Raw genomic sequence first — 72,089 nt, 5'->3', positions numbered from 1 at the left:
TAATGGTGGGAAGGCCATGTTCACAGATTTGTTTTTAAATATATCATTTGTTCCCTAATGATAACACACGTAGAAATCTTTTTCTTTGAGTAGCCTTAAGATGAAAAAGGAAAAACAGGTTTTCAAGTCAAACACACCTGGGATTGAATCTGAGCTCTGCCATTTACTGGCTGTATGACGTGGGTTAGATAAACTTACCTGGAGTGTCAGTTTATTCACCTGTAAAACATGAGTGAACATATACTTCTTAAAGGATGGCTGTGAGTTTACATTAAATCATGTATGTTTGGTATTCATCCCAGTCTTGCCGCAGGCAGGTCATCAATAAATGTTGGTGGATGAAGGGGTACAACCTTAATTGAGCTAAGATGCTGCCCAAGTGATGGGGGGCCTTTGTGGACAATGCATTACTGTTTACTGAGCACCTTTTGTGTGCTGGACTCTGGGCTAAGCACAGGCCTACAGAAATGTTGAGCCCCAGGTCCTCTCCTCAAGGAAGTCCCCGTCTGCTGGGGAAGTCGAGCCCCCGCATCTGCGTCACAGTGTCACGCGGTAGGAACAATGCAGTGGGGCACAGCAGGCGTCCTGGCAGCCTGAGGAGGGGAGGCCCTTTTGGGAGAGCTTCCTGGAGGGAGTGACCCTTGAGCTGACTATGGAAGGACAAGTATGAATCACTTTAATGTATTCAATAAGGGAGTGAGAAAGGAAGAAAGCAGGGAAAAGGCCACTGAGGCCTGAAGTCATGTCCAACTTCTCAGTTTGGGGTAGAACTTATATGGATGAAAACATCTTCTTCCTTTTTTGTGGAATTCATGCATGTTCCTTTCTCTCCCTCTGTCAGCACAGGAAGATCTGAGGAGGAGGGAGAAGACTGCAGGGCACACCACTGTAGGCCTCTGAGTCCCAGGTTCTCCATTCCAAATGGTGTCATTGGGGAGATGGTGGTGTACTGGTCGTTTCCCATGCCCGGGGAAGCCTTGCTGTCTATTTCCCAGGGGGTGGCAAGTGGGAGGGCAGGGCACCTTGGCAATGGTGATCCCACTGCTTTATGTGTGTGTGTGTGTGTGTGTGTGTGTGTGGTGGGTGCATCACCAAGTAATTACGTGGCATTGATGATCACTGTGCCCCATGATCCTGCAAGTCAGTGAGGGAGCATTTTGATAGCAGGATGGCTGTCATGCTGGAGTATGAAGGCTCCTCCCGGCTGCGTTCTGTATCTCAGTGATTCCCACCTGTCTCCAAACCACCCTCTCCCAACATCCCATGGCAATAATATTTCTTCTGGGAAACACACGTACCTAAAATACTGTTCCTTTCATCACCAGAATGTAAATCACTCCTTTGCGTTCCTGGGTAGGTGGAATCTCTGAGGCCTGCAATTACCAAAGTTATGCAAACAGCCTCTTTTTAAGATTTCCTTAGAGTATGTGCTGCACAGGAAGAAGAAGATGCTTTGTGGAAATTGGGCATTAAAATTACCTTGAAAATACATTTATAATTGCATATAAAACAAAATGTGCATGTGAGCTGTGTGGTTTTATTTTTAATTATCTGTTTTTTAGTAAACATTCCACTAAGATTTCAAGAAACAAAATCCCAGGGCCTCATAAATGAATAAATAAACTATGAGGCATAATAAAATCAGATGATATAATGCATGTGATAAATGGGACAAGAGGAATATAAATATATAGTCTTGTAAGACTAACACTGTGCTTCTTTATGAAATATCTCTGGAACATTATAAGCAAACAAGTTTTAAAATTTAGAAATGCACTCTATTATTTTATCTTAGGTTTTATATCTAAACATTAATGTATTTAGATTTCTTTTCGTTTTTATGAATCCACTGAAGCAGCCTTTAGCTAATTCCCACAACCAAAATGTAGTTCACAGATGCTATCTTTTCATAAAGAAAAGAAATTTTGTATCTCGTGATGTGGCCGTATTATTTTCAATGAGAGGAGTTTTATTGTATTAGATTTTTCCATTCCTGTGTAACATAACAGTCTCAAAGTCTATAAAACAGCCCCACAAATAATAAATACTATGGAGAAAAGTAGGTCGCTCCGCATTAATTCATAGAGAAAATAGGTCAGCTCGAACGCTGGTCAGAGAGACGTAATTAGTGTTAGTCACTGCTTTAACGCTGGAAGAAGTTGCTACCGATTCTTGTCCTCCTTCCCTCCCTCACTTCCCAGACTCTTGTGTCAGCAAACACTGAAAAGGCAAATAAAAGAGCTGTTTCAGCGGTTCTGAGAGAGGCGGTCAGGTGAAGGTGTGGGGTTAATATGACCGCGTTTCGAGGCCCATCAGACAATGACTGCCCTGCCGCGGAGGTTGTGTGGCAGCCGGTTCCCTCACCTGGAGCCGCAGAGATGCCGCTGCCCTTTCTTCTCTAGAGGAAACTTGAATCCAAATACAAAAATAGGAGGGTCATCTGACAGTCACGTCTCCCGTGTTTGTTGCTGATGTTTATATCTCTCGGGGCCGGTATAACTGCTGCTTGTGGGTTTCATTAGAATAATGAACTTCTCCACTAATAACTTCTCCACTAAGCTGGCCTTTGGTCCTGAGAGAATCATCCTGGCCATCTGTGTGGGTGGTGGTGAAGTAGTTGTATTTATGGAAAATTCTCAGGTGTAAATCGGCATATCTAGGGCACAGGTGGCAAACTCGTTGTTCCAAGATGTACTTTGTTTAGTGTGCCTAGTTTTCTGAATTATTTTTCAACACTTAAAATTCAGGGGATTTGGTGTTAAAAATATCCAGATTTCTGGGTATTTTTAACAAATCAGAAAACGTGACAGCAACCCGCTCCTATTCCTTCATGGCAACAGCTGGCTGGGGCTAGGTATCAACAGTTAAGGACACACCCACGTGTGTGGTTTCCGGCTCCCCAGGGTGCCCTACCTGTTTCCCCACACTGCTGCCTACCTTTTTGTTTTTGGACCAGCGGTTGGCAAAACTGGCTGCATATTAGAATCACCTGGGGAACTCTTTGGCCTTGGCTTCACCCCCAGAGATTTGACGGTATTGGTTTGGCATGGGGTAGTTTCAGCAGCACCTCAGGAGATGCTAATATATGGCCAAGGTTGAGAAACCACGGCCCGGGGGGAATAGAAAGTGGGCACCGGTCACCTTCTCATGAGGTCCCAGGGGAACCATTGCTTGCCCTTGTGATGTTCATTAAAGAAATTTCTTTCTTGGTCCTTCCAAGGAGAATTGATCTAATTTTCTCTTCCTTTTAAATTTTATGGTGGTGTTTGGGGGTCGTGAGATTCACAGTTTGGTGCTGCTGGCAGGGGACGGATCGAGGAGCTCATCTGTTAAGCAGTCACAGATGCTGAGACTCACGCTCCGGGTTTTCCCATCTTACAGAGCACGTCGTGTGGAGAGCTGTAGCTTGCGCCCCCATTATCCCTTCCTCCCTCTGGAGGAGGGACGGGGGTTGTTTCTCTGGAGTATGTTATGAGATCAACCTTTTTAATGCCCATAAAAAGACAGGATGTCAATTTAAAGCCTCATCTGTCACAAGCGTTTTCAATCTTGCAGTGATTTATGAATGACTGTAAACTGCAGCCACACTGGCCCATAACAACCTGGCAGCTACTTCAATAGCAAAACTTGATGCAAAAATATGGCTCTATAGGTGGAATAAAAGTTTCAGAAAGGGAGTGTCGTTTAATAGGCAGGTGCTATTATCATGCGCTTACTGACAAGGGAAAGGTTTCTCAGTAAGAACTGTTCTTTTCCACCCACACAACACCCTGCACGAAGTGTGGTGAAGGGGGATTCTGCCTTGCAATTTTGTGCGTCTCATGAGGGAGGAAGAGTTCAAGGAGGATATATCAGAAAAGGCAGGAGGAGAATTGAAGCTTTCATTTGAAATGAACCATCCAGGGTCCTCTTCACTGGTGTCTGTATTTTCGCCTGCAGACAGATTTTCCCCGCAGTCCTGTGGGAGAAGGCAGGAAGCTGTGCAGAACCGTCAGAACGGGCCAGTTTGATGTGTAATGGGTTGGCAGATTTAAGATAAAAAAAATGCAACTGTGTGTGTGTGGTGGAGGGGAAGGGGGATCAGTTGGGGCTGTGTTCCAGTTGGTTCTTGTACAGAAACTTTCATGTTAAAAAAGAGTGACTTCTTCAGAGCTGGTTGACAGAGAATCATACTCTTGGCTTCTCAGAAGAAATTTAGGATTTAGGATTCCTAGACTGCTTTTTGGACATGGGTTTGCTATCACCTTAGGTTTAGATGTTACCAGATTTTAGGGAACTTCGCCTCAGCAGGGATCTGGTGCTGGTGGGGGAGACCACAGACTCAACTTTAAAACCAGGTGTTGCTGCTTAGAGGACCTGCATTGCAGAAAGGAAAGAGGGGGCTCACTAGCCAGGGGCTGGGAACTGCCTCATGCCAGTTTTTTTAACACATCAAAGTGACAGGCTTTCCTTTACATTCAATCTACCCTTCAAGTTTTGCCTTGTGGTCAGCTGGGGAGAAGAGGCTTCATAACACTCAGGTAAGAAAAAGGAGACCAAGGGACATTTAAGAGGGAAGGGAGGATGAACTTATGAGTTGTCAGGCTTCCAAAAATCTATTTGAAAGGGGTATATTTAAAAGGGATACCGATAATGTCCTTGAAAGATGTCAAATATCCATTTGAAAAGAGGGTCAAACACATTTTTGAAAACAAAGGGAGGAGCAGTATTTGTTCTGGAGAACAAAGGAGATTATGATATTGAAATTCTATAAAGGTGTCATGATTGTACAAGGGAGTAAAATCTTAAGGATATTTTTGGATAGTTGACTTTTTGACGAGACAAGAAATTCTTTCGATTTAAGAGGGCTGATTTCCCCTCATATCCTATTTGTTTTTTTTTTTTAGTTTTATAAAAAATTTACTGTTATTGATTTATACATCTTTATCTGACAAAAAGGATTTGAAGCCGCTGTCAGTTTCAAGATTTATCATTTCCTGACACTATACCAGGGTGGACAATAGAACTAAGCTAGGGCAAGATGAAGATAAGTATCTCTTTCATTTATTTTGCTTTAAAAATATTTATACTATATCTTTATCTCATATCCTGTCTTGATCATCTTGGTGTTCCTTTCAGATAGTCTGACCCAGAGTAGGTGCTCAAAGGATACATTTTGATAAGTGATATTTCCCTCATGGGCAGAAAGAAGTTAGACTTAATCAGGATTTTGAAAGCACTTAATTATTTGTTGGAAGCCACCGTGGGAGATCAATTTTGTTATATCCTCTGACGGTGTTAAACTTTATAACAGGCCTGTGCTTCCCGAAAGCAGTGACAGTTAAGAAATCCCACCACACGTTTGTGTTTTGGAAATGGCTAATGGTTGTCCAAAAAAAAAAAAAAATTGTGCAGGATGGAGTTAAAACAGTCAAGGAAGACTTTATTGAAGACTATTGCAAGTAGGGAGAGATTGAACTCGTCTCCAGTACAACAGGGGCAGCTGTGGGTTTATAGACAAGAGGCAGGATTAGCAAGTGAGTGGATGAAGAACTGACAGAAACTCGGGTAGCTACCAAGGGTGGGGAGATTCTTGCTAAACTGGCGTGGCAGGGTTCTTGTTACACGGGGTCAGTAGGCCATGCGTGGGGCCTAGTTGAGAGGAGGGCCCAGAGGAGCCTGGCTAAAGTGCAGTTGAGGAGGGAATACTTGTCCCCATGAAGGACCATCTTGCTCTTGTTTGTTCTGAGGTAAAATCCACCCCATCTGTCCTCATGACTCCTCTAAGACTGGCAGATGACTCTTTTGTTTACTTGTCTCTATGAAACCCCAGGTCCCCTCCACCCCCCCACCCCCTTTTTTTTTTGCGGCATTTCTCATTAATGAATCTTCGTCTCCTTAGTTGACTGATGCAGGTTGTCTTTTCCAGTTCTGGGGCTGTGTCTCGGGGAGGGAGCGGCACCCTTGCCCTTGGAAACCTGTCCACTCCACCCAGGTATTATGGCCTCTCAGAGCCCTTTGTGCTCAGTTTCTGACTGACGATTTATAGGGGGTGGATTCAGTGTGTGTCAGACTCTTGCCTTCCCAAAACTGAATCCTAAAGGATATCTTTTGCATGTAAACTGTCTTTGAGATTTCCAGAGGGCTCTGGAAAATCACAAAGAATTTGTTCTTTCCCCTTGTAAAAAAGAGAGATGCTAGAAAGAATTAGGCTTATTTGATATGTTACCACTGATGAATTGCATGGAGAGAGAGATCAAACCAGAAGAGATACTTGGCCTTCCGTAGGTTACGTTTGTCTGGGCAAAGTGTTAATAATACAGATATTTCAGAAATTGTATGCTGTTGGAGAAGTTCCCAGAGAATTGTCAGGGCCCTTGCTGTCCATGCTGTTTCTACCTACCAGAGACCTGGGATGTTTTTCTTGATAATTGACAACAACGGGATAGTGTTATCAGCCACAATTTCAGTTATTTTTTCAGTGTTAACGTGGTTGCAACTTATGTTGTGGGCAATTAGGGTATGTATGCCTCTGACGAGACATAGTATTTTCCCCCCTGAAACCACTAGATCACTTAAACTACAAGCATGCATACACGCATACAGACTTTCAATAAATGTCAAATGACAGCTACGTATCAAGCACTGTGCTAGGCACTAGCGGCCAGTCAGATTTATTATCAGGCTTATTCTATTGGTGAAGACAGATAATAGACAAGTGGTTAAAAAATAAGAGTTACAGATGATTTTTTATAAAAGAAAAGATGACGTGATGAAGATGAGAGGAAAGGTAAGGGCAGTCCTGGAGGGCTTCTGAGGGAGGTGGCACAGGCTGAAATTGGAAGACTGCTGCTGAGCCAGCCACGCGGACAACTGGGAGAAGGGCCTTTCTACTTTTCTCTGATCTCCACTCAGGCTACACGCTGGGGTAAACAATGCTTTCCATTTGCTCAGTAAAAACTTTTTGCCTGATGTGGCTAGCAGGCTACTTTCAAGAATGCATTTACCTTCCCACCAGTTTTATCTACTGATCAAGAGTCAGTTGCATTTTTTCCCCAAATTTATTTATACTGGTTGTGTTGTTTCAATTATGCAAACTGATGAGAGATGCTTTTGCAAAGAGTCATTTCTATGAAAATTAACTTCAGTAGTATAGAAAAAATTTTCAAAAGGTGACTTGCTAAATTTTTGCTATCAAATTAGTTGTGTGGGCAAGACAACTGTCAGAGTTGGAGAAAAATTATAAAAATATGGAAGCATTTTTTGGACTTAGACTGCTTCACAAGAGTCTTTTTGTTTTCTCACCAGTTAAAGAAATCGAAACTGGAAATATTTGACAGTGTGGTACATAAAGACAGATGATGTGGAACTATAAAAGGTGGACCCACAACCAAAAAAATTGAATCTTGACCCTTTATCAAATGACTGGAGGAGTGTACATTTATGTTTTAGGTTAAAACAAAAAAATATATATATTTATACATTTAACATTAAACATTTTAACATAAGCTACCTATCATCTTTCTTTCATTCTATTTCTTATGTTTTACCACTTTAACTTTTTTTTTTCTTTTAACTGACCAATCTCCTGACCTGAGTAGGTAAAAACAAACAAACAAACAAAAAACTACAGTATATTTCTCACAAAAGTGATATCACCCTATTCATATTGTTTTGTAACATTTTTTCCTATTTACCATACTATGAACACCTCTCAGTGTCAGTCAATATATTTCTATAATACAATTTTAGATGCCATCGTATTTCATGATATGAATGGATCATAGTTTTTTTTCAGCTGTTTATAATGGTCAGCTGTTTAAGGGGTTCAAACTTGTCACTACAGTGATCAGCCTTACATACACATATTTGCACACATCCTTAATAATTTTCTTAAGATGAATTCCCAGGTGAATTTCTGGCTCAAAGGCAGACACATTTTTAAGACCTTTGATATATACGGTTAAATTTTCCTCCAGTAAGATGAACGGTCACATGTCGTTTTGGAGTGAAATGTTTCTGAAATTCTCTGAATATTTCTGAGGCAATGTGATAATCAGACAGTAGGGTCTGCTGTTAAAGGTTATGTGCACATATAGAAATATGGAATTCAGGCCCCTCGAAGGACAGAAAGAATAAAACATAGCACTAAAAACAATAAAACATAGCACAGCAGCTAATACATACCCAGCAATTTCCCATCATCTGGTCAGAAGCTTGCTTTTGCCAGTTAAAGCCTTTATTTTGAGTGACAAATAAAATGTAATAGAATGTGAACTATTTTTGTCCTAGTGGTCCTCCCACTCTCTTCATTAAAATTCCTCACTGGCGGGCTTCCCTGGTGGCGCAGTGGTTGAGAGTCTGCCTGCTGATGCAGGGGACACGGGTTCGTGCCCCTGTTCGGGAAGATCCCACATGCCACGGAGCAGCTGGGCCCGTGAGCCATGGCCACTGAGCCTGCGCGTCCGGAGCCTGTGCTCCACAACGGGAGAGGCCACAACAGTGAGAGGCCCACGTACCGCCAAAAAAAAAAAAAAAATTCCTCACTGGCTACCTCCACCTTTTAGTTTAAAGGTTGCCCTTCAGAGAATAGGTATAACCTTGCTTGAAGGAGCAATTTCCTTTGTCAGCACACCTGGCTCTCTTTTTGATGATGTCTGTATAAAATTTGTTACTTCCTTTTCTTTAATCTAATATGTGGTCACTTTAAATATCATTCTTTAAAATGTCTCTTAGAGACAGCCCTAGAGGAAAAATAATTGCATTAGTTACAAACACTGAGATGCCGCACAGGCCCAGAATGATATACCAGTCAGATTTCACACCTTTTCCTGACATAGCTGTCCCTGGATGTCTTTCGAGCTGATAATTAGGTTTCCAGGGTTTTCTTTCTCATTAATGGCCTGGTACTGTCAAAACCCCCATTGAGGGTGAGATTTATTTAAGATAGAAATTAAATTCCAGTGCAGAGGGGAGAGCCAGACATTGCTGCCACATCATCCAGTGATAATGCTGTCTCTTGCCACTCTGTGCTTTAAAACGATTTAATAAGGGCCTCTTTCTTGTTCCAAGCTCAAATAATGACTTCCATATGTAAAGTTCTCTGTCAGTTATAATTAATTTCCTCTTTACTCAGTCTGCAGCTTTGGATATAAATGCTGGGTCATCTTCGGAAGCAAAATCTCTTAGGCATCCTGGAGAAGGAAGACATTGACACTTGTGGGAAGCTCTCTTCGTTCTGATGTGGGGAAGCAGCCCCTTGGGGGCCTTGAGTGGAATGTGATATAGGCCAGTGGAAGAGGTAGGCATGAACTTCTGTGGAAACACAGAGAAAGAAGTGACCTGAGTCCTTCTAGCGGTATCAGAACAGGCTCTACAGAGGAGGTGAGCTTTGACTGGGGCCTTGAAGGATGGGTAAGAGTGACGTAGGCAGAGAAGACAGGCAGAACAAGCACTGCAGGTGGAGGAAGACGGGGATAACCAGAGGGTAGGGTTGTTTAAGGAGACAAAGTAGGTAGCTGTTTGTGAGATGACCTGAGGGGACCAGGCAGGATCCTCTCTCCAAACCTTTGCCCTTACTGCCTCTACTGTCATCTGCTGTTACCTTCATTAAATGGTCATTTAAAAAATGGCAAAGTCGGGCTTCCCTGGTGGCGCAGTGGTTGAGATTCCGCCTGCCGATGCAGGGGACACGGGTTCGTGCTCCGGTCCGGGAGGATCCCACATGCCGCGGAGCGGCTGGGCCCGTGAGCCATGGCCGCTGAGCCTGCGCGTCCGGAGCCTGTGCTCTGCAACGGGAGAGGCCACAAAAAAAAAAAAAAAAAAAAGGCAAAGTCTTTCTTGTTTTCAAGAATCTATTAAAAGGGGAACATTACTGGGAGAAATGGAGGGTAGTAGGGACCCAGATTCTGTTGGAGTTGCTTTACATGTGCTGTCCCACTTAGTTCACTCAACCAGCCATTGGCTTTTGGTTAAGGAAACTGAAGGTTTTTGGTGAACAGTTGTCAAAGGCCATATCCCCTGGCAAATCATCAAAGAGTAGAACCTTCAAGTGTCTCGGCAAAGGTGTCAGCAGGGAGGAGAACACGTTGCTGGGTGGGGCGTGGTCAGGCATGGGGGCCTTGGGGTGCATCTGCTGGCAGTGCTGGTGTGGCACTCAGCAGAGTGGGTTCCTGGAAACGGGGTATGGGGTAAAGAGAGGAGAGGTAGAAGGAAACCAAAAGAACTTGTCACAAATCTCCCAAGGGCATGTACGCATCTCTCTCTTACTCCTTTAATAAAAGTTTATTGAGCATCTACTGTGAGGTAGGCAGTGAGCCAGGACATGCTGAGGCAGGATTGTTACTCCTGTGGTGCTCACAGCCTCATGAAAACATGAGCACAGATGTATCACAGTTCACTGTAGAAGTCCTCACAGGGAGGTTCACCCAGTGTATTGAGGTGGGAGCTCTGCTTGAGGCAGGGGATAACGTTGAGATGGACCTTGAAGGATTCCCAGAAGGTTTTCTGAGGAAGGCTGGTGGGGAAAGGCATTTGAGGCAGAAGCGGTGAGGATAAAGGTGTCAACTTGTGAGGGGAACGACGGATATGTGGAGTGGTGCATTCAGCGTGACTGAAAGAGGGTGAGGATGTGCAGTAGGGATGAAGGTGGGACACAGACCTGATTGTGAACGGCCTTAGGAGTCATTCTGAGGAGGGAACTGAACCCTGTACGTTTTGGGTTTTAAGGAGGAGCAATAGGTTAGTAACCCTGGTGGCGATTTGGAGGGTAGAGCTGAGGAAGAGAGAGATTGGAGGCAACAAAATAAAACAGGAGGATGGTACAACGGCCATGGAAGAAGTGATGAAGATCAGTAGCAGTTGGAAAAGAGAGAAGGATATGGAATTCCTTTAGATTTCTATATATTTTTAAAAGTTGTAAAAAGCGATTCATGCTCACTGTAGAAAATGCAAATGATGCATGTGTATAAAATAAAAACTGGAGGTCCACACTTCCCGCAGAATTACCCCAGCAAACCTGTATGAATCCTTTCTAGACAGTGTTGTGCTCTTTCTACACACACACACACACTCATTGATATATGCACGTGCATAACCCACCTTCTGTGTCAGTCCAACATTGGTCCTGTCCTTCTGGAGTTCACAGGCATCAACTAGGCTTCCAGTCATATGAATTTGAAGCTCAAAGCAGGGATTTGAGATTATGGGTGAATAACTGAAATATATCTACTCACCCTCCTCCATGGGAGACAGAAGAATCTTTGAATTCTTGTCTGTTCACCGCTACTCACACTGTGAACAAAATAATTGTTCCTACCTAAGTCTCCTCAGCGATCTAAAAGGAGAATCCAAGAAAATAGATTTAATGAGTTTCTGTTCCAAGTAAAATGTTTGGCTTCTTAAAAATTGGTGAATTTAAGACACCTTCTGTTGCCTCCTTGGCAGTCCTTACTTATGAGGCAGTGCAGTAGATATCTAACACCATCGTTATTATCTCTCTGTTCACAGGTTTTTATAAGAACCTCTCAATCTCTCAGGAGGGGTATTTTAAAAAGCAACTCCATGATGAAGAGGGACTAACTGTTCTTTTAATAGTACTAGGACTTGGTTTCCTGAAAGTATGTGTGTATATTCTCATTTGTTATTTTCACTTTTTTTTTTTAGTTTTTCACTTTACTTTTTTTTTTTTTTTTGCGATACGCGGGCCTCTCACTGTTGTGGCCTCTCCCGTTGCGGAGCACAGGCTCCGGACGCGCAGGCCCAGCGGCCATGGCTCACGGGCCCAGCCGCTCCGTGGCATGTGGGATCTTCCCGGACTGGGGCACGAACCCGTGTCCCCTGCATCGGCAGGCGGACTCTCAACCACTGCGCCACCAGGGAAGCCTCACTTTACATTTTTAACAGCTCTAATAATGCATAATCTGTCTTAGTCTGTTTAGGCTGCTATAACAGAAGTATCCTAGACTAGGTAGCTTATAAACGACAAAGATTTATTTCTCCCAGTTCTGGAGGCTGGAAGTCCAAGATCAAGGCTCCAGCAGATTTGTTGTCTGGTGAGATGGCCATCTACTTGCTGGGTCCTCACATGGCAGAGGGGGGGGCCAGGGAGCTCTCTGGGGTCTCTTTTATGAAGGCACTAATTTCATTCCTGAAGGCTCCACCCTCATGACCTAATCACCTCCCAAAGCCTCTACCTCCAAATACCACCACATTGGGGATTAGGTTTCAACATATGAATTTAAGGAGACATAAACATTTGGTCTACAGCACAGTACATTCCCCATATTTATGCATGCACTGGACGTGTGTAGAACTGGGAAACATCGTTACCATCAAGATAGTGAACATGTCCATCATTCCTACAAGATGCCTCATGTCCCTATGTAGTTCCCCTCCTGTACCTTTTTCCTATCCCCAGGCAACCACTGATCTGTTTTCTGTCACTACATAGTCACATGTTAGGTTTTATAAACAAGGGAAAAAAATCCAACCAGTCAGGGAAAGGTAGTTGCTTACCCAAACATCCACTCCCACTCTTTTCCTTTTAAATGAATCCTGATTTATATCATGGAGGGCAGTGATATCTCTAGAAGATTTTTTCCCCAGCCTTCCTTGCCACTAGCTATAACTAAGACCTTGCCAATGAGATGCAGGCAGAAGTGTTATATGAGATTTCTGGGAAGAGTGCTTAATGGGGGCTAACTTGGCTGGGGAAAAGGCCTCTTTGCCTTTTCTCCCATTTCTCTTGCTATTGTATGGAATGCATCTGTAATGGCTGGAGCTCCACCAGCCATCTTGGACTATGAGATGACCTTGAAAATGAAAGCTATTTACTGAGTTGGTGGAGCAGAGAGATGAACTTGCATTTCTGATGTCCCTGTCATGCTTTCCTACCAAACCTACACCGTCTGTATTTGGATTTCTTTTATGTGAAGGTATCATAAACTTGTAATTTTCTTAAGCAACTCTTACTTTGCTTTTATTTTCATATGCAACTGACCTTATCCTAACAGAAACATTCATACTTCTATGAATGTTTCTCATTAGCTTTCTCAGAACAGTTAGAGCAATGCCATTTGATTTCATTTCCATTTGAATTGTATGCCTGATCTAGAACCCCCTTTAAACATTTATATTTCACTTTGACAGGGAATGGGTCAGTTTGCTGGGGTCAAGCCGATCTCAAAAACATTAGCAAGCAAGTTGTTATAGCAACTTGATTCCCTAGGCTGTGACACATCAGCTCCTCCGCCACACTAAACTGCTGTACAGTTAAGCACCTTTTTACCTTAAGGGAATTTCATAATGCATGGCGCCTTCAACACTTTGGAAGGGGGCTGGGGAGAATCCTTCCGACGCTCTTTCGCAATGTTAAGGAAAAGAAAGAATATAGCAGCTACAAACCTAGGCGGTAAAGAAGTGTCATTAGGGCTAAATAAGATCTTCCTAGAGACACTGTTCCTTTCCTGACATGGACATAGGATATTTCCAGTACTGCCCTGGCTTCGTGTACAGTGTCTGTTTTCTTCATGTGTGTGAAACAGAGTCCTTGTTGCATGAGCCACCGGGCATAAGGCTCCATAGAAGACTGTGGAGGGCTTCACAGGCTTCTTTATGGACTGGGTTCTAGGACACATTCTCCTCACTTGCCTCTAACAAGTTTGCTTTTGTAAGGCGACGTGGCTCATGCTGTAAGACGTAAGCTTAATTAAGCTCTGTTAGGTGCTGCCTTCCTTGTGAAAAAAGAGAAAACGGATGAACTAAAATAAAGAAGAATTGGCCTAGGCAAACATTTGTGCTGTTTTTCACTGGCATTTCTGGAGATTACGCTACTAAATCAGGAGAACGGGTCAGACCAGTTTGATATTTATTTTTCATTCCTTGACTGCAAAGTAAAAGGCTTAACTTATCATGACATAAAATCAACACCTACTGTGTTCCATTCATTCATTCTGGCATTCTGTCAAAAACATCTCCCAAGTTTGTCTAATCTGATTTTTTTCCCCCCTTTGTAAAAGCCTGAAGCATATTAGTCATGATGCCACTATATTCTAGATGCTTTTTTTTTTTTGCGGTACGCAGGTCTCTCACCGCTGTGGCCTCTCCCGCTGCGGGGCACAGGCTCCGGACGCGCAGGCTCAGCGGCCATGGCTCACGGGCCCAGCCGCTCCGTGGCATGTGGGATCTTGCCGGACCGGGGCACGAACCCGTGTCCCCTGCATCGGCAGGCGGACTCTCAACCACTGCGCCACCAGGGAAGCCCATATTCTAGATGCTTTAAAAAGACTTCTGTAGTTCCTCTCATCCCCTGCCTAGGACTTTTTAGTAAGAAAACAAAGCTGGGTAAATCAGAAAGTTTGTGGCTTGTAAAGATGTCTTGGCGTTTTCTCGTAGACTTTGGTGGTCTCCCTTCAGTTTTCAGTATTTTAAGAATATTGTAAGCAGTTTACTTAAAGGCGTGAACAATTTGGATACTCTGTGGCATATTTAACTCAGAGCTTCTTATTTATTTCAGCTTAAACTTTACAGGGGCTTATTTCAAAATAATATTTCCCCAAATCTTCATTATTTTCCCACTGAGCACATTTATTTTTGCCATTTAAAAAAATTTATATGTAATGGATTTGTCTTGCTCTTATAACATTTCTACCTAGACGGTAAAGATATTTCCAGTTGCTTTCCTTTCCTTAATTTTATGCAAAAATTCCTCTCATTTCCTTTACTCAGATCACATAACCATCTTAAGGAGAAGAGTACAAGACTGTTGGTTCACTGGCTTGGACACTGTAGTGAAACGTGGCGCAGTGATGTAGCCGTCCATCTCCCTGCTAGATTGAAAGCTTCTTAAGGTGGGAGGTGTGTTTATCTCCCTTAGCCCATTTCCTGCATCTAGAAAATGCTCCATATACATTTGTTGAATTGATTAATAACGGTCCCAGAACAGAACTTGACTGGTGCTCACCAAGGCTGTGTTTACATAAAACATTGGACCTAATAATTTAAAAAATTGACATGACTAAATATTTATTTCCCTCTACGCCAGGCCTGTTATGGTTGCATAGATACAATATTATAAGTTGATTTGACTATCTACTCTTGAATTTTTCATGTGAAGGTGTTAGAACCCAGTGTAAGGAACCCCTTTTCAATTATTTGGTTATCTACTTTTCACTCTACAAATGCCTCCACCTCTTGACCTGGGATCAGAGGTCATATTTTCCTTGTAGCCACATGCCTCAAGCAGGGAAAACTGAGCAATAAACATTTATTGAGGAATAAGTGATTGACACATATGGATTAAACTAACAAACGGAGAATATAACCATGAACAAGTATGAAACCATCAAATTTATTTTTGACTTAAAAAAAAACCATACTTTTTATTTATAATCTCTGAATTTCACACATCACCTTTCCTCAGCTCTTTGTATACTTTTTTAATATGAAGAAGAATTGAATCCCACAGACCGAAGGCTGAGAAGGGAGGCGGTGGGAAACAAGCAACCTTCTAATACCTGATGACAGGCCAAAGTGGAGTCCACTCCATGCTGCTTCTATGATGAGCATTTCAAACTGACTCAGACTGCTGGCATCCCAGAAGAGACTTATGCCAGAAGCCTTGGAAACAAGGAATGCTGGATAGCCAGAGGCTGTGTGGGGCTTGGCTGCTACCTGAGCTGGAGTGTCCGGGAGGGTAGCTGTTTCCAGCTCCGAATACACTCAGAGTGAGTCACCTACCCGTTAGGGAAAGATAATCCTTTTCCTCTAATCCGATCAGAATGATAGTAACTCTATATGTTGGTTAGAAGGTGCCTATCTTATAGTATTTTATAGGTGGAATTTTTGAAGTAAATGTATTACATAGATGAGTGAATTAAAGCTAATTTATAATAATACCCTGCTATGAAACATCCAGAAACAAATTCACTGACTGTAATATCACCCACCCGCCCAAGTTCTTATTTACAATTCAAATCTCTGTTCAAAGCACCTGTGGATGAAATTACTTTCCGAATAACTGATGGCGTGCAATAAGACATAGCGTTTGTGGATTCGGACTGCTTTGAGTCCTTATGGAAAACAAAGGTGTCCTGCTGTTGTTTATTGAGAAACGAGCTGGTGTGATACTTAGCCATTTTCACCTCCACGGGCTCCCAGAGGCCTCTGGACTGACGTGGCCACCTATAGATAGGCACGTGGGATGCAGCGTTTGCCAAGCTGACTGCAACAGCTTCTCCCCTCCCTGTGCGCATGCTCCTTTCCAGTGTGATCTGGATGCCCCTCCCATTGAGAGGTGAAGGATCTGCTCCACCCCCTTGAGTCTGGGCTGGGCTCGGGATTCACTCTAACCAGTCGACTGTGGTAAAAATAATGTTGTGGGAATTCCAACCAGGCCTGAAACCTCAGTTCTCACTCTTTTGGAATGTTGCCCTGTAATTGCCATAGGGCAAAACGTGGTCTAACCAACAAGAAGATGAGAGGTCATATCAAACAGAGACCACCCCAGACCAACGAGCCAGTGGCCAGCACCAGCCAGCAGGCACAGGAGCGAGGCCACCTTAGAGCACCCGGTCCCACTCAGCTGCCCGATGCCTTCAGCTGCGGGAGTGGCCTAAGGCAAAACCAACAGAAGAGCTGCCCGCCAAGCCCAGGCCAAGTTGCTCTTCCACAGAATCAAGAGCAAATACAATCATTTTTAAGCCATTAACTTTTGGGGTGATTTGTGACACGGTAATAGACAACTATTACAGCGCCCTGTGGAAAGGACCCTTTTCTTCATTTTGGCAGTTCATGGTATCTCTTCAGGCCGCTTCTTATCAGCTCTGCTGCCCCTGCTGGCCTCACCCCTTGTTATGCCCTCTTTGACTCACACTTGGTCTGTGCCTCTCTGTCTCTGGCCTCTTTTCGACTCATGGCTTTGTTTGGAGTGTCCGTTTTGATTCATGACTCCAGCCTCACCCTGGGATGCTGGACCTTTGGATGTCCTTCGGCCCCATACTTTTTAGCCTGAAGGCCAGACCAGCTGTGCTCGTGGTTACCAGAAACCTGGCTGGATGTGGTGTCCAGGGACCCTTCCTGGTCAGGAGGGGAGCTCGGAGGCAACAGTTAGTTGAGTAAAGGCTGGCTTGCAGAGTCATGGGGCCTACGTGAGAACTTACTTGGGTTAAATGCAGCCTATTTATACCCAGAACATACGCTTGTGCTTACAGTTATAGTGATTATTTAGAGGCAAATCTGATCACATTTCCAACCCCCTTTAAAAAGCCTTCACCATTGCTCTTAAAATAAAGTCAAACTCTCTTTTTATGGCTCACAGAGCTCTGCATGTTTTGTTTGCTGCCAAACTCCATCATCTCCTCCCTTACCGTTAACAGTCCCTGCACTTACTCCATGCTCCTGTCAGACTGAACTTATTACTTCATATTCTTGAATGTGCCTTGCTTACCAGCCCTGTTGTTTAAGCCACCCAGTTTGTGCTACTTTGTGTTACGATCTCCCGAGGAAACTAACATAGTCTACTGTTTGCCACACGGTGTTCAGATGCTTGGTATATATGATTATACATCATTTAGCAAAATAAAGATGCCCACCCTTGAATAATTTACATTCTAGTGGAGAATGACAGACCATGAACCACAGATATCTGTTAGAATGTAGTACAGGCTGTGGAAAAAGGAGAAAATATGGAAGAGTAAGTGGGTTGGAAGTGTGGAGGAGCGGGTCAGCGGAGGTCTCACTGAGAACATGACATTTGAGCAAAGATTTGAAGTTGACGAAGAAGTTATCCAAGGGTTATGTGGGGAAACAGTGTTCCAGGCAAGGGAAGAGCAAAGCCAAGTCCCCGAGGCAGCGTGGGTCTAGAGGAGAACTGAGGGAGTCAGCATGGGGGAAGTCAGAGGTAAGTCCAAGGGGTGGGGTGGGGTGGGGTGTTGGGGATCCAGCTTACACGGGGCTCCTTAGGCTCCTGAAAGCTCGCTGGCTTTTACTCTGACTGAAAGCAGAATCTGATATGGGCTCTGGATGAGGGAGTGATATAATCTAATTTGTATTTAAAGAGGATCACTCTGGCTGCTGCATGTTAGCACAAGCGTAGGAGGAGAGCCTACCGCAGTAATGTAGGTGAGAATGGGGCCTCACTTGGGCAGTGGCAGTGAATGAGATAAGAAGTGGTCAAATTCTGTGTGGGTTTGGAAGGCAGAGACAGATTGAATATAGGAATGAGTGTGTGAAAAAGAGAGGAGTCAAGGGTGACTCCAAAGATTTTGGCTTGAGTAAACGAAGAGACGGTGTCGTCTGTTATTTCTTCTCTTAATCTGCTGAGGATGTTAAGACCTTTTGGGTGAAGTTGATTCCTTCTCTCTTTGCAGCCTCTGTTTCTTCTAGTTTGATTTGTTTGCTTTAGAATAGATACCTGCTTTCCCTTTTAGGTGATTTCCTGCAACGTCCAGTAATCCTTGACTGTTCACATTTAAGAGTAGGGCACAAAAAATCTATCTGGAAGCTCTGTGTGTGTAAGGGAGGTGGGGAATGCTTGTTGACTGTGGTCTTCACGGTAGGGTGACCTTGTCATGCCACTTGATTAGGGAATCCGAGTGATAGACACTTTTGTCTTTCTTCCATTTGTTGAGATTCCTTAGAAAAGAATCTTTCAGTTGCAGAGAGTTACTTGTAAATATGTGTTTAGGATGTTAAATGGTTCAAGAAGGGTGGGTCTCTCAACAATGAGTGGGAGACCTACTTCCAGTAATGTGTCCTTGCCTTGGGCTGTAACATGTGTTTTTAGTCTAGAGACTTGTTATACTCTCTCCAAAGGAAAAACCTTGGGTGTCTTGTCAGGGTAGGTAATGGGCAGGTGCCAGGCTAGGCAAAGAGAAGGAGGGGACCAAATCCCTCTCGTAGAAGAGTTTGAATCAGTGCACTTGTTTTAAAGCCATCTGTACTCCTACTTCCCCAGGTACCAAGGCACCACGGATTCATTCAGCAGCATAAATGGTGTTGCTTTTTGGTTTTTCCCTCTTGTGGTTGAGAGTCACTTTTCTCCATTCAGCTAAGTCATTTTCCCTTTGTCAGTCTGCTTTCCGAATTCCAGAATTGCTTGTTGGTGTCTTATTTCCCATTCTCTTTGCCCTCATAGGCTTATGTGTTTACGTCTTTTATTTAAAAAGTTCTTTTACTTTCATGTTAGTGAATTCTGCCACCTTTATCCAGAAGTCCATGTCTTCTCCTCTTGAGTAATCACTGCACATCCTTCAATCCTCAGCTTAGGTGTCACTTCTTTTGGGAAGTCTTCAACTCTGAGTTAGGTGTTCTTACTGTGTTTCCAGAGTTTTCTGTATTTCCCTATCCATTTCTTTTCACATCATGTTGGAATGGCTTGATCACCATCCAACTTCCTCAGTAGATGATAATCTCTGTAAGGGCAGGGAGGGTGTCTGTCTTATTTGACATTGTATCCCTGGAACCTGACATAGTGTCTAGTACATAATAGAGATTCAGAAATGTCTGTTGACTCATTGGTTACATAATCCTTAACAGCATCCACAGTGCTCTGAACTCTGACCACACGTCTCATGGAGAGAGCCCACGGCTATTTTCTATTTTCTTTGACAGCATACACCACACCCCCGGAGTGTCTACCTCACAGCCCTGTCATGGGACACTTTGAACTTAACACAAGAAGCACATTTCCAACAAACCTGCTGGGAAGAGAATAACACTCTGGTGGAGAGCTTTCGCGCAGCTGTATGACAAATCTGCCACGTGCTCTTGTGTTCCATCTTTTCTCCCACAGGATTCTTCGTCTCAAATACTCTTTGAACAGCCATCAAAACCCCTAAATCTTCTTCTCAGTGTGCTGTATATAGATTAATAAGTCGACTACCTCCAGCACACCAGGTTTTCAAACCCTGGAATCTCAGCTTATCGATCTGGATCTTCTAACAAAACGCGCAACTGTGGTTTCATTTTGTGCCACAGAAAATGCCTTTGCTAGGAAAACACTGTCGTTAAAACTAGCTTTGGGCATCTGGGAACTCACAGCCTGGAGGCCTGTAGATCAAAGGGAAAATTATGCGCTCGAAAGACTCAGCTTTCTTAATTATAATAAATTCCTCAAATTAAGAGAAGACTTTGACATGATAAAAAAGTTACTGTTTCACAAAAGTTATTTCTCCCTTTTTCCAGGATTGTACCAGACTTTCTTTGAAAGGAATTATTTCCCCCCAACTTTTCTTCTATTTTCACCATGCAATCATACAATAATTTGGCCAGGAGAAATAAATACGTGTGCAGCACAGACATAGTAAAATGAGGCATTAGGAATCAGGTAGATACAAGAAGTGAAAAGCTCTGATATTTATACAAAGGAAATAAGTCTTCCCTGACTTCCCTTCTCCAACCTAGCTCCACTGTACTACCTCGCCCTCTAGATTGGGTCAGCCTACACTATTCTCCCATCCAACTGGGTACTTTTTTGTTTGTTTTTGGCTGTTCCGTGTGGCATGTGGGATCTTAGTTCCCAGACCAGGGATCGAACCCGTGTCCCCTGCGTTGGGAGCGCGGAGTCTTAACCACTGGACCACCAGGGAAGTCCCCAACCAGGTACTTTTTTGTAGCATTCACAGCATGTCATCACTGACCAATGCCTGTCTTCCCTGCTAGCTGTGACCCCCCCCAAGGGCAAGGATTATGTCTGTCTTGTTCATTGGTATTCTCCTGGGCTAGAACAGTATTTAGCACTTAGGAGGCATTCAAAAACTTTTTTTTTTTTAACCTAACCATGAATGAATTTATAACAGGGTAAGGGGGACATGGTAAGTTGTTTGCAATGATGGCTGTAGCAATTCCTTGCACCCCTTTGCAATGTGACTTTGCTGCTCTTTGCATCAAGAGGTGGAGTCTGTCCCTTCCACACCTTGAGTCTTGGCTGGCCTTGTGCAGCTTCTGTTGTCACCGTCTTGGAACCAATCCTCCCTTGAGGAAGCCCAGTTAGCCTGCTGGCTCAGTGGCAAGCTGAGGTGCCAAGCCAAAAGCCTCCCCAGCTGCCATACAATGAGGTCTTCCAGAAAGACCCAGCCCCTGCCCACCAGCTGCCTGATCACAAGCACATGAGTGAGCCCAGCCAATACCAGGTGGAGCAGAGTTGAGCCTTCCCAATTGAGACCTGCCCCATTGTTGATCCAAAGAATGTGAGCAAGTAAATTATTGATGTTTTGAGGCATTAACAGTTGCGGGGGGGGGGGTGATTTTTTGTGCAGCAATGATCGATACAGGAGGATTTTTCAGATTTTCCTCAGCACGAGCGTTTCTCCTGTTTATTTAAACTAGAGAATCTGTGAAATCTGCTCTCTGCCAACCTCTGTGGCTTCATGGCAGCCTCCAAAGGTAAAAGCTATTCCTGGGTAATTGAAAGCAGCTCTAGGTAACTTACGAAGAGCAAATCAAATTAAATCCCAGAATAACACAGGTCTGTTACATAGAGTGATTAAAATGAAGAATCCGTTTTTAAAGAAAATCATTATTTTTATGAATCTACCCTGATTAGAGAAGTGGTTCATGCTAATTACGGGAAATCTGGAAAAATCAGATTATATAGCAATGATAAAATTTATACTTAAAAATTCCAAAATATGGATATTACTCTACTAATAATGCATGACGACTACTGCTGGACTAATATGTGTTAGTGGTGAGTTTGCTCCAGATCTTTCAAGCTGCTGTAGTGACCTTTCTTTACAAGAACATGGAACTATCTTTTTATTTACTCTAGTTTTCGCTTAGGTGGCCAGGTTAGGTGGCTCTCATATGTGCAGGGGTCCAGCTGATCTGGGAGGCCTCTGTTGGTAGGACAAGGTTGACTCGAGTCAGCTCCACGAATTTCATCTTTCACTAGCGTAGTCCGGTAAGTACTTGATGGCAAAGACAGAGACCTGCGAACTCATTGCAGAGGAGAGGAGGCACAAGAAGTAGTAGAAACATGCAAGCACTTTTTCAAGGTTCTGATTACATAAAATTTACTAGTGATGCGTTGGCCAAAGCAAGTCACATAGCCAAAAACAGTCAGTGCAGGCAGACTCCACTGCCACATGGCCCAGAGACACGGAATTTTACTGGTAAAAAAGGAAAGCAATTGATTTTGTACACTCGTCTTTTAAATAACTATCTTACAGTTATTCCAACAGACATTTTAGTACATTCTCATGTTACCCTCTTTTTGATACTAATAACTGTAATTTCTGTGTCAGGTGTGAATGCATTGACCAGAACTTCCAGATTAGATAGTTGGACCCTTGGTGCCGTTCTGATTATTTTTATTTTATTTTGTTTTGTTTTAGTTTAGTTTATTTGGTTGCGCCACATGGGATCTTCGCTGCTGCGTGCGAGATCTTCATTGCGGCATGCGGGATCTTTTAGTTGCAAAATGCGGGGCGGGATCTTTTAGTTGCGGCATGTGGGATCTAGTTCCCTGACCAGGGATCGAACCCCGGCCCCTTGCATTGGGAGCATGGAGTCTCAGCCACTGGACCACCAGGGAAGTCCCTGTGCTGTTCTGATTTTAATGGGAAAGCATCTATTGTTTAGATGCTAAGGATGTAAGTGGCTGTTGGTTTAAGATAAATATTCTTTATCAAGTTAAAAAGGGATCTTTGGGGAACAGCTTACAAGGAATTTATGTCAGCATTGTAGTTTGGATATTATTGAACGTCTCCTAATAGCACTAGCTTGGGTCATGTTGGAGGTCTTTGAAGGACATGGCCACTGGTTGACCCACAGGCTGGACCCAGGCACTCAAAGACCCCTCCCCACCTCCTGTCCTTGGAAAGTGTGTTCCCCTTGTCATCACTGCTCCCAGAGGCTGCCTCAAGGACACTAGTCCTGAGATGGTGTGGTGTGGAAACAATCTAGATGGTGCACATGCCTCAGTTAAGGCCTCTGTATAAACCTTTAAGATGCTGGTGGCCTGGTGCAGAGATCTCCTTGTTTTGTGGTACCCAAGACAAGCCTCCTATGTAGGTTTACTTATTAAAGCTGCCACCTACCAATCTGGAGTGGTCTGCTTCTTTGGTCTCCCTTTGCCTTTTGTGTATGGGCCAGTTTGCAAACCAACAGGTCATGACTTGGAGTTTCTTATTAGATCTGTTAATATATTAAGCAAATAAATTTCATGATATAAAGTCATCCTTGCTCTTATGAGAGAAAAATCTTTTATTTTCAGGTGGCTATTTGCTGTTAGACAGTAGACCAGCATTTTATTTAGAAATTTTACTTCTATATTTACAAATAAAATTGCTTTATGGGGTGGGTGCATTTTTTCTTTGCCAGTTTGTAAAATCTGGGTTATACTAGTTTTATAAGGGGCATTATGTAGCTATAATAGATTTTGAAGACTTTTGGGAGCATTATTAATAATGTAGAAATGACCATTTTCTTAAATATTTGAAAAACATTAACGGTAAAACTTTAGACATTAGAGGGTTTTTTTTGAGGTACTATGTTGATAAAAATTTCAGTTTATTTCATGGATATTTATGGAAAGTCTTTTTGATCCTATTTGGATAATCAACTAAAAAACGATTCATTTAATTTGAGATTTCATTTCTTCAAAATCATAAAAACCAAATCTTAAGAATATTTTATATATACTTTTATACTAATATTTCATTTTAATAGGTTGAATATATTTTTCCTCCTTTAATACTAGATTTTTAAGAGAAATGTTTATCTAAATTGTTTTCCAAAGAACTAAGTTTTTGATGTATTCAACTGTGATTTTTTGAGTTTACTAATGTTGTCTTAATGTGTTTTATCTTTTCTTTTACTAGCCTTAAGTTTGTTTTGTTGGCTTTTTTAATTCTTAATTTTGTTTAATAATGAAATTTAAATTTTTAAAAAATTAAAAAAAAGTTTTATTTATTTTTGGCTGTTAGGTCTTTGTTGCTGCGTGCAGGCTTTCTATAGTTGTGGCGAGCAGGGGCTACTCTTCATTGTGGTGCGCGGGCTTCTTGTGGTGGCTTTTCTCGCTGCGGAGCACAGGCTCTAGGCACATGGGCTTCAGTAGTTGTGGTGTGCAGGCTTAGTAGTTGTGGCACGCGGGCTAAGTTACTCTGTGGCATGTGGGATCTTCCCGGACCAGGGATTGAACCCGTGTCCCCTGCATTGGCAGGCAGATTCTTATCCACTGCGTCACCAGGGAAGTCCCTAAATGTTTTAACACATTTCAAATATACAGAAAATTATGGAGATAATCTAGGGAACATGCATGCAGCTTCCTTGAAGGTTGAACAAAATTTAACATTTTTCCCTGTTTGCTAGACACACACACATACAAATACACACACACACACATATACTATTTCAGACACAGGTGAAGCCCTCTTTTGCTTCTGATGGGTTATTCCATCCTCCTCCCCCGAGACGATCACTGACCTGAAGCCAGTGTATATATTGCTGACATAAAAGCTTTTATATTTTTAACACATATGTTAGCATTTATAGCAATGTATACTATCATTTCATGTGTTTTAAATCTTAAATGAAGGTTTTTATACTTGCATGTTATCCTACAACTTGCCCTTTTATCCAATTTAATTTTTTATTATATTTTTATTTAATTTGCTTTCTGGTTTATTTTTTAATTTTTTTGGTACGCGGGCCTCTCACTGTTGTGGCCTCTCCTGTTGCGGAGCACAGGCTCCGGACGCGCGGGCCCAGCCGCTCCGCGGCATGTGGGATCTTCCCGGACCGGGGCATAAACCCGTGTCCCCTGCATTGGCAGGCGGACTCTCGACCACTGCGCCACCAAGGAAGCCCTGTTTTTTGGTTTATTTTATATGTCAGGTGAATTAACCTTACTGCCTGTTCCTACTGTACATCTGTTTTTATACTCTATTGAAAATGCCAATAATCTTCACTATTTTTCTTTTGTTTTCCTCTGGTGCGTCGTTTTCAGAGGTATGCATTTTTTCTGATTGTTCAGGATAGTGTTCCATTGATTTCTAGTGTTTTTTTCCTCCCCATAGTTCTTATGGATTTTTGTTTCCTTACGCGTGAATCAAAAGAAACTCTCCCAGGCCCACTATTTGCCAACAGGGAAGGTGTATCTGCCTTGGGTCCCACTCAGAGTCCAACTGAGTCTTGTTAAATATCGTTCTGAAATCATGGTCGAAAAGTAGATTACTGTGCTTATTCTTAGTCCCATGTATATTGTTTAGTAGACATTTAACTTACGCAGTTACTCTGGTTGAGGTAGGGTCTCCTGCTGTCAGTACCTGACTTCTGACAGTCGGAAGCAAGGTAGGACATGAAAAGCAGCAAAGCCACTGTTAACACTTCCTCGCTCTGCTCTGTTTCTGTGCTGGGGCTTCTCTTTCCAGGACAGAATAGAGCATCATCTATCTATGGATAATACGTATACGTCATCTATCTGTGGATAATATGTGTAGATTTCTGGATTGTGCTCTTTGTATGGATGTAGGAAGGGAGATATTAACTAAGACAGTAACTAAGGAGGTAGCTTGTACAGTGGCCACCTCAATGGCAGTCCCCATGGGATTGCCCCCGACTGGTTTGGACCCCAGGACCTTGAGCCATGGGGCAGGCAGAGAGTGTGGGAGGGAAAGAGTGTCACCCAGGGCTTCCCTGGTGGCGCAGTGGTTGAGAGTCCGCCTGCCGATGCAGGGGACACGGGTTCGTGCCCCGGTCCGGGAAGATCCCACATGCCGCGGAGCGGCTAGCCCCGTGAGCCATGGCCGCTGAGCCTGGTCCGGAGCCTGTGCTCCACAACGGGAGAGGCCACAACAGTGAGAGGCCCTCGTACAGCAAAAAAAAAAAAAAAAAGAACGTCGCCCTGCCTTTGTCAGGAGTGAAATGCTGTGGGTCGGTATCAAATCATGCATTTTCCCTTCAGTTTTGATTCTGAATTTTGTCCTGTAAGTCTTAGAGTTTGTACAAGTTCTTTTCAGATTAGCAGTAAATTGATATTCTTAGATATTTTGTGTTAGGTTTTTTTTTTTTCCCCCTGTAGTTTCACCTCTGTTTTTAGTGGGATGTTAGGAGAAATTGCACGGGGCTATACAATTCAGATGCCATATATAAATTAAAGTTCACAAACTCTGTAAGGTTTAAAAATTGTACTATACTGATTTAGAACAGACTAGTTTGCGGTTTGTAACAGCCTGGGGCAATGGAAGGGCTTAGTGAAAGACACAGCCATACAACAAGGAAAGTTGAAAAAGATCTTCAGAGAACCAAGGCAGAGAGGTTTTCCTTAGTCATTCCTCACCAAGTGTTTAATAAATTTCTTAGTTAGTAGAAATTACAATTTACTGTCAGATCTACCCTGTAAATATACTGTTATATACTCAGTATATAACTCAGGTCAATTGATGGTTAATGTGCATTAAAGAGAAGTGTGAGATCCTGTCTGGGCTCCACCGGAGATTGAGAGCCAAGAACAGTTAGGAATGGCTGCTGTGGTGTAGGATGTGTTGTGTATTTACAGCACCAAGTGTACTTAGTCAATAGGTTAAGTACTGCAGTATGTTCTCACTGTGTCAATTCAGGTCCTTTGAGAAGCAGATGTCAACATGATTAGGATGTTGATATGATTGAGATTGTTTTGTGGGGGAAATGCCAGTGAAGGAAGAAAGGGGAGGGAACAGTAGGCAGCAGGTAGAGCCTTTAGGTGATGATACAGGTTCGGGACTTGTGAAAGGAAAGAGGAGAGGAAAGATTCAACGGGAAGAGTCTCAGGTTGCAGTGTGTTTCTGAGAAAGTTTTGACCGGGCTGATGTGAAGTCCTTGAGCTAAGACTGCAGACTGGAAGAGTCCTGAATTTAGACAGCAGTGGTCCAGCTCTAGTAGCCCCCGTCAAGCTCAGTCATTGGCTGGGAGCACCGGGGACGAAGCGTGGCCTCGGCATGAACACCATGCTGGATCCCCAGGGTGGCAGCTGGAAGTGTCAGTCTCCATTAACACCTGCCATTTAAAGAGAGCATACTATGATCCATGAAACTTTAATATTTAATTTACAAAACAAACTTGTAAGGTAAATAGTATTGCCCCTATTTTATGAATAACCAAAGTTCAATTTGGAGAGGATAAATAATTTAAGGTCAAACACTCAGGAAGTGGCAGTGCTAGACTTTGAACATAAATCTATAGATACAGGTTAGGATTCTTTTGGTTGAAAGCAACAGAAAATATTTTTTAAGAGGAGAAAAAATTTTTTCTAAGATATAGGCACAGTTGTTGCACAGACCCCAAGGGCAGACATGCACCCAGGTTGGCCTAGAAGCTGGGATTGGCGTGTCATCAGTGCTCTCTCCTGTACTCCTCCCAGAGCATCTGATTATTTCTTCTCTCTTGCTGCAGAACTGGTTTCCTTGTATATAGCAGAAAAGTGGCTGCTGACAGCTGTTGAGTTCGAGAGAGCATCAGCTAAAGCTGGAACTGCTTTCTCAGGGAAGGGGTTCAGCATCAGCTAGGATCAGGTGTCCACCTTTAGAAAGGTTGGTTGATGGGGCCTGGGTTCTAGTGGGGAGATTTTGTTGGGGTGGGGTGGGGGTCAGGGTGTGCTACTGCAGTTATCATGCAAATAGCTCGGAAAGGGGAAAGGAGTTACCAGAAATTGGAGGTGTTGGTTGTAAAACTCAATAGCTGTCCATTGCAAGATAGCTTCTTTAGTGGGGTGAACCCTAAATATATAATAATATATATATGCATATGAAGACCAGTAACAACAGTCTTTATATATGGCCATTTAGCAAGACGTATTTCCTGTCTGAATACACACTTGTTTCACATAAAGATAACTGAACTGATTTTTCCCAATAAAATGTTCCACAAAATGTATTATTTTTGACATGAATAAGCAAGGTATACTGAAGACCGTGTAGGGAAATCGAAGTGTGAGTTCACTGGATCCCTGGGGAAAATGTTACAGCATCTGGCCCTGATCTATTTCTCTCCTGTTACTGGGAGGATGCTCCTGGGGAAAGGAACAAGGCAGTGACTTGATCTAATCTTGTTGTGAACATGCTGATAGCTGAAACTTCTGGTAGATAAATTAATGACATCTGCTAGGAAGAGAATCTTTATCTATTTTCCTGGTTTAAGACTGCATATGGTGACCAAATTTAGGATATATGGATTTCTGGGGCATGGCTCCCTAGAAAATTTTCTTTTTTTTTTTTTTTAATTGAAGTATAGTGGATTTACAGTATCATGTTAGCTTCAAATATACAGCAAAGTGATTCAATTATATATATAGATATGTATATATCTATATTCTTTGGATACTTTTATAGTTTATTACAAGATACTGATTATAGTTCCCTGTGCTCTGCAGTAAATCCTTGTTGTTTATTTTATATATGGTAGTGTACATCTGTTAATCACATACTCCCAGTATATCCCTCCCTCCTTCCCCCTTTGGTAGCCATAAGTTTGTTTTCTATGTCTGAGTCTGTTTCTGTTTTGTAAATAAGTTCATTTGTACTATTTTTTTAGAGTTCACATATAAGTGATATCATATGATATTTCTCTTTCTCTGTCTGATTTACTTCACTTAGTATGATAATCTCTAGGTCCATCCAATGTTGCTGCAAATGGCATTCTTTCATTCTTTTTTATGGCTGAGTAATATTCCGTTGTATATATATACCACATCTTCTTTGTCCATTCATCTGTTGAACATTTAGTTTGCTTCCATGTCTTGGCTATTATAAATAGTGCTGCTATGAACATTGGGGTGCATATATCTTTTTGCATTAGAGTTTTTGTCTTTTCCAGATATATTCCTAGGAGTGGGATTGCTGGATCACATGGTTACTCTATTTTTAGTTTCTTAAGGAACCTTCATACTGTTTTCCATAGTGGCTGCATCAATTTACATTCTCACCAACAGTATAGGGAGGTTCCCTTTTCTCCACGAGCTCTCCAGCATTTATGATTTTCAGACTTTTTGATGATGGCCATTCTGACTGGTGTGAGGTGATACCTTCTTGTAGTTTTGATTTTCATTTCTCTAATAATTAGCAATGTTGAGTGTCTTTTCATGTGCCTGTTGGCCATCTGTATGTCTTCTTTGGAAAAACAGCTCTTCAGATCTTCTGCCCATTTTTTGATTGGGTTGTTTTTTTTTTTTTGTTATTGAGTTGTGTGAGCTGTTTGTATATTTTGGAAATTAAGCCCTTGTCAGTTGCATCATTTGCAAGTATTTTCTTCCAGTCCGTAGGTTGTCTTTTCATTTTGTTGATAGTTTCCTTTGCTGTGCAAAAGCTTTTAAGTTTGACTATGTCCCATTTGTTAATTTTTGCTTTTATTTCTATTGCCTTGGGAGACTGACCTAAGAAAACATTGGTACAATTTATGTCAGAGAATGTTCTGTCAGTGTTCTCGTCTAGGAGTTTTATGGTGTCATGTTTTATAAGACTTTAAGCTATTTTGAGTTTATTTTTGTGTGTGGTATGAGGGAGTGTTCTAAGACAATATTTTTTAAGCTTGATATAAAATGAAAGTTTTCCATATCCTAAATGTTTCCTGCTGTGAGGTCCTATGTACCTCATTAGAGACCTCACTATCACTCTGGGCTGGACAGATGGAAGGACCTGGGGAACCCTGTGGCATGTTCCAGAACTTTCATGCTTCAACTGTGCCTTTTGATTGCTTGTATCCTTGAAATCCTCCTCACAGAGGAGGACCATGTGAGGACACAGTGAGAAGACAGCCATCTACCAGCCTTAGGAGAGAGGCCTATTGGGAGAGAACTCTGCTGATATCTTGACCTTGGACTTCTAGCCTCCAGATTGTGAGAAAATAAATTTCTGAGGTTTAAATCACCCAGCCTGTGGTATTTATCATAGCAGCCCTAGGAAGCTAGTACAGATGGGAAGGGAGATTGTGTCCCCGTTTTTGTTAACTCTTAGAAGCCATGAAGAATCCGGCATTACTGGTTTGTGTGTCTTCCTTCTAGGGCTTTCCTTGATACTTAAAATTCCTTACCCTTTTAGTATTTAGAATATTTTTGTAACTTGACCATTCCCTCCCATATTAATAATAATGGATTATTATCAAGGAATAATTCATTTGAAGTGGAGGAATTCTTGTAAATAATTTTTCTCACTATTGTAGCGTTTTGTTTATTCTGCTAGAAAATACAGGTCAAACTTTGTACCTATGATGAATGCAGTAAATTATCTTGATGCTACTTTGTACCTATGATGAATGCAGTAAATTATCTTGATGCTATCTTGATGCAGACTTGTAGCGTTTTGTTTATTCTGCTAGAAAATACAGGTCAAACTTTGTACCTATGATGAATGCAGTAAATTATCTTGATGCTATTTTGGGAATATGATAAAATATAAGAAGAGAAATAGGGACTTCCCTGGTGGTGCAGTGGTTAAGAATCTGCTTGCCAATGCAGGGGACATGGGTTCGAGCCCTGGTCTGGGAAGATCCCACATGCCGCAGAGCAACTAAGCCCGTGCGCCACAGCTACTGAGCCTGTGCTCTAGAGCCTGTGAGCCACAACTACTGAAGCCCGTGTAGCTAGAGCCCGTGCTCCGCAACAAGGGAAGCCACCGCAATGAGAAGCCCACGCGCTGCAACGAAGAGTCGCCCCCGCTCGCTGCAACTAGAGAAAGCCCAAATGCAGCAATGAAGACCCAACACAGCCAAAAATAATAAGTAAATAAATAAAAAGAAAAGAGATATATAATAAGTACCTGAAAACTTAAAAACATTTATTGTGCTGTGTAACTATTACTGGAGATTCTGAATAGGTTTACTGGTTAACTTACCCACTCCCTCTTTTTTTTTTTCCTGGAAGCTTTGCAAATTGCAAACTTTCTAGTATTCTCAGTAGAGTCTATCCTGATTATAATTATACAGGCTAATAGAGATTCTTCTATCATTTTAAGTGGGGAATTTCCCCAGGGTAACTACTAGGATTGTGAACTATCTCATTTAATGCCTTAGTTTGGAAAATGTCTATGACTTCTTCCCCAAATGGGGCAGAGGGGAGTCACTCTACTGTTCTGTTTAAAGGGCATGAGGGAATCTGAATATTGAATTTTTATCTGTTCTCACCCTGCTTGCTAATTTTCACAGTGGTTTAACTACTTGAAAGCCTTCTTAGAAGTGAATATTTGACTTGGTATTCTAACTTTTCCAGCAGCTAAACAGTGGAAGGGTAGCAGCCAGCCGCTTTCCTTTATTGGTCCCCACTTCTATTTTCTGGGCTCAAGTAGGCGCTCAAGTGAGATAAAAGGCTTCAGTGCTCATGCCAGATCTATTCATAAATAAAATACCCACCCACTTTCTACCTCCTGCTTATTTTTTGAAAGGAATAATATGCAGTAGATAATGTTTAAAAAATGTTAAACCTGTGAGAAGACATTCATACTGACTTTGAGAACTCCAGAGCAAACAGATAGAAGAGAGACAAGAAGAGTGATTGAGAAGTATTTTGTAGATGTACCTTTTTTGTCATTACTATAGCTGAGGGAGATGAAGATATCTTAGAGCTGATGAGAACTAGTTTAGGTACCATGCTCCAAACAGAAGGGGGCAGGGGGGTGAGAGGAAAGGGGCCACGTTATTTGTTTCCTTGCAGGCAGTATTCCCGGGAGCCTCTGGACAATGAGTTACAGGAGCTTAAGGTATATTTCCTAAGGGAAACCATAAAGGTGCTTATTTCCTGTAACAATCTACAAGGTGTGCTTGGGGCAGAAGTGTGTGTCTAAGCCTGCAAGGTGTTTGTCTTCCTGCCTGAGGCCCTGACCAGTTATGCGATCTATCAATTCTCTCTGTCCGTCTCATCTCAGATCACCTCAGAAGGTGTTTACTGTGGTTTATGAGCCACCAGCTTAACGGAGTGCCAGTATTAAGGGAGTTTGGATAAGGGACTGCATCAAGATGAATACAGATTTTTTTCCTTCCCTTGAAAAGTTTACTGTCTTGTAATAGAGCGAGCATGGAGGATATAAGACTCTCTAAACTCTAGCCTGATTAGAAATTATGAGTGATTGCCAGTCAGAATGGAAGAAATAATCAAAGAATAAAGGGAGAAGGAAAGAAAGTTTTTTTTTTTTTTTCCTTGCGGTACGCGGGCCTCTCACTGCTGTGGCCTCTCCCGCTGCGGAGCACAGGCTCCGGACGCGCAGGCTCAGTGGCCAAGGCTCACGGGCCCAGCCGCTCCGCGGCATGTGGGATCCTCCCGGACCGGGGCACGAACCCGTGTCCCCTGCATCGGTAGGTGGACTCTCAACCACTGCGCCACCAGGGAAGCCCAGGAAAGGAAGTTTTAACGAAGAGGTAAGAGATATATACTACTGGCACGTGGCAGATTCTGACACAGGGGAAAGCAGAGAATATATGCTTTAGTTTGAGTTATAATATGTCTATGGGACCTTTCCAGAAAAGGGGAATTTGGATCTTATGAAGAAATGGTAGCATCCCATTCTCCAGAGAAGGATCAGTAAAATTCCTAGATCCTAGTCTATGCAGGTAAACCTGATATGAGGTCAGGGAGGGAGAGGTGCCCAACAGTGGTTGGTGTCTTCTCATTCAGGCCATAGCATCATCAGTTATATGCGAACTTGACATGGGAAATTGGACAGTGCTCTGTTTTCCTGGAACAGGTCCATGAGATGTGATACAGGGTTTCACTAATATATCAAATCCTACCAACCGTGATCTCATTCTGTTGACTCACGTGAGGTCAACTGTGTCTATCCGAGAAAAGTTGTGGTAAGTAAGGATGATTTAGAAGTCCCGTTAGAAATGGAAGAATTTAAGTACACAGTGGGTGTCCTTATATCTTCTCGTCTGGGGATGGAATTATAGACAAGTGTTAAAATTTCCTGTTTATTTATTTCAACACACTCATTAGAGGGAGGGGGCATTGTTTATCTTTCCACTACTATAACCTCAGTTATTACCACAGCACGCTGTATTAAGATGTCTGTTGAATAAATACATGAAAAAGGAAAACGTTTATATTGAATGTATGGCAGTGAGGAAGGTGTTGCTGAAATAGAATTTAGATTTTTGAACTGTAACTTAAGACCCCAGGATAGTGGGGTTTTGGCTAGGGTGAGGATAGACCTCAAAATTTTATGGTTGAGGTTTAAACTAAATATGAAAAAGAAGGAGACCAAATAATAAGATACACTGGAGTAGCCTCTGATTTTGGAGAACGAGGGTAGTAACAGGGCATGTAGGAGGCGCTTAGTGATTTGCATGGAAAATCAGCAATGGTCCTGAAAGCCAAAATTATGGCCTCCAATTCTTATGTACCTCTGCAGAACCTGAGAAATGAACAAGACACAGTGAGATTTAACACGTGGCAAGAAGTTTAAATACTTTCATAATTATTATTGAAATTCATTGAGATGTGATTCAAAATTGAACGATTATGACAGCATGTCTTTAAAAGGAACAGACATTTTGTAATAAGAGATTAGAGAAGTAGTTACGTATCAAGGAGACATAGACAAGTGTAGAAAACTCTGAATGGTATGGACTGTCAATGAGGAAAACAGAAAAGGGAATCAGAAATTATATTGTTGGAGGAGGGTTTTTCAAGCTGGCCAGATGACAGAAAAGATAACATGCTTTTGATGGAGATCCAAAAGATGATCTGTGTCGAGATGCAGTCATGATTGAGGGATTTTAGTTACCAAGAAACCTGCTGGAATTCCCAACCTGCTATGAAGCCGAGTGCTTGCAAGCTCATGAAGTTCTTTGAGAAGTTGACAAAGTCTCCCGAAAGATAGGCTAGTAAAAGAACACTCCCTCTGGGTCTGTCTGTGACATCTAGCAAAAAGGTATTGCCAAAGTGAAAGGGGCAGAAGCTTTGGGGAAAATCCTGTGACTTCTTAGAGTTTGTGGTAACCACAGAAGGGAAACCTGGCATGTTTGGTCATGTGCTACAGACTTCAAGAGGGCAGTTTTCAAAAAAGATCAAGGATAACATGGGCATGACTTCATTGCATGCTGTATCCAAGGGAAGATGACAACAGGTTTAGGAGCTTCTTACAAATACAGTTCTGATTCTCCATATTGTAAACCATCCATCTGATAACAATTAGGGGGAATTCCAAAAAGAAATTAAGGTCATTGCATAGAGAGATCTCTAGTGAACTCAGACTTTAGAAAGAGATGTATGAGTGATACAAGTCAGTTAATAAATATGTGAGGATGATCCACATGTATAAATGGACATTAGTCTGTAACACTCAAGTATACACAGGTTTGCAGAAATTGCCACTGATAATAAAAATAAAATGGGATTTCTCCAATATATTCAGAGCTAGAAAAAGATCAAGGAAGAGGCAAGGTAACAGAGGTGGGAAGAAGGTGCTATATTACGTATAATCCAGTAGATTTCCTTGTATCGGCTTGATCATCATACTAAAAAGAGTGGGGCAGACATTAGAATGGGAAAATGCAAACTCTACAAATACAGAGGTGAGAGAACATTAGCAGTTCAGGTGAATCCAAATCTTATGAAGCAAATGAATGACACCTTAGGGTACTCAGAAAATTCAAACAAATGAACTGAATCACTATTTGTTATTGCAAAGAAATTGTGGAAACTGGGGAAGATGTGGGATGTTGTCCAGTTGACAGTTATCCTAAAAGTTTTTAAATAAAAGGTGATCTCTGTAAACACAATACACTTTTCTGTCAATATTTACCCATGTGTGTTGTTAATCTATTACAACCCTTCCCCCTTTTTTTGCTGATAATTTTACCACAATGCCAGATATCATGTAATTTTATCTCTAAATATCTCAGTATTCATTTAGAAAATTTAAAGAAGTTATTTTTATACATAACCATGGTACCAGTAGAGGTGGCTTATTTAAAAGATTTGTCATCTACCATAAGTAGAGAACGATCACTGGGATATGTACTGGGTTGACACAAGTTCATCCTAGACTGACTTTCTTTCTTTGATAGGATTTCTTGTCGAGGAAATGATACAAAATGATACTGTATATCTGAACTTAATCGAGGAATTTGACACGGTCTCCTTAATTTGTGGATGAGATGGAGATACACAAATTGAATTCCAATATTCTATTGAAATAATTGATTTCTGTTCAATTGGAGGAAGTTTCTATTCTTAGCCTTGTCATTTCTGATATTTTTGCCCATGACTTTGAAGAAGATACAGAAAGTCTATTCATTCTTGTTGTGGATAAAAGAATCATTAACCAAATAGTATTTTTTATCTGGAGGGTAGACTGAATCCAATAGGCTAAAATTTAACAGATCTGAATATATGGTCCATTATTAATTTCCAGATCTACTCTAGAGACAGGTTTTCGTTGGCAGTAAGTACACAATTGACTTAGTGTGTGATGAGGCTTTCAAAGACAAGAGAATATGATTTGAGATTGTAGGAATACTCATACAAGAGAGTAGTTATAACTTTGTTCCTTCTCTGCTCTGGTACGTCAGTTTAAGAGGCTTTAGACAGACGAAGTAGCCAAGAGGTACAAGAGAGAGTAACCAATGTGGTTAAGCCGTGTCATATAAATAATGTACTGAATGAAGTGAGAATAAATAAATATTCTGGGGAAGAGAACACTTGGGTGATGTGATAACTGTCTTCTGATATTTGAAGGGTTGTCATTTGAACATATAATTAGACTTTCTGTGAAGACTTGAATGTTAGCGTTTTAACCAGTAATAGAACGTCCAGGGAGAGAGATTTTTGGCTCCAGCTATGGAAGAAGTTTCCAATGGTCACAGCCATCTAAAGTTGGAATGTGTGTGATTTATTTCTTAAGCCATTGGAGGTATTCCAGAATAGATGCCTCATTTCTTGGGATGTTATAACAGGCATCTAAGCTTTGGATGATTAGGTGACACTTAGTCTTTTTTCATGCTTGAATTTTTAGCATTCTGTGAAGCTGTTTTCAGCTTGCTTGACTTGAAAGAGGCCCATTTTCTAGTAATCCAATCCAAGATAATTTTGTTTTAACTGCAAAGGGATGGTGCCACTTAACAGGGGTCTTGCTTAGCTTCTTTTCTTCCTAACTTTCTTCCTAATCAACATTCAAGTGGCCTCTGACTGCTATCCTGTCTTCCTGGCAAATTCCTTCCTCCTTTAAACTTATGCCCCTTTCACAGCACAGGTATCCAGATCACCTGTACCTTTCTAATTTCTCATTCTGGTCTGATGGAAAGGTTCTTTGACATTTGATTGGCAGGAATTTGGTGACAGGCCCTCCGTAAAACCCAATGAATATGCTAGCTCTTCCTCTCCTAGGTTATTACATTTGACTCGCTAAAGAACTTTCTGTGAAAACTCAGTCTTTATACATTTATAAGTTTACAAAATAGCCATAATTTAACTGTAGACAGAATCACCACAATTATATTGAAGTCCTTTTATGTATAAAGTGAATTTATTTTGAAACTCACTTGGCTTGTGGGAGGGTAACGGTGGCAGACACAAGTAGAGATAAGCCAGCATATGTGGAGACAATGTTAGTAGGATTTGGGGGAATTTATGTAATGGATCGGTTGCTTAAAGAATGTGTAGAGAGAAAATCATGGGAATTTCAGCTCTGGGATGAGTGTCCTTTCCTGGTATTACTCCAAGCGTGCTCTGATATTTAGACAGGAGATTTAAATTTATTCAACACTCAGACCAAACATTAGTACTAAGAAAAGAATAAAGGTAAATAGTGTTTACATTCTTTTGTGTCATGGCCTGTGTAAGTACTTTATGTTATTTCATTCAATTCTCATAACAACCCTTGGAGGCAGGTGATAAAAAAATACAGGTAAGGAAACAGTCCAGGAGGTTAAACACTTGCTCAAGTATACACGGCTAGCAAGCTATAGAGTGGCGGTTCACACTGAGATATGCTTGCGTTTTCTACAGTACCACACTGCATTCTCTGCTGTAGGGATGGAGGCGGGGGTCTCAAGACGTAACATGTAGCAATGGGGCAATGAGGCCGTAAGTATCTTTTCATCAATCTTTTTTTCCTACTTTTTGACCGCACTGCGAGGCATGTGGGATCTTAGTTCCCCGACCAGGGATTGAACCCGTGTCCCCTGCAGTCGAAGTGCGGAGTCTTAACTGCTGGACTGCCAGGGAAGTCCCTCTTTTCATCAATTTAAGCAACAAATGGTTATTTGCTTTAAATGGAAGACTCACAAGATTAAAATATTGGATTTCTGGAACACTCTTGACTTCAAAGCAGTTTATTTTAAGAAGCCATAAACCAGCTGCAAGTTTGGCAGCCGTCAAATACATGGAGCCTGTAGCTCAAAGCATTCTGTAAAACATGGAAAAGCAGAGGTTGTTTATTTTGTTTGTTTGTTTGTCTTTGTTTTTTAAAAAAATAATTCTATTGCTGTCTCTGGAAACCAATGTGACAAATTTGCTCGACCACAAGTGTTTCAGGTGAGGAGGTTAAATCAATATGGGAAAAGGTTTCTCGACCTTTAAATACCTTGAGTTCAATGCGATTTGCTTGAGAGGATCTCTGATGCAACTCTAGGCTCAGGACTGTGGGAAGCCTTTGGCAGCTGCTGGCGTGTCGGTGGAGGGCTGTGATAACGCGCTCTCCATCAATTTCCTTATCTCCTGATTACACTGCTGTTTAGAAGCTATCCCTAGGGTAAATCTCTTCAATTGATTTTGCTGTCAGGAGTCAGTCTGAGTTCACATAGGAAAGGAAGATTAGTACCTCACTGGTCAAGTGCTTTAGCAATTTGCCCTACATGTTAAATTATGGGCTTTATCAACTCAGAGCTGCTTAATTTCCAGAGCAGGGCGAAAATGATAGCACTTGGACCAACGGTTGAGCTTACATTGCAGCCGTTGGGGACTTTGGCTGTTCAAACTTCTCTGTAACTTTAGTAAAACCCTCCAAGTCCTGAAATTGATTTTTAAATATCACTGGCAGCTCGTGTCTCTCTTGATAAATTGCATGGTCACATTACTGTGACTTGCTAGAGAATCTGCCTTCACTATCTCTTCCAATTTCTTTAAGTGTAAGAATTTGCCCCAAATGATAATACTGTTGTTTGGGTTGGTTCCTGGTTGTGTGATGTGGCATATGCAAATAAAGCAAAAATAATTATGTTACCGAGAGAAGTGACGGGAAAAGCCACAGTCCAGCTCAGTATCAAAAAGTTGGAATAAACCACAGTGCTATACCCCCAATTTTATGTTTATTAGAGGAGGGGCAGTATTTCATTCCCTCCGTAGTCTTTGTTTCCTTCAGGCAACCCTCGCTGAATCTCCTAGAAACAAATATCCCTTTCTTTGTTTTGTACATTATTTCACTCTCCTTGAAATCTCTGAACTTCACTTACGTGACTAAATGGACTTCTATTTTGCAAATCAAATTTTTAAAGGAATGAGAAAGATTTTTAGTGAATCCTCTTGTTGGATGTTGGAAGAGGCTTGGTGATGATCTCCCACTGTGTTACTCGTTTCTAAGTGCTTTTAAAAAATAGATGAGCATCATGTTCACAAAATAATCCCTTATAATTTCTCTGAGCAACAGAGGAATAGATTTTACTCACTGACTTGTTCCCGATCTCCTTGCTTTCTGACCATTTTCTTTCCACGATGTGGACCTCTACTTGGCCACAGCCTCTCAGATTCCCTCTGCCTTCCTGACAGCTGCCAGTTGAATGACATCTAGGAGGTGGATTTTCAAATTTTGAAATCTGGTGAGCCTCCAGGTTGGAAACAGGTGGTGCACCTGGCATCACATAGACATCAGGATAGGGTATCAACTTACTTCAGTGTTGAGGACTCAGAAAAGACTTCCTGGGAGAAGCGTCTTCTGAACTGAAGGATGGATGCATAAGCATTACCCAGGTAGAGCAAAAGCAGGGACAAAGATCCAAAAATGAGAGAGACTGATGTGAATGGAGAACCACAAGTGGTTTAGTACGGCTACAGCAAAAGGTAAAGAGGGGGCGGACGGGGAGGTGAGGTTGGAGAAGTAGGCAGAGCCAGATTGGAAAGGATCTTTTCCAGTTGCAGTTTACTTTGCTAAAGAGTTTGCATTTACTCTAAAAGAAGCAATTTCCTGGTCCTTCAGGAAATTTGTGGTTCCTGATACCAACGATCTACCTCCGTATCTCAAACAGGTATTGCTCTTTGGCAAACAAGGGTCTATCTCCTGGGATGAATAGAAGGGCAGATAAAAATCCTTCCCACTGTTCTTCATGAAGCAGGTGTGAACCCTGAGCACATTAGCCTCAGAGATATGTCTTAGGATGAATCACTCTTAGTAGACATCTTTGAAAATCACATTCCTTCTATTTGTAGGGTCTCCTACATTTAGCCACTAAATCTCTTGACTGGATCATTTCAAAATGCAAAATCTGATTGTCTCTCTCTCAACCTGAAACCATTCAGTGGCCTCTCATTACTCTGCTGTGTGGGGTCCTTTCTGGTCTGGTTCCCTGACGCCTCCCAACTTCATATGCTTGTTCTTTCCCGCAGGCTCAGAGCTCACTGACTTTCTTCCAGGCCCTTGTCCCTCCTGCCATAGAGAATTTGTACCTGAATATCCCTCTTTTTGTAATATTGTTTCATTTCCTTCTCACTCAGCTAACTCTCATTTCCCCACCAGATCTCAGCTCCATCAACACCTCCTCAGGGAAATCTTTCCCAGATCCTCTCTCTGACCAGGCTGGGTTCCCTCCGTGGTACTTAGTCGTTTTTGCTAACCCTGCTTCCCAAGAGTTAGTTCAGGCCTTATGATTTTCTGGATGGGCGCAGCACTCTGTTTCTCCCTTTGGTGTGTGTTTCCGGTAATTTCTTGGTTAACAGAACAATCAGCCACACATGTTGTCCTCACTGCCTCCCCGAATAGGTTTTCCCTGTGCTCTTGTGTGTTTGGGTTTACTCTGTTCTCTCCCCTTTCGTACCATGACTCTTAGGTCTACTCCAATATCTCCCACCACTTCTCCTTCTTCTCTGTTAGGTTCCTCTTCTTTCTGTGTCCCTGCTATGTAGGTACTCCTCAGGGCCCTGTTGTTATTTCTATTCTTTTCTTCCCATATAAACTTCCCCTAGGTTATCACGTCTACCCTTGTGACCTCTGCTGCTACTTAGGCACCAGTGAGTCTGAGACCTTTTATCCTCTCTGTCTAGCATTCTCCTGTCACTTGAGCTCAGTTGGATTTTTCTAAGAAACAACTGAACGTTTCACTTGGATGTGTGGAAGACACCTTCTATTCTGTATATCTAATGTCGACCTCCACATTTCTTCTCCCATTAGCACTGCTCCTTTTCCTTTATTCCCCAAGCTAGATCTTTTTATTTTCTTCCAGTTTATTGACTTTAGTATACAACACTGTATAAGTTAAGGATGTTCAACAAAATGACTTGACTTACATTGCATGAAAGAATTATCACAATAAGTTTAGAGAACATCCATTATCTCATATAGGTACAGAATTAAGTAAAAAATATCTTTCCTTGTGATGAGAACTCTTAGGATTTATTCTCTTAATTTTCATATATAACATAAAGCAGAGTTAATTATATTTATCATGTTGTACATTACAACCCTAGTGCTTATTTATCTTATAACTGGAGGTGTGTACCTTTTGCCTACTCCTCCCTCCCCCCACCCACCTCTGGCAACCTCAAATTTGATCTCTTTTTCTATGAGTTTGCTTGTTTTCGAAGTGTAATTGACCTACAGCACCATGTTAGTTCCTGTCACACAGTGTAGTACATTTCAAAATGATGACCATATGTACACATGCATATGTTTCAAAATGATCACCGTAATAAGTCTAATTACGATCCATCACCATACAAAGAAATTAAACAGTTATTGACTATATTCCCCACACTGTACATTTCATACTTCAGACTCCTTTATTTTGCAACTAGAAGTTTGTACCTCTTAATCTCTCTTACCTATTTCTTTTTACCCCCTCTTCTCTGGCAACCTCCTGCTTGTTCTCTGTATCTATAACTATGTTTTGTTATGTTTGTTCATTTGTTTTGTTTTTTAGATTCCATATATAAGTGAAATCATACAATACCTGTCTTTCTTTGTCTGACTTATTTCACTTAGCACAATACCTTCTAGGTCCACTCATGTTTTCGCAAATGGCAAGATTTCCTTCTTTTTTATGGCTAATATTCAACTGTATATGTGCACCACATCTTCTTTATCCATTCATCAGTGTATGGACACTTGGGTTGCCTCCATATCTTGGCTACTGTAAATAATACTGCAATGAACATAGAGGTTCATGTTTTTTCAAATTAATGTTTTTGTTTTCTTCAGGTAAATACCCAGGAGTGGAATTGCTAAATCATATGGTAGTTTTACTTTTAATTTTCTGAGGAGCCTCCATTCTGTTTTCCATAGTGGCTGCACCAATTTACCTTCCCACCAACAGTGCACAAGGGCTCCCTTTTCCCCACATCCTTGCTGACACTCGCTATTTATTGTCTTTGGATAATAACCATTCTGACAGGCGTGAGGTGATAGCTCATTGTGGTTTTGATTTGCATTTCCCAGATTAATGACATTGAGCTGCTTTTCATGTGCTTGTTGGCCATTTGTATGTCTTTGGCAAGATGACTATTCAGGTCCTCTGCCCATTTTTTAATTGGGTTGTTTAGTTTTTTGGTGTTGACTATGAGTTCTTTGTATGTATATTTTGTATATTAGCCCCTTATCAGGTATTTGCAAATATCTTCTGTCAGTAGGCGGCCTTTTCATCTTGTTGATAGTGTCCTTTGGTGTGCAAAACTTTTTAGTTTGATGTAGTCGCATTTGTTTATTTTTGCCTTTTTTTCCTCTTGCCTGAGGAGACATATCCAAACTAGATCTCTCGGAATCAGTTCAGACTCCTCCCTCTTTCTAATTCCTTCTACCTTCATCTCTATACTCATCTGATCACCAAGTGCAGTTGGGTCTGCCTCTTCAATGTCTCTAGAATCTGACTTCTCTATTCCTATCTTTCCCCAAGAGGATATCTTCTGTGTCTCCATCATTTGATGAACTCCCAGAGTTCATCAACAATATTGTCATCAGAGTTATTTCAAAACAAAGAGAAATTTGGTCATTCAACAAGGGTTAAAAAACTTTGTTCATTATACATTTTCAGCCTGATGGTGTTTAAGATCCTTGGCATGACATTTAACATCCTAGTCGTCTCTTGTTACTTTGCCTGGGAATCATTCACTCTGATGATGCTGGTCTTCCCCATTCTCTACACACTTGCTGCCCTCTGTGGTTTTGCTCATGGTGATTCCTCTACCATTTGTTCCTTCTTCTTCCTTCTTTGACTGGGTAACTTCTTTATTATTCAAATGTCACCTTCCTTGTGAAACTTCCCTGGAACCCCCTAGCAGGAATTAGTACCTGTCCCTTCCTTGTTGCTGCCACAGTATTTTTGAACATGTCATTGTAGCACTTATTATAATGAACAAACAAATATTATACATAGGTGTGTATATGTGATTTTAGCTATTTTCACTTATGGGTGTGCTCTCTCCAATAAATAGGAACACTGTGAACATAGAGACAGCATCTTAGTATTGTTTTCATTTTTACATCTCCAGAGTTTAGTACAATGCTTGGAACTAGGCCACATGGTAGGGATTTGAAACCTTTCTGTCAGATTGAATTTAGCAAAAGGTACTGTGCATTGGATGAACATTCTCCTATTTAGAATATGGGCAGAAATTGCTGAAAAAAAAATCTGACTATCAAGAAACAGACCATGTGTATTTTTTTTAATCAGTGTTGAGTGAATTGTTTGCTAAAATATTGAAAGGTAAAAACATGTTTGACTTGTATTTGATGTAATATGTGCTGCAGGCATTAATATCCCCCCTTTAGAGAAACATAATTAGAGCCTCAGAGAGGTTGATACAGAAATCAAGTCCTCTGTTTTTGTTTTCCCTTCAGGTTGTCCACAGGTAAGAGAGATGGGGCAGAGCTGTGAGTGCAGTATTGTTAGGCTAAAGCAGAGGAAATGTGCCATGGTGATTAAGACAGGTGCTTTGAGAGACATACTGGTTTTAGAGAAGATAAATTAATCCACAATAAAGTCAGTAAAGGAGTCATTTCAGAGGTTCCCCAGCAGTTGGAAAAAACACATTTATTTATACTTTCCATTCATAGTATTTTCTGTTGAATGGTGAAATTAGTATTCAGTGATAAGTACATTTTGGGGGCTAAACTCAGTATGTGCTTGGCTCAGCGGTGGTCTGATGAGAAATATCACTGCACTTCATGTCAGGGGTTAAGCATAAAAGCATTTCATTCTGAAGTTAAAATCATTTCAGTCGAGTAGATTGGAAATAATTATATCGTAGGACTAACTCACAATTTCTCAGTTTTAGAAAAGGGAGAATTATAAATGAAATTTAGGGTAGAAAAGGAGAGTAAAATAATATGAAAAACACTTTACATGCATCTAATTTACCCAGAGAACACTGGGGCTCTAAAAGTCATGTGATTTGTCTAAAGCCAAATGAGTCCGTGGCCAAGGCATGGCTGAACCCCAGTGAACTGACTGCTTGTCCAATACTCCTTCTGTCACCAGAGACCTGATTCCCCAGTAAGAGTGAAAGTACATGCGCTTCTAAAATTTTCTTATCTTGGGCCAGTGGCTTTGATTTTTATCTGCTTTGAGAGTTTTTTTGATAGCTTCTATCCAGTTATCTCTTGGATTCAGGAGAATTTATCTAAATAGAGAGCTGTGCTTCTCCTTAATATTCAAGCACCTTATAAGATAATAAGTCAACTTGGGAAAGTGTATTTTTTCTAGAAAACTTATAGGAATATGCCTCATAATTTTAAGAAACTCTTCATAACAAATAATTTCTTGACTTTTTTGAAAGTACCTAGCATATAGGATGGTCCTTGCAACCTGCCAGAGCAAAGCAGTTCCTTGTTCAAGCAGTCGAATTTAGTATAAGTGTGTATTTTGTTCTTACCAAAGTCATGTTTAATGTGAGAGTGTCAGGTCTGTCTCTCCTGTTGGAGCCTCTAGAACTTTCCTTGATGAAGTCCTGCTTTAATAAATGTTAGCATGAGACCTTCAAACTTTCTACTCTGAATGAAAGGAGGTGGAAACTAGGAAGAAAAGGGAAAGGTAGAGGAGGGGGAGTGAGTGCCTGGGAATCAACCCCTAAAGCCTCCTTCAACTCTCCTTGCCTAGTATTTGCAGAGTGCTGAATTGACCAACACTTTCATGTTTTTCAGCCATTTTGTTTTTACAATAGCCCTCAGTGTTATCACTGTGGACATCATTATATAATGAAAGCTGAGGCTCAGTGGTGTTAGGTAATTTTCCCCATGTGACACACCCAGCACACTGCGGAGCTGGGACCTGGGACCTGGCCAACCTCTGAAGACTCCTAGCCCCAGAGTTCTTTCCTCTCTCTCAGTTGTCACATTTCCAGTGTGGAGACCCTCCAGAGATAACAGCATTTCAACTCTCATGGTATTTCTCTGGAGCATTTTATTGGGCCCTTGGGCACTGGAATTGAAAAGTGAATAATTTAGTCTTTCAAAGGAGCCTTTACACAACCCTTTTGTTTGGCTTATTCCAGGATTCCAATGATCTTTCAGTAGGAGAGTTTCAAAGATGTTTATGGAAATGAAAATCACAGCCTTGACAAAAGCAACGTGTCAGATCTTTCCAACAGGAATTGGAGTTTCTCAAGAGTATGGGTTAGGCTGTTTTGTTTCTTTGTTATCTGTCTCATCCACATCCCAACAATAGTTACTAGCATGGTATCCTACCCAAAGAGAGAGTTATTTGGATGTTAATTTGCCAGTGATACTAACGTCCAAATTTTCATTTAGCTCCAAGGCCTTATAATTCTATGGGTCTGTACAATGAAAAAGATTTGTTTTATATACACTGTCATTCTATTTCAGAAACTCAATTATGTTTATATGCAAGAATACTATACATGCAATCATCCTTCTAAAATTCCCACATTTCTTCTACACTAAATCCAATTTTCATGTTATGAATAATTGAATTGCAAATATTGTACACATATAAATGACAGGCGTGTGTATGAATATGGTTTGTGTGTGTACATGTGTCTAGATTCTACACATCAACCTCTTGTGTCTTCTCACTGTTGGTGATGCTGAGCTTGATCACTTCTTAAGGCAGTGACCACCAGAGCTCTCCATTGTAGACCCACATTACCCCTTTGTGATAAATAAGTAATCTATGGTTGATACTTTGAGGCCATGTGAAAATATAAATAAATTTCTTTCTCCATCTCTGGAAAAAATGGGCCCATGCTATTCTCGCCCATGATCTGTCTTCTGTTAACTCCACCCTATGCAATATCCTTTTCAAATTAACTGTGCTGGGGGTCCCTAAACCACTGTCAGTTTTTTATGATCCACTAGGACTCAGAACTTAGAAGGCTGTTATACTCAGGGTTATGTCTTATTACAGGGAAAGAATACAGATTAAAATCAGCAAATGAAAAAGGTTCATAGGGCAGAGTCCAGGAGAAGCCGGGCTCCAGCTTCTAGCTGTTTTCTCCCAGGGAACTCATTTGAATAGCTCTTAATTCTCCTGCAACGGGTGTGACAACATGTCTGATGTATTGCCTACCAGTGAAGCTCATCTAAGCCTTGGTGTTTAGGGTTTTATTGGGTATCAGTCATGTAGGCCAGGAGCACCTATTCAGTTTCTACCTATCTCCTCCCACCCCTGGAAGTCAAACTAATGTAGCATGTCCTAGGGGCCCAGGAGAACAAAAATAGACGTTCACCATAAATCTAGTTGGCTTAAACTATCTGATGTAATTCAAGGTTTCAGGTATAAAAGGACAATCTTATCAGGCAGGAAGGGTTTAGGGGTTATCTCCCAGGAACTAGTTAAGGGCCAGTTCTTTCCTTGGAATGTAAAGGGCTTGAGGCATCCCAAGCCCACTGAGTTAACCCTTTAATGCACATTTACACAAATATCCTCATTCTTCTAATTAACAGTTCCTTAAGAAGAAGTGTACTGTCTTTATCTCTTTGGCCCTCCCTTCTCTGTTGTACTTGTGAGTCCTCAAAATGTCACTAATTATAGCGGAAAAGCTGTGCATAATATTAGCAGTACATGTATTTCTTAGAAAAGGGATGCCATAGTTTTCTGAAGAAAAATTAGACATATAAATGAATCAGTATCATCACTTCTAATATTCTGTTGAGAAGCTCAATAACAATTTCTAAGTTTTCTTCATATAATGAAATTCATTTGTCCCCGCCAGAACCAGCATTCACTCTAAATTCAATTTTTCTTACTTAATTTCTTTCTATTTTGTATAATCACCAGTTTCATAATGTGATAGTTTTTTATTTCTTTTTTTAATGGCAGTTTTGTGGTATTTCTGCTCCAGTAAAGCTTATGTAATGTTTTTGAGATGACTTAGGAATTCAGTCACCACTTAGAACACCAACGTTCTATACAAATACAATCAAGGTCACAATCATGCCAATGCAAATTAATTTAGGGATATAATTTGCTTTATATATGTAAAGACTGCTTGTATTTTCTGAAATACAAATGTCTGAGGCAAAGTCTCTTTGACTTACAGATATTTTTACATAGCTATGTAAAAACCATTTGTTAAAAACAAGGCTTAATTCTTTTTTTAAAAATATTTATTTATTTATTTTTGGCTGCATTGGGTCTCAGTTGCAGCGTGCGGCATCTTTCATTGTGGCGCGTGGGCTTCTCTCTAGTTGTGGTGCCTGGGCTCCAGAGCGCGTGGGATCTGTAGTTGCGGCACATGGTCTCTCTAGTTGAGGTACGCGGGCTTGGTTGCCCCGCGGTATATGGGATCTTAGTTCCCCTATGAGGGATCGAACCTGTGTCCCCGGCATTGGAAGGTGGATTCTTAACCACTGGACCACCAGGGAAGTCCCAATTTTTTTTTAAAAATTTTTATTGGAGTATAGCTGATTTACAATGCTGTGTTAGTTTCAGGTGTACAGCAAAGTGAATCAGTTATACATATATTTATATGCACTCTTTTTTAGATTCTTTTCCCATATAGGCTATTACAGAGTATTGATTAGAGTTCCCTGTGCTATTCAGTAGGTCCTTATTAGTTATCTATTTTATATATAGTAGTGTGTATATGTCAATCCCAGTCTCCCAAAGGGCTTAATTCTTAATTCACTATTAATTTTCAGAGTGTTAGGGGATGATTTCACTCAATGATTGTTTTCTGTTTCGCCCTAGAATACTTTATAGATTTATAAGATACATTAGTAGTCACAGTTCTTATATAAACACATCAAAATCCACTGTGGCTTGTCGAGTCAGGAGAGTATTTATTTAGAGGAGTAAATAAAGAGCTCAACGTTTCATTGAAAAGTCTGAAGAAACAGGCCCTGGCTGAACTACTTCCAGAACCACAGTGTAAGACCAGGCTCCCAAAGGACCTGCTGCCTCTGCTGGGGGCCATAAAACTGCTACTCAGGCAGCTGTAACCATAGTTATCAGCACAGAACTCACCAACTTGGCCAGCCTCAGTGCAGGAAAATATGTGACCTGCAGCTTGCTTTGCTTGCTTTGTGTAAATCCATGCCAGGTCATGAAAGTCTGAAGTGAGTGCTTTTCTTTCAAAGTGACTCAGTTCTGACAAGGTCTTGCACAAGAATACCTGATGGGTGGCAAGTGAATAACGTGCAGAATGCTAGCTGCAGGGGAGCTTGGGAAATATAATTTTCCAGCTTGCCTGCTTTGCTATGCTGGAAGGTTGGAACAGGTCCTGAACCAGCAAACAAGCAAACAAAAGGACGGGAGGAGTGGCCCATGCACTCATATCTCTGTTTTCCTAGCTAGCAAATCATATGCTAAGCTGACAGGATTACCTATACCCAGCAGAGAATGTTATACCTCATAGCAAATACTCTAATTTTCTCCTGTTATTTAGGACCTGAACAGAAAGTCGTTTCCTAAAATGTGTACAACTCCTGATTTCAATCTTGCTTATACTGGTGTGGGATTTTCTTTTCTCTCTGAACAGCACTTGGGGCTCTCTAATAAAGTTGCTTTAGAGGTGGACAGTGGGGGCATAGATGATGGAGACTCTGAGATAAATACACTGGAGGCTAATGGAGTGAGGTTTTAAAAAAGTTATCTGAGGGTAATGAAATGATCTACCCTGTACCATTGGCCTTCGGTATTCTTTGGACCTCAGTTCTCCCTGCCACAATTTTGCATATTTCATCCTTTAAATGGAAAAAAAAAATTATTTGAATATTTTTCAAATTTGTATCCTTAAATCTCTACCTCTCCATAGGGGAAGCATGGTGGTGCTTTGCCTATTTGTAGATAACTGACTCTGGAACTCTGCCCTTCCATCAAATGTGTGAAAATGTTAGAAAGGAACTTCCTCTGTTTCTAAGTGTGTTAAAGTCTTAATCCCTTGAGGAAAGGCATTGTTGTGTCTTATGTGTTGTCTTTAATATTGAAAAATGTTGACAACTTATTTAAATTCCCTTGCTACCAGTTTCTACTTGGTAGCAGCTGAAACGCCCTGAAAAATGAGTTTGGTCACTGGGGGACAGTTCAGAGAAATGAGTATAATTTCTGTGCTACCAAGAGACCAATAGTAAATATATGTATTAAACTTTATGATGTATTCAATAAAGTATCCAGGAAATTTGGGGGCTAAAATAACATATTTCTTTGGATTCCATTTCTGGGTCTAAAAATTTTACATACTAAAAATACAAATCACTGTGCCGGTTTTGGCAGATTTATCTCCAGCCGTTGTTTATATAAGAAACATGTATCCAACTGAGTTTCACAAATAGACTTGAAGTAATTTAGTTTAGAGCACAAAATTCCATTTAACCAAGAGCGCTGCTGTGAAGGGAAGATGTTACCCATTTTCCAAGTGCTCTCCTGCTGACATTTACACTCTTGTAGCTAAGAGCCCAGTGATGCCTTTACAGCCCAGCTGCAGATACTAGAACTGACTTTCCAAATGAGCTTGATTATTCAAGTAGAATTATGTGTTCAACTATAATTCCTTTCATTCTGTAATCTTTAGAAAAAATGTGGCACATGAATGAGTAGAGAGGCATAATATCTGAAAAAAAAATTTACACCAGAAGGACTGAGAGTATGAGGTAATTAGAGTAAACCAGAAACTTATTCAAGGTTTTGTTTTCAAATAATATCCTTCATACATTTTTCCGTAAATGACATGGTCAAAAAGAACTCATGCACTTTTGTATCTTTAGCAACTCAGTCTGTGTGTTATCCTCAGGCAGTTTTTGGTTTTTTTTGATAGAATCTTCTTGAGATGTCAGTTATTTTAAAATTTTCTCACCACCTTTGAACTCATCACCTTTATGAGAAAGTAAATAAAGACTTTTCTTGTCCCCAAAGGTAATATACTTCAACATGGTTTAGAGTAATTATTTGGAATGTCTCTCATATAGGTGGCTGAGATATATCCAGGTAATCTGGCATTTGCTTTTCTCTTTCTATTAGGTAGGTAGCAAAAGCATACTCAGCATATGAGCCCAGAGATACACTAAAATCAAATTCCAGTTATAAGTGATTGTATGTTTAAATTAAGTAATTTGGTTCATTTCCACATCCCCTCTGCCAATGTTTAAGCTAAGAGGGAAGCTGTGTATCATGTTTATTAGTGTGAATGTTATGTGTTTCTAAGCATTTGTGCATTTTGAACATTTCATGGAACTTGATGACATTAAGGGATTTTCCCCAACAGGTATCAAAATTTATTATAAAGCTATAGTGATTAAAACAGTGTGGCTTTGGCAGAGATTTAAATAACTAGACCAAGAGACCTTCAAGATAGCAGAGGAGTAAGACGTGGAGATCACCTTCCTCCCCACAAATACATCAGAAATACATCTACATGTGGAACAACTCCTACAGAACACCTACTGAACGCTGGCAGAAGACCTCAGACGTCCCCAAAGGCAAGAAATTCCCCATGTACCTGGGTAGAGCAAAAGAAAAAAGAATAAACAGAGACAAAAGAATAGGGATGGGACCTGCACCTCTGGGAGGGAGCTGTGAAGGAGGAAAAGTTTCCACACACTAGGAAGCCCCTTCACTGGCAGAGTCTGTGGGTGGTGGAGGTGGGGGGGAAGCTTCGGAGCCACAGAGGAGAGTGCAGCACAGGGGTGCAGAGGGCAAAGCGGAGAATTTCCCGCACAGAGGATCGGTGCCGACCAGCACTCACCAGCCCGAGAGGCTTGTCGGCTCATCCGCCGGGGCGCGCGGGGCTGGGAGCTGAGGCTCGGGCTTTGGAGGTCAGATCCCAGGGAGAGGACTGGGGTTGGCCGCGTGAACACAGCCTGAAGGGGGCTAGTGCACCACAGCTAGCCGGGAGGGAGTCCGGGGAAAAGTCTGGGCCTGCCTAAGAGGCAAGAGACCATTGTTTCGGGGTGCGCGAGGAGAGGGGATTCAGAGCACCGCCAAAATGAGCTCCAGAGACGGGTGCAAGCCGTGGCTATCAGCGCGGACCCCAGAGACGGGCATGAAACGCTAAGGCTGCTGCTGCCGCCACCAAGAAGCCTGTGTGCAAGCACAGGTCACTATCCACACCCCCTTCCGGGGAGCCTGTGCAGCCGGCCACTGCCAGGGTCCAGTGATCCAGGGACAACTTCCCCAGAAGAACACACAGCACGCTTCTGGCTGTTGTAACATCATGTTGGCCTCTGCTGCCGCAGGCTCACCCCACATTCCATACACCTTCCTCCTCCCGGCCTGAGTGAGCCAGAGCCCCCTAATCAGCTGCTCCTTGAACCCCATCCTGTCTGGGTGGGGAACAGATGCCCTCAGGTGACCTACAAGGATGGCTCCTAACTTTAGAACCTGTAAATGTTGCTCTATAAGGAAAAAGGGTCTTTGCAGATGTAAGTTATTAAGCATCTTGATTTGAAGAGGCTATTCTGGATTATTTCAGTGGGCCCTACATGCAATCATGAGTCTCCTTAGAAGAGAGGCAGAGGGAGCCTTGGCAAGAGAGGTAGGTGTCATGTGGCCACAAGCCAAGGAATGCTGGGGGCCACCAGAAGCTGGAAGAGGCAAGAAACTGATTCTCCCTTAGGGTCTCCAGAGTGAAGGTGGCCTTGCTGCTACCATGATTTTGGCCCGATGTTGCTGATTTCAGACGTCTGACCTCCGGAACTGAGAAAATACATTTCTGTTGTTTTAAGCCACTGAGTCTGCAGTAATTTGGCAGCCCTAAGAAACTAAGACGCCTGGGTCGGAAGACAAGTTGTGTGGTTACTCTACTTTCCCAGAGCTTGAAAGTTATCTGTTCCCATCTCTTACTCCTTGCAGGCTGTCATAGTCACTCCTCTCTGCATCTCTGCTTTGTTCTTCCTCCTCTTAGTGGAACAGACTTTCTTTACTTAATTTGCCAGACCTCCCCAACAAGATTTCCTGGCTCCAAATATACTTGAATCTGAGAAGTCTAGTATCTGAGTCTAATTGACCCATTTTCTCAGTGTGCCAATTCTACTTCCCTAGGGAAGAAAATGAGATGACTCAAATCTGTCTCCAGATTAATTCCTCATGTGTTAGCTCTATGTTTTTTTTTTTTTAATCCAATCAGTGGTGATGTGTGGTGGGGAGAAGTCATATAATAGAAACATGTTTGATATCAAGGCCTATTTCTTTGAAGATATGTATATGTGGTGGCTGGTTTAAAAGAAGGAAGCGGGAGCAAAGAAAACTCCTCCAAAAGTGTCCACTTGTTAAAAAAATTAACCCAGTAAATATTAGGCTTTCCAGTGCTCATGAATATTTATTACTGTAATCAAGATCAAAAAGAAGGGTTTCAATTTGAAATTCCTTGGTGGTATTTTTCCTTACATATTTCATGTCTTGAAGTTTTCTGAGCTGAAGTTCAAAAAATACTAATTTCCTTGAAATCGTCTTTGAATATCAAATCAATCATATAATCTTACTTTCATAATTAAAAAGAATTTCTTTGATATTTGTATTGGTCTGTTTGCTTTCTATTATGTCATCATTAACTCATTGAATAGTGTAATCTATTGAGAAATACATTGGAGAGAACTGTTAACTTTAGAAGTTCCTGAACTTCCTTTATATTTCCTTTGAGACAATATAGATATCAACTTCTTTTACTAGTAAGTGTTTAATAAATGGAACTTATCCCTGTTCAGGTCTTCTGTGTACCTTTTCAGAGAAGTCTCATGTACTAAGGGAAAATACATGTGTCTCCTTATTTAGCTATGAAATGTAGCCAGCATGATAGCATATTGTATCCCTTCATGTCTTATCTTCCCTTGTCTTCCTTCTTTGTTTCCTTTACTCTCCCCATTTACCTATGCCTCCTAAATAAAGTGTTAACGTTTTAATTCTTGCCTCAGAGGACCCAGAATTTCTTAAAAACCCAGGCCAAGATGATACCCAATGCCTTTCTTGTGATTGAAGAGAATTCAATCTTTTGACTTTAAGTTATAGTTCCGTTATGTATATCTTTCTGATATGTAAGACTCCAAGGGTGGATTTTCATTGCTATATGTTAGTGACCAGGAAAATCAAACACATAATCTAAATCTCCTAGGTATACCTAATTGGATTCTACACCACCTGCTATCAGACGAAAGAAAGAAAACAATAATAATAATAACAACAACAAAAGTGCTAGCCTAGATAAATAGAGGTTTGAATTTTAATAGATAAGGGGCTCAGGAGCCAAGAAGAAATACATCCAAAAAGGTGTATAGGGTTCTCTACAAAAATAGGATAAACTCCTTATATTTTCATACAAAGAAAAACTGTAAGATTCTTAGAGCCTTTATGTTTCTTTGTATGGAAATACATGTACTTTTAAACTTATTTTGTAAAATCTGAGATATTTCAAAGTACTGCAATACCTAGGCACATTTATAAGTAGAATGAAATTTTGGCTCTAAACTTACAGGAATTTGAACTGAATCTGGAAGTCTTACAGTATTTTCAGGAAAAAACTCTGGCCTCATGATTTGGAGACCTGAATTGAACTTCTGGCTCTGCTACTCTCTGGCTGTGTGACCTTGGGCAAGTCACAAAATTTTCTCTGAGCTTCAGTTTCCTTATCTGCTGAATGAGGAGTCTCTAGTAGATTTCCCATCTTTAACATTTCTTGTTTTCCTCAGGCCCTCATGACTTCAGGGTTGATGTAATTCTGAATAACTAGCAACTGTACCCTTGAGGTTAAGACAGAATGCACCATCTTTACAGTTGTTGAAGGTAACCTTGTCGTAGCAAGAAAAGAAGATAACAATGGAATGGCAATGACTAATCTGTTAACCAAACCCTACATAACTAAAGTTTATGCCAACCCTTCCATTGTGAGAACTGTGACAGTTTTCCTGGTCTGATAATGCAATGGTGGCTAAGCTGAGGGTTCTGTATGCTCAAAGACTTACTGTCTACAATGTTAATGTGCGTGCCAAGGAAGTATAGTGTTTTGAATGGTTGATTCTCAAATACTAAATTACTATCTGCGAGCTGCCAGACAGTCTGCCCAGAAACTCTGTTTTCCTTGACCAAGGCCAGTGTTTCGTGTTTGAAATTCTGGTAGATTGTATTGGGTGTCATGTTATTCCAATAGGAAATCCTTGACATAGATCTTCTGGGGGTGAGGAAGGCTAGAGTTTGAGGACAGATTTCAGCTTTGCTTGTTGCTGAGTTTGCTTTAGATGATTTATACAAACCTGTGGAGAATGTGATATATATCATCATACACAAGAACATTTATTAGCAATGCGTTATTAAATATTTATATGCACTGCTCACCTTTGCATTGACTGCTTTGTCACTTTCTTTATACGTATTTTTTTTTTGCTATTACTAGTTCCTTCATGTGCTTTGATTAGCTTTAGACAATAGACAATGCTTCAGTAAAAATCTAATCAGAATGTAGTCAAGGAAACAAAGAGTTAAGAAAGTAATATAATTTTTGATGTTGGAAAAAGAGCAGTAGAATAAAAATCTGAATACTTGGCATCTAGTATTCATTCTGGGTCCAAATTCATTGCATGATTTCGGAAAAGTTCACTTAACTCTTTGGCATTAATTTCCTTATCTGTAAAATAGGCATTATTGTACCCGATCTATTTTTTTTTCACAGATTAGTGTGAGGATCAATGGGGTGATTGATGCGGATGCCCTTTGAAATTTAAAAGTTTTTGGTCACATGCAAAATATTATAGAACCATAGAATTACAACATTTTGGAGGTGAAAGAAACCTCAGAAAACACAGTTGAGTTGTTCTCAACCCTAGTGTAGAAACAAACTGCTACGCTGAAATCAAGTATGGTGGATGAAAAGACTCTATTGCAAACTATAAGCAATAATTTCCATTTTTACCTATGAAGGAGTAGCTGCTATGAGACTTTCCCTCCCACTGAAAACAAATGAAAAATTGAAAAACATAGGTATGAGACATGTGAATGAGAGTGTGTGGCACATTAGTAGCATAGTAAAGAGGATGTTTGGCAATAGACAGTGGCTTGTTTAATTTCAGTGTAACAATAACTGTAGGAGATAAAACTGGAAGTGTGGTTGATGTCAGATGATGAAGTACTGCAAATCCAAGACTAATCACTAAAAAAAATTAAATAAAAGAATTATAACACAAAACAATAATGGGGATAAAATAGCATCCTAAAATTACTCATTTAATTCAAAATAATACATGAAATGTGGAAAAAGAATAAAAAAACAAACTGTAAAAATCAAAAACAAATAGTAAGATAGTAAGTTTAGACTCAATGATATTACTAATTACATTAAAGGTAACTGGTTTAAATGATCCAATTAAAAAGCTTTAATTGGGGGCTTCCCTGGTAGCGCAGTGGTTAAGAATCCGCCTGCCAATGCAGGGGACACGGGCTTGATCCCTGGTCCGGGAAGATCCCACATGCTGTGGAGCAACTAAGCCTGTGCACCACAACTACTGAGCCCACTTGCCTAGAGCCCGTGCTCCGCTACAAGAGAAGCCACCGCAGTGAGAAGCCCGCGCACTGCAACAAAGAATAACCCCCACTCACCTCAACTAGAGAAAGCCCGCACTCAGCAACAAAGCCCCAACGCAGCCAAAAATAAATAAATAAATTTATTAAAAAAATAAAAAGCTTTAATTGTCAGACTGGTTAAAAAAGTAAGACTGAACTATATGGATTCTACAAAAACTCAATCTAAAAATAATAGATTAAAAGTAAAAGACTAGGAAAAATATAACATATAAATCCTAATAAGAAAACTGAAATGACAATATCAAAGTAAATTTCTAAACCAGGAATATTATCAGGGAAAAGAGGGACAGTTTACAATGATAAAGTGTTCAATTCATAAATAAGATGTAGACATCCCAAATGTGTATTTCGCTTAATGGCAGAGCGTCAAAATATATGAAACAAAAACTTACAGAAGTCAAGGAAAAGAAAGACAAATCCACAGTTACAGTTGGCAATTTCAACACACCTCTCTCCTAGTAATTGATAGAAGAAGAAGAATGAAAATTGGTAAGGACATACAAGATTTGGATAATGCTTTCAATAAACATGACCTACCTGATACTTACTGAATACTCCACCCCACAACAGAATACATGTTTTTCAAATGTGTATGTGTATGTTCAGTAAGATAGATTATATGATGGGCCATTAAAACAAGTCTCAACTTCAAAGAATTGGAATCATACAAAGTATGCTCTTTGATGTCAATGGAATTAAATTAGAAATGAATAACAGTAATACATATTTCAAATCCCCAAATATTTGGAAATTAAATTAAATAATACACTTCTAAATAACCTATGGTCAAAGGAGAAAAATAACAGGAAAAATTTGGAAATATTTTGAACTGAATAAAAATAAAACATAGTAAAATCTATAAAATGCAGCTAGCGCAGTGATTATAGTGGTCTCGGGAAAGTGACTGAATATACATTAAAAAAATCAGTCACTGTAATTCATCATATAACATGTTAAAGAAAATCCATATGATCAACTTAATAAATGCAGAAAAATTTTTTGACAGTTTGATAAACACTCATGGCAAATGTACAATGGAAGAGAATTCTCAAAACCTGATAAAGGTCTGACATCATTCTTAATGGTGAATGACCAAACGCTTTTCTCCTATGATCAGGAACAAAGCAAGACTGCCTGATCTCATCATGTCTATTTTCTGTTGTACTAGAGGTCCTAGTCAGTGAAACAAGGCAAGAGGAAGAAAGAAAACACATTCAGATTGGAAAGGAAGAAGTAAATTTGCCTTTATTAAAGGAGAATGTTGTATACATAGAAAATCCTAAGTGATTTACAAAAAAGCAAGGTCACAGAATACAAGGTCAGTATACCAAAAAATTGTATCTCTATCGACTGACCAAGATCTATTTGAAAATGAGAAACAAACAAAAAAACCATTTACAATAGCATCCAAAAAATAAAAATATTAGGGGAAAATGTAACAAAATATTTAAAATATTTCTGTACACTGAAGACCAAAAGTATTGTTAACATAATTTAAAGATAAATAAATGGTGATTTATATCATGTTCTTTTTTTTGTTTGTTTGTTTTTGTTTTGCGGTATGCGGGCCTTTCACTGTTGTGGCCTCTCCCATTGTGGAGAACAGGCTCCGGACGCGCAGGCTTAGCGGCCATGGCTCACGGGCCTAGCCACTCCGCGGCATGTGAGATCTTCCCTGACCAGGGCACGAACCCGCGTCCCCTGCATCGGCAGGCGGACTCTCAACCACTGCACCACCAGGGAAGCCCTATATCATGTTCTTGAATCAATATTGTTAAGGTGTCAGTCTAATGAATCTATAGACTCAGTGCAATTTTCACTGGTATCCCAGCAAGTTTAGTTTTATAATTTGATAAGCTGATTCTAAAATTTATATGACAATTCCAAGAACTTCTAATAGCCAAAACAGTTCTGAAAAAGAGCCAAGTTGTAGAACTTACCCTACCTGATTTCAAGGATTTCTCTAATTCTACAATAACCACTGCCATGTAGTATTGTCATATGGTGAAACATACAGATTAGTGGAACAGAATAGAGAGTTGAGAAATGGACCACAAATATATGGCCAATTAATTTTTAACAAGGGTGCCAAAAGAATCCAATGAGAAAACAAAGTATTTTCAGTAAATGTTGGAAAAACTGAATGTCTGAATTCAAAAAAGTTAAACTCAATTCTTAACTCACACAAATGAACTTGAAATGAATTATAGAAATAAATGTAAAAGCTAAAACTCTAAGACTTCTAGAAGAAAACAGAGAAATCTTTCTGACCCTGGGGTAGGCTATTTATTAAACAGAATACAGAAGTCACAAATCATAAAAACATCGTCCAACTGAAATTCATCAAATTGAAAATTTCTAGAAGGGCCAGGAGTTAAATATTTTAAGCTCTGTAAACTTCATGGTCTCTGTTGCAACATCTCAACTCTGCCACTGTAATGCAATGGAAGACAAAGAAGTTATGTAATGGATGGGGGTGGTCGTGTTCCAATAAAACTTTATTTACAAAAACAGGCAGTGTGCAGGGCTCTTGAGCTGTAGGAAGCTAACACTTGCTCTAGTTTGACACAAACTCCATCTTGAGGCTCAGCAAGATGAATGATTTCCTCAAAATAATAAAATCACTTAATGGCAGAAGCAGGACCAAATCCCAGTTTCTTCCCAATTCATCCTGTTATACCTTTTTATTAATAAACTTGAAGGTAAGGTTCCCTTCAGCACATAACTAAGCAGTGATGCAACTGTAGACATTCAGGTGTTGACTCAGGTTTTTTCTTATGTTTAATACTTTGATTAATGTCTTTCCCTTCTTAGAAGAAGGCAGAAATTAAAAGTAAGCAATTTTGTATTCTTTTTCCCTTGTATTATTTGAAAGCCTGCCCTCATTGCAGCATCATTCATCAGAAGATATGAAAAGTGACTTTATATTCATGTGAACATTTTATTTAAATCTGTCAACATACGGAATCATGGCAGTTATTCATATTTTGACATGATTATTGTGGAGAAAATCACACATTAAGTTGTTACATGAAAGGGAACATGACAGGCATGCATCACAGGATCTTTCTTCATAAAATGAAATTTCAAAGAGAAAAAAACAGAAAAAGATTAAATATGTCTTTGCTTTGTGTCACTTAAAAAAAAAACCCTGCCATGTTCAAATGAAACAAATGCAGGCGTGAACTGCTGTACTATAGTTTTAGGAAGGGAAAATTCTACTTATTGAGACTAGAATAAACCAGATACTATGCAAAGGATTTTATTCATATTTTCTCATTTTATCTTCACAGCATCACTTGCACGTAAGTCTAATTGTCTTTGTTATATGAATGAAGAAACTGATATTCCAGGAAGTTTAGTAATTTCATAGAGTTTGATGAAGCTGGGAAAGGTGTGGACCCATCAAACTAAATCCCAGGTCTGTTAGACCATAAAATCTGTGCTTTGACATTTGTGCATCTGGGAAAGAAAATGAAACAGACTGTGGAGTTTTATAGAGATCCATTTAGTAAATATGGTCACAACATTAAACAATGAATCAAAAATTCATAATCATATCACAAACACTTGCAATGCCTTTTATTTCACGTTATAGAGAATTTCAGAGAGCCTGTATTCTATGAGTTCTTTTATGTTTGTATTCAAGGGGAAGAGAGAAAAAGTAACTACAATACCAAGGGTAATTTTAAGACGTAAGTGCCCTGAACCATTCTTTACTTGGATAAAACATAGATATAGACAATCATTAGGATCCTGCAAAAGTTGAGAGAAATGATCTGAAGTAACCTCTTTCCCCTATTAGTGTAGGTTGAAATAATGAAAACTGAGTAGCCTTGTAGCCTTGGCAACAGTTAAATTGTTCCACTGGAGGCATATGGATTTTAGTGGTTTTTATTATTAAGTTAGAAAAGCTCATGAGAGCTCTGCTGGGGCTGAGAGAGTGGGATCATGGGATTATTCCTGCTAGGCTGACCCTTACTTAAAGTCTCCATGAGGGCTTCCCTGGTGGCGCAGTGGTTGAGAGTCCGCCTGCCGATGCAGGGGACACGGGTTCGTGCCCCGGTCCAGGAAGATCCCACATGCCGCGGAGCGGCTGGGTCCGTGAGCCGTGGCCGCTGAACCTGCGCGTCCGGAGCCTGTGCTCCTCAACGGGAGAGGCCACAACAGTGAGAGGCCCACGTATCGCAAAAAAAAAAAAATAAATAAATAAAAAAATAAGTCCCCATTAATGTCTTTACAAAAATCTTGGCAAAATCAGTTTACTTTTCAGACTTCAGCATCTCTTTGGGACTATTACAGGCATAACTTAAATTCAAGAAAAGAAAAGCAAATACTTTTCCAGTTTGTAAATATGGTTTGAAGGTTTAAAAGTAAAGATGGTCTAGGGATGGAATTTTTAATTATGCTTCTGCAGGAAGTCTGACAGTAAGGCTTTGTGCCGGGAAGTTTAGGGCAAGGAGAAGATGCAATTGACAGTGCCTTGAGCCTGGCAATGGATTTTCCCAGAAGAAATATTGATAGTACAAAGCCGTCAAATGGATGACGGTTTCTGAAGTCTGTACAACCAACTTTCCCTGAGTCCTGACATATGGAGCACTGCAGAGGCCACATGATGCGGGAATTCCCAAATTTCCACTCTAATTTCTTTTCCTTTTCAGAAACTTTGACAGCTGACGTTGCAGCAGCTGACCTCTAACTGCTCTTCTGAGGGAGCGTGAATGCTGATCCCTGGCAGGCAGGATAGGCTCTTTATGGAGAAGCGCTGTGAGTGGCACTGAGGATTGTAGGTTTGATTGGGGGGTGTGGAGAGAGGGTTCTGTGCTGATTTCTGTGAGGGGCTATTGGTCCTTGATTTATATCTTCAAGGAAGCAGCCTGGTGTAGATAGACATCCCTGGATCCAAGTCTTAGTTTTACCACTGACAGCTGTGTGACCTTGGTCTGCTTTTTGACTTCTTCAAGCCTATTTCCTCATTTGTCCAGAAAACCTGACTTGTAAGGTTGTCATGAAGAGTTAGACTAGTATATGTAAAATAGCTAATCTAGTGCTCAGCACAGGTTAGGCCCCAGTAAAGGCCCTATGTATTTAACCAAATGAAATTCCTGTCATATTTTTTATTTTCAGAAATTCAGTTTCCCAGTTGTTCAACTAAGAGGCACACAGCATGGTCCTAGCACAGTGCTGGGAATTAGAAGATACAGAGGTGAATAAAACCTCATCTCAGCTCCCAGTTAGCACACAGTCTGGTAGGGGAGAGAGGGAAATACAGAACTTCAGATAAAGTAGAATAAATAACACAATGAGGGGAGCCTTTATGACTGAATGTCAATAAGGAAGCAATTTGATTTAAGCTCAGAGGAGCTCTGTTCCTGTGTATTCTTCGGGCAGGCGTGTCTTCTTTCCCTTCTCATTTGAACACCTCTCAGTTTTGGGTTCTCTTGGGGTTCTACCAATCAATGCGTTGTGGTTACAATCCTCTTAAATCCCAAATGCTGAGGAGCAGCGAGTAAGCCTGACACAATTTTTCATCTTTCGCGGTGCCTAATGCAATGCTTCCATGTAGTTAAGCAACGATGCTTAATTAATTAACTCATGAATCCTGCTATATTAAACTTTCTTGGGTGAGTCATTGTTTTTAATAAAAAAATCTTTCTTTATTAAGGTGAGGGCCATGAACCAAGGAACCAGGTAAAGTGTTCTTGGAGCCCACAGGTATCATGAACATGTTAAATTAAAATACAGGGTCTGAGTCTTAGTGTGTTGAGTTGGAAAAACAGGCATGATTCTGATTTACCCTTTGATTAGAGAAGTTAAATACAACATTAATTTTTCTAAATTTAATTTCACATGGAGACCATTAAGATGTCATGATTTGGGAGCTGCATGAGTATCCATGCCTTTTATCAGAACACCTGGTAATCCAGATCCTCAAATAGCAAAAAGCTATATATCAATATATAGTTTGTCCCTATTGGTCAATGCCAATGAAAACAAGTAGGTCTCACTTAATATGAATCCTCAACAGCTTTGGTATATTAGAAGCAAATTCAGTCACACACGTGGCTTGATGGAGATTTTAAAGCTGAGCAGGACTTCTCTGGTGGCACAGTGCATAAGAATCCGCCTGCCAACGCAGGGGACACAGGTTCGATCCCTTGTCCAGGAAGATCCCACATGCTGCGGAGCAACTAAGCCCGAGTGCCACATTTTCTGAGCCTGTGCTCTAGAGCCCGTGAGCCACAACTACTGAGTCCAGGTGCTGCAACTACTGAAGCCCACGTGCCTGGAGCCTGTGCTCCGCGACAAGAGAAGCCACTGCAGTGGGAAGCCCGCGCACCACAACGAAGAGTAGCCCTGGGTTGCCACAATTAGAGGAAGCCCGCATGCAGCAACGAGGACCCAATGCAGCCAAAAATAAATAAATTAATAAATGGATAAATAAAGCTGAGCAAATTATATTCATTACCTGCATCGGTTTGCGAAGGTTGCAGAGGCTTCTTTAGCTAACTTGGCTATGCTCGTTTTACAGTGGCAATCTCCATGTAGTAGGGGCTTGAGAGTGGCAGGGCAATGGGAAGGGGGTGATGGTGTCTGAGAGATGATCCCTGAAGTAGCATTTGCACAGCTAGCGCAGTGCTCTTACCTTGTGTGGTTAGGGAGACTGTTGTTAGGGAGTGTGTGACAAAGCTCCTCGCTCTGCTCACCTTGCTACGACGCCGTTCAGTGAAGGTGCAGTCTTGGCGTGCTTTGCCCTGAGTGATAGCAAATGATCAACCAGTATTTAGTGAATTCTCACCCCTGTGAGACATCACCACCTGTCTGTGTCTGGATATGTACATGAAGCCATGGTGTTTGGAGACTGATTTAGGTTGGAATGTCAGCCCTTCCACTTAAAAATTTTGTAGTATTTTGTGAGTGAAACAAACTATTTATTGGGTACCAGTCAGTAGGGAGCAAGGGAAGAAAATGACATGGTTCTGTTTCCGTGGAGCTCACGCTTTCAGAGGAACGAAATTGCATGGACATCCCATTTCCCTCATTGACAATGAAATAAGGTAACAGGGATTGACTTACAGGGTTTTTCTGAAGATGGAATAAAATAATATTTCCAAAATAACATGTTCAGAGATCAGCCTGTAGTGGACTCTCAGTGAATGTTAATTGCTGGGCCCATCAGTGTGGCAGTAATTCAGAAAAGGGTGAGACTCGTGTGGACTGGAGAAGTCAAGGAAGGCTTAATGGTGAGATAGGGTTTGATGGGGCCTTGAGGATATTTCCAGGCCCAGAGTGGGGGGTCCAGCACAAAGAAATGTCAGATGCTGGGGTAAGGCAGAGCAAGTCTGCAGGACAGTGAGGCTCCCTCCCGGGTTGAGGGAAAAGCTGTGTTGGAGCAGCCGGTAGAGAGGCAGGTTAACCTGAATTTTGGAGGTCCCTGGGGGCTGGACAGGGGAATCCAGACTTGTTTTATGGGTGTTCAAAAGCTATGGTTTTCAAAGCAAAGGGTTGGCATGATGAAATTAGCCTTACGAAAACTGGGTCCATAGCAATGAGCTCAACAGATTGGTTCCAGAGAAACTCTGGAACCAGGGAGGACAGATGGGATGCTGAAGCACGTAACTGAGGATCTTGAATTTAAAGAGCGTTAAGAACGCTTGGGCATAGAACGTTAAGTTTGATTTTTTTTTCTTAATTTAATCTTCATTTTGAATCATAAATCCAGCACTAATAAAAAGAATTCAACATTTTTGCTCTCTCAGGGTGTTATATGGAATCCTAGCAAATGGAATTGGATTTTTACCTAACCTGCTGTCTAATACCTTTGGAGACTCCCAAGCTGTATTTCTGCTCTTCTCCACTTGATCTGACACAGTGACAACAATATTTTTTAAAGCTGCTTTAGCCTCCTGGGGAGGAGTGTAATTGATCTGGTGTTCAAACGCTTTCCAGTTTGAAAGACTGGGGAAAACAGAGGTGGCCAGAATGTGCATCTTGGCCAACAGGAAGAAAGAGTCTTCATCATTTAAATGTTTACTCCTCGATCAGGTGGAGGGCTCTATAACTATCAAAGCTGACTTGGATTATAAATATGGAGAGCTCCTTTAAACTTTAGGGACTCACAGAATTTGTAAACTCATAGCTTTCATTTTATTTTTTCTTGTTAAAAGTTAAGATGATACTGCCAATCTAAGTGTCAGATCAGTTCACAGAAAAGTGTTTGGTCCTCAGGATTTTTAAGGTTAGGGAATTGTTAGGTCAGTTACAATTGTCCTCTAAACCTGGCTGGAGCCGCGCTTGGCACTTTGTCTTCACTGTTGCTGGTCTGAAAGTGGTTACCTTGATTCTGTTCTATGATCAGGGGCTTGGGTGGGGCGGTAATGGCTCCTGGAAAAGGAAAACAGCTGAATTAAAAAAAAAAATTTTTTTTTCAGTAGGGGAATTTCCCTTTACCCCCAACAGCTTAGTGTATTTTCTGACAAATCTTCTCTGGGTTCACTGCAGGCTAACCTTACTGACAACCAGGAAAACTAAAAAGAATGGCAGGACTCCTGAACTGCAGCTCCCTGGATGCGTATGGTGTAACCCATCTTTTACCAGCTGTGTCTGTGTCTAACCCTTTAATGTGTCTAACTCTTTACTAAGACTTTTAACCCTTTAATTTCTGATTATAGAATTTTTTTTTGTTAAATAAGTCTAGAAAATATGGGAGGGGTGTAAGGAAGGAAATAAAACTTATAATCCTCACATCCAGGTATAATTATTGCTGTATTGGTATATTTTCAAAATATTGCATATTTGGAATTACTCTATATAACTTCTGCACTTTGCTCTTTCACTGAAATTCCTATCATGAGCTTCTTTAAAAACTCCTTTAAAAACGTGATCTTGGTGGCTGTGGGGTGTTTTGTTGAAATACCATAAATTTATGTAACTATCACTTTAATCAGTTATTTATTGATAATATTCTTTTATAGAATCAGAACTTCCTCACTGTGCCTTATCATTGAATATATCTACATGAACATATGACCATCATATTCACTTAGGGTGACTGAAACTCCCTTTTGTACTGGTGAAGACATTTTGGTATCCTGTTTCCTTGCAAAATGTAACAGAGAAGGGACTACCGAAAGCACACCCTATTGGAGGTATGATAAGTACCTAAGGTCCAATCTACCACACAGAATACTTTGATTCTTCTACTTTGATTCCCTGCCCACTTTTTCTGATTTATTCCCACTTCTCTGGTTATCATGGGGAAGCCATTTTGGACAATATGACTTTATAACCTGGCCACAGTCCATTGTCCCAGACTTGGGTACCTGATCAAAGTAGGGCCAATTAGCATCTTGTTCTAAGACTTTGGACTAAAGCTGAGAGATACCTTTGATGACTGACTGATAATCGAAGCCATAAGAGATGCTACCTCAGGGCTGCTGGTGGCCACGTTTACTGCCATATGGACAAGAGAAGGAGAGAAAGCAGTTGAGAGACAGTGTGAAAGTGAGGGTGAGAGACTGAACAACAGGAGAGAGAAATGAACCAGATACACAGGGGTTAGCAGCGGTGAGCTATGAGAAATGAAGAGAGATATTAAATAACTGGCACTTAAATAACTGATTTGAGCTACTCCACACACCTTGGCTCTCATGAGAATACTAGGGATCCTTATTACAAAAGTTCCTTCCCTCCACTTTATTTAGTTCAGATCGGTTTTCTGTTGCTTGAAATTAAAGTTATCCTAACTCTTAAAACTCTGCCTGCCCTTTTCCTTGGAAAAATTCTCATCTAGATCCTTCTGTTATTTTTTGGTCTTATTTAAAAATTTTTTTTTATTTCTCTGTTGTAGAGAAGGAGCTTAGGAAATAAACGAAAGAAGGCTGTAGGGGAAGTAAAACATATCTTTAGAGAAGGGATGTGAAGTCTGTGAAATTTCAGAATGAAAGTGTTGACTATGAACCTGCCTACCTGGAGAATGCTATGTTTGCCAGTTTAACCCAGAAAATTCCTCCAGAGACCCTGAAGCATACTGGGACCTTGCAATCATACCTCCTGAGATGTGGTATCATATTCTAATGAACTTCTTTAAGTATACTGCCTAGAGTCATTAGGCTTTCAACAAACCAGATTCAACAAATTCTGCTTAAAGAAGAATACTATGATGTGGTGAATATCTACAATGTGTAAATCACTGTCCTAAGTGAGCTTAAGGTCGCAAAGAAACTTCAAAATATCTTGTGCTCAGAAAGAGCATATTCTGTTGTTAATATAGAACAACAGTAGTGCACATGTGTGTACACCTGCTTGTGCTGTGGGGAGATACTACACAAAGTACTTTACCGTTCTTATTTTTCCTTTCCTTTCCAACAGCCCTTCTCAGCCTAATTATAGAAAACTAGTGCTCATCTAAGTTAAGAAATGTGCACAGTTGTGAGGTTGAGATTGGACTCAGCTCTGTGCATCCTCAAAGCCCATGTTCTTCACACTGTCATATGCTTTCACTCCCTCATGCTGTCTCCCCATATCTAGTTAGGAAATAAAACATATGCACATGACAATGTGACCAGTACAAGAAAACAGGAACCCCGTGCTCAGAACCAGGGTAGGAGATGCAGAAAACAAATATCCCAGTGATCCAAAGTAGAGTGAATCCCCTGAAATGGGGTAGTTATGGACCCCTCTATGTATGAGGTGGGGCTTGAATTAGTCCCTTCAGGAGGGAATATGCTTGGACACTAGAGAAAAGTGTGCAGAGCCCTCTTAGGTAAAGGAGGTTGCTGGAAATGTTGTGATGAGATAGTGGCTTCTAGGAATTGTGTCAGTCTCACAGTTGATTATTTATGGGTTTAGCCAGGGCAGGGCCACCAGTCACTTTTATGGGGCCAACAAAGCCAACTGCCAATGGATTTATTTAATGATCTGCCCAAGTAGCCTGGGAGATTAGGGCAGGCTGGTGAAACCCACACAGACCTTTAGTTCTTATCTGCAAAGCTAATTAGGCTCTTCACAGCAAATTAAATTTTTCATTTCCCTATACACCCTATTTCATATTAGACAAGTGAGAGTGTTTAAATAATTGCAATTTCAATATCTTGGAGTACTTCAGGACTAAAGCTCACTGTATGTTTTCAGTCCTTGCTCTTCTCCTAAGAACAATATAAAGATTCAATTTATTAAGATCTTCATCAAGTTAAGTACTTGGCTTTGAAGAAATGGTAGATTTGCTTGAAAATGACAGACAGGGTTTCCTGCTTCAATTGCAGATCTCAGTGGATATATGTGGCATAAACTCCTCTGTGAGTACTGTTCTAGGATGAACTATTATGTAGATCAAGGTGGATCTAAGCAGGGGAACTGTGCTCTGAATAGATTCATTTTTTTCCCTATTTGAGACACAGAAGCCTTTAAGAGAATATTTTTGATAAAATCTTTGTGTTAATGAGCAGTGACCTAAATATTAGGTCCCTGACAATTGGCACACGTGGGATTTGTTTTATGAAGAAAGGTGTTGAGGCTCTGCATAAAGTAGGTGGTAATCAACATGAAACCATTGGTGTAAAACCCACAGCATGAATATTCAGCTTCTTGGTTTGGGATTGCACAAAGCCTGGGATGTAGCAGGGGCTCATCAAATGTTAGATTCTCAAGTGTATATTCCTTGCACCACTCACTTGCCAATTAATCATTGGCTGTCTTGTGCCCTTGTTGATCCTGTCTTATTGTGTTTTGTTGAAGCAGTATTGCAAAGTGGTTAATGTATGCCTGCTTAGAATTCTGACTTTCGTGTGCTGTGTGATTTATATAACTTTTCTATATCCCATTTTTCTTCTTTATTTTTTCCAGCTTTATTGAGATATTATTTTCACATAACGTATGTAAGTTTAAGTTGTACAATGTGATGATTTGATATGCATATATATCATGAAATGATTCCTACAATAAAGTTGGTTAACACCTCCATCCCTTTATATAATTACCAGTTTTTTGTGTGTGTAGTGATAGCATTTAAGATCTGCTTTCTCAGAAACTTTTAGGTACATAATATAGTATTGTTAACTATAGTCACCATTCTACACATTAGATCTCAGAACTTACTTGTCTTATAGGTGGAAGTTTTTACCCTTTGGCCAACAACTCCCCATTTCCCCCACCCCCTATCCTCTGGCAACCACCATTCTACTCTTGGTTTCTGTGAACTTGGCATTTTTAGATTCCATATATCAATGAGAACATATACTATTTGTATTTCACTGTCTCAGTTACTTCACTTAGCATAATGCCCTCAAGGTCCATCCATGTTGTTGCAAAAGGTAGGATTTGCTTCTTTTTTTGTGGCTGAATAATATTCCATTGTACAGGAATAAAGATGCACATGTAGAGAATGGACTTGACATGGGGAGCGGGAAGGCTAAGCTGGGATGAAGTGAGAGAGTGGCATGGACATATATACACTACCAAATGTAAACTAGATAGCTAGTGGGAAGCAGCTGCATTGCACGGAGAGATCAGCTCGGTGCTATGTGACCACCTAGAGGGGTGGGATAGGGAGGGTGGGAGGGAGACACAAGAGGGAGGGGATATGGGGATATATGTATACATATAGCTGACTCACTGTGTTATACAGCAGAAATTAACACAACATTGTAAAGCAATTATACTCCACTAAAGATGTTAAAAAAATATTCCATTGTACATGTACACCACATTTTCTTTATTCATCTATCAGCGGACGCTTAGGTTGTTTTCATGTCTTGGCTGTTGTGAATAATGCTGCAGTGAACATGGGGGTGCAGATATCTCTCTGATATAGTGATTTCTATTTCCTTTGGATGTATACCCAGAAGTAGGCTTGCTGGTCCATATAGTAGTACTATTTTTAATTTTTAAAGGAACCTCCATACTGTTTTCTATAGTAACTGCTACAATTTATGTTCCCACAAACAGTGCACAAGAGTTCTTGTTCTCCACATTCTTGCCAATACTTGTAATCTCTTGTTTTTCTGATAGTAACCGTTCTAACAGTTGTGAAGTGATATATCTTTGTGGTTTTAATATGCATTTCCCCGAGTATCAGTGATGTTGAGCATCTTTTCATTTACCTGTTGGCAATTTGCATGTATTTTTGGAAAAATATCTATTTTTCTATCTATCTATTCAAGTCCTCTGCCCATTTTTTAATCATTGTTTTTTTAAATTTTGAGTTGTATGCATTCCATATGTGTTTTGAATATTAGCTCCTTATCAGACGAATTGTTTGCAAATATTTCCTCCCATTGTGTAGTCTTTTCATTTTTCTGATTTTTCTCTTTTGCTGTGCAGAAGCTTTTTAATTTGATGTAATCTCACTTGTTTATTTTTACTTTGTTGCCTGTGCTTTTGATGTCTTATACAAAAATTTGTCATCAAGATCAATGTCAAAGAGCTTTATCCCTATATTTTTTTCTAATGATTTTTCAGTTTTGTCTTTTATACTCTTCTTTAATCCATTTTGAGTTAATTTTCTGTGTACAGTGTAAGGATCCAGTTTCATTCATTTGTACGTGAATGTTGAGTTTTCCCAGCACCACTTATTGAAGACACTATTCTTTATCCATTACATGTTCTTGGCTTCCTTGTTAAATATTAGTTGGCCATCCACGCATGGGTTTATTTCTGGGCTATCTATTCTGTCCCATTGGCCTATGTGTCTGTTTTTTATGCAAATATCATACTGCTTTGATTAGCTTTGTAGTAAAGTTTGAAATCAGGAAGTGTGATTCCTCTAGCTTCGTTCATCTTTCTCAAGGTTGCTTGGGTTATTTGGGTCTTGTGTGACTCCATGTGAATTTTAAGGTGTTTTTCTCTATTTTTGTGAAAAAGGCCACTGGAATTTTGATAGCAATTGCATTGAATCTGTAGATGGCTTTGGGTAGCATGGACATTTTAATTATACTAATTCCTCTAATCCATGGACACAGGATATCTTTCCATTCATTTGTCTTCTTCAATTTCTTTCATGAATGTCTTATAATTTTCAGCATGTATATGGTTCACCAACTTGGTTAAATTTATTCCCAAGAATTTAATTAATTTTTGATGCTACTGTAGATGGGATTGTTTCCTTCTTTTTCAGACAGTTCATTGTTAGTATATAGAAACACAACTGATTTTTGTATCCTGCAATTTTACTGAATTCATTTGTTCTAATAGTTTTTTGGTGGTGTCTTTAGCAGTTTCTGAATATAAGATGATATCACATTCGGAGACAGTATTACCCCTTCCCTTCTGGCCGGGATGCGTTTTTGTTGCATTTTCTTGCCTAATTGATCTGGCTTGGACTTCCAGTGCTATGTTGAATAGAAGTGTGAGAGTGAACACCTTTGTCTTGCTCCTGGTCTTAGCGGGAAAGTTTTCAGTCTTTCACCATTTGGTATGATGTTAGCTGTGAGTTTAAGCTTCATTTTTTCTTATTTATAAAATGGATTTAATAATGGCTTTTACTTTATAAGGTTATTGTGTCAATTAAATAACTCAGTACATCTAAAGTCATGCAAAAATGGCTGGTGTATAGTCAATAAACATGCATTTTCTTTAGTAATACTTCATAGAAAAAAGTGATATTCTTTTCTTTTTAACCAGTTTGTAAGTTTATTGACTATGGGAATTGTGCCTTATTTAATCTAGTATTCTTTATAGTTTCTGGCATAATAGTCAAACAATTTATTTTTAGAACATTTATGTATTATATATGAGTATATATGTAATATATATTTTAAATTGTGCATGGTAAATTGAACACATATTTGGATATTTTTTTTCATTTGTATGAGAAATTTGTCATTGAATATGAGCTCCTGTGTGAGGAGAATATGATAGGTCTCTTTCAAACTCATGAATCCTGTGGGACTTCATGGTAAGTTGGCCCCCTAACCTCAGGCTAATATAATAATTTTTGACTTTAGGGTTCTTTTATATCTGTTTTAGTGCTTGCCCATTTGGTGAATAAAAGAATGCCTGTATGGTCTGTACATGGTTCAGTAATGGTGTTCAGATACAACACAAACATTTTGGAAATTTTAACCAAAGATATATTTTATTGTCTTTTCTGAGCATCTGGGAATTTTCTAAAGGAGAAGACATTGGCATGTAGCAATGTGCTACTTTGTGAATAAAATGAGACCTGCAAGTAGCAGAGGGCAACTTTTATGTGCTTAGGACCAAATGTAGTTAAGATTAATGGCCCAGAGAAAGCAAAACCACAGGGAATAATGCAGGTTTGATAAAAAATCATTGCACGTATTTCTCCGGAATACTATAAGCACGACTCAACTTTCTGACTCCAGCCTTCCTTTGAGATAAAATAACCACCTTGAGGGCTTCCCTGGTGGCGCAGTGGTTGAGAGTCCGCCTGCCGATGCAGGGGACGCGGGTTCGTGCCCTGGTCTGGGAGGATCCCACATGCCGCGGAGCGGCTGGGCCTGTGAGCCATGGCCGCTGAGCCTGCACGTCTGGAGCCTGTGCTCCACAACGGGAGAGGCCACAACAGTGAGAGGCCTGCGTACAGCAAAAAACAAAAACAAAAAAAAACACCCCACCTTGCCAAGAAATATCTGGGTTCTTCTCCACTCTACCAACCACATTTTGTCAGTGTGAGTGGGGTTACAAGACACAGGTTTAGGGTCTTAGACAGTGGGATCAAGAATGCATCATGGGGTTAAGAAAGCACAGCAAACTACATGTTATAACTAAAATATAGATACAGGCAATACGTGTTCACTTTAAAAAATTCAAAGAAAATTATTTCTCCCTCACCTCCTTCATCCTTTTCTTGCTGCTTTCCTTCTCGTCCTATTCTAGATTTTTTTTTTTCTTTTAACTTTTTATTTGTACTGGGAGTCTGTTAAATTTCCATAGCTGGAACGGACCTTGAAAATCATCCAGTTAATTTTCCTCGGATCAATAAGGAAACAGACCCAGAAAAACATAGCCACTTGTTCATGATCTTACATTTAACTTGTCTCAGAATAACACTGAGAAGTTTCATCTTTTGTCTCCAGTTTTCATTTTCCTCTCCTTGTTGTTCATTTTGGTAGCCAAGTGGTCCAGAGAATCAATTAAACACTGAATCCCTTTCAGAGAACATTCTCAACTGGTTTCCCTGGTGTATGTTTTCTTCCTTGTCTCTATTCTTATGACTGATACCTTTGAGGATCCCCTGAGCCTGTGGGCTCGTATTTTCCTGGCTTATTCCTAGCTCCTTATCTGACCTGCACTGTGGCCTTTGCAGAGTAAGCCTCTTCGCTTGCCGGGCCTGTTTCAGGAGTCAGTCAGGTGGTGAGAACTTCCATGGTTACAGGGATGTAATGGTCTCTTAGTTACTTCTGGTGCTGCAGTGCAGAGGAAGGGAATCATAAAAGCTGAGGTGAAAGCACTCAAACATTTATGTTCAGATTTTCGCTTGATTTGTTGGTGCTACCACTTTCACTTCAAGTCCTTGGATTCAGAATACTATTTCTGACACTCATGCGTCATTATGTAAACACCAAAAAGGCTGCTTTCACAGTGACTTCAAGTCAACAAGTAGGTGACAGTACACGAGAAGAAGCAAAATTAATTAACAGATTATTTATCTGCCACATATTTACACAAATTGGATCCCTGTAAGTTCAAATGCTTTGTTACATTCTCAAAGGAGCGCTCAGGATATTGGAATTTTGTCTCTGTCCCCCTAAATCCAGTCTCCTTCATGAAACTTCCTTGAACACGCCATGTCAACATGATTTCTTCCCTTTCTTGAACCTGTTCATTTTAGAGCTCTTGGATCCTCTGTGTAAATCATCTCAGGTTGACAGAATCACTTTATGTGATCACATTTTTTCCCAAACTAGACTCATTTAAGGATGGTGTCCTTAAGAATGGTGTCAACAAAGCACCTAGCACAGTGCTTTGCCTATGGTGGGTACTTGATATACATATAAAGGGTATGGACTTTACAAGTCACTTAAGCATGTCAAAATACCTTATTTCTTTATTTTCATGTAACTGAAGTTAATATCTGTGTTAAT

Source organism: Lagenorhynchus albirostris, chromosome 5 (genome assembly GCF_949774975.1).
Source record: "Lagenorhynchus albirostris chromosome 5, mLagAlb1.1, whole genome shotgun sequence".
NCBI classification, from domain to species: Eukaryota; Metazoa; Chordata; class Mammalia; order Artiodactyla; family Delphinidae; genus Lagenorhynchus; species Lagenorhynchus albirostris.
Note: the sequence above shows the minus strand (reverse complement) of the source record.